Raw genomic sequence first — 70,537 nt, 5'->3', positions numbered from 1 at the left:
TGCTGTCATGAAATAATTTCTGTCTGACCCTCCCCCCGTCATTTCCTGCAACTGTGAGAATTTAAAGCAATTGAACTAGGAAAAAACCCTTAAACATAAACATGGATATTATATGTCAAAATCATAACCAACTAGAAACTGAAGGCCAAGCTCAACAATAGGCAGCACTACAGGACTGGTGGCGGGGCGGAGGTCAAGGGTAAGGCAGGCCCAGCCCCTCCCAGAGGTGACCCGATGGGGCAGCGTTTGAAAGCTCAGCTCCTCTTCAGGAAAATGAAACCATCCCCACCATGTGCTGCTAAAGCGCCCTGCCCGTCTTAATGTCTGTCTCTTCTGTGCCCTCCACAAGCTAGTCCTCCAACCCTGCATGCCCCACACTTGGGGAACGTGCGGCCGGGAGCAGTGCCTGGGTGCTGGCTTCTGGGGGCTGATAGACAGGTGCTGGCTGGGGGGGGGGGGGGCTTGCAGCCTGCGGAGGGGGCAGGGTGAGCTGTGAAATCGGCTGGAGCTGCCTGGTCTGTCTGTGTCAGGAGGACTTAGTACAGAAGCAGCCTTTGCAGCAGCTCCCCAGCGGAGAGCAGATCTCGGATGTGCGGTAGCACTTCCCACCACAGCCTGTGCCCAGCTCCAGCCTGTTTAGATTCATTGCCGTCTGCCGCCCCGGCAGGGTTCTGTTTGCAAGGTGTCTGCGCACCAGAAAGGGCCCCCATCCTGATCCTTGTAAAGTACCCAATACAAGCAGTGTCTGCTGGCTTTAAATTCCGGGGGCTGGGAGAGCACCACAGTCCTGTTGGCTGGATGGAAAAGTCCAAGGCAGCCCCATTGGCTGGCCAGGAATCTGCTCCTAGTTCCTAGCCCCTCCCAGGACTTATAAAGAGAGATTCTTGTGAATCCCACTAGAGCAAACTGTACCACCCTCTCCGACACGGAAGGGGAGAAGCTGGAGCAACAGCTGGGAAGACGTCAGGACCTGCAGCGGGGGTGGGGAGGGCTTCCTGCTTGTGTCCGCGCATTGCAAGCCCTTGAGTGCCACAAGGGTGAGCCTCTGGAGTGAGTCCCTGGTGCTCCAGCGAGGAGCCAGGCTGCCTCTCGGAGCCCTTCCAGCCTGGAGCGCACAGAGGTGTCTTGCTGCTGAAGGCTCCCAGAGAGCAGAGGGGCCCTGGGTCTGGGGGCAAACCCCACCATGGCGTTCACCATGCTGAGACCCGTGGCAGCTCACATGCTGTACCCAGACCTCAGTATGCTCTCCGAGGATGAAGAAAACCGGAGCGAGAGCGACGCCTCGGACCAGTCCTACGGCTGCTACGAGGACCTGGAGACCAGGAGGAAGGTGGCCAGGAAGCCAGGCCAGGTGGTGATGGTGAAGCAGAGGCAGGCAGCTAACGCCCGGGAGAGGGACCGGACGCAGAGCGTCAACACAGCCTTCACGGCCCTGCGGACCCTCATCCCCACCGAGCCCATGGATAGGAAGCTGTCCAAGATCGAGACCCTCCGCCTGGCCTCTAGCTACATCTCCCACCTGGCCAACGTGCTGCTGCTCGGAGAGGGCTGCGAGGACGGGCAGCCCTGCTTCAGTGCCATCTATGGCTCCAAGGGGGAGCTGGACAACAAACAGCCCCGCAGCATCTGCACCTTCTGCCTCAGCAACCAGAGGAAAGGGGTAAGTCCATCCTCCCGGCTGGCCGGTGCTACCCCTGCTCAGCCAGCCACTGGCAAACAGGATCCCTTTGAGAAGGGAGGCTGGGAAGGGAGCTCTGCATTTCGTCTGGCAAAGGCCCTACCTAGGTATAGAGGGATGTCGCTGGGGTGCATGTGGGAGGGGAGGGTGCTGGGGTTTAGGTATCGGGATGAATGCAAGCAGAGGTGTCAGTGGGACTCTGTGGGGAGTGCATGGCCAAGTGGCAGGAGGATATGAAGGGCGAAGGGGAAGAGGTGACAGCTGGCACAGACTGTCTGGAATCAGGACAGGCGGTAGTTCAGATGAGCAGGATATTGTGCGGGTTGGGGCGTGCAGGGGTTCACTGAGATGTAGCTGCTTTCGGCCAAATTCCTCCCTTCGCTACACGCACACAGCTCCCGCGCAAGTCCCCGGGCCAAACTCTGCGCTCCGGGTAAATCCAGAGGAGCTCAGCTCCGTGGCACTCCAGATTCACAAGGGTGCCTGGCCCAATGAAATAACGCCCCGGCTACCTGGGCTTGTGTCGTGCCTTTCAGCTGAAGGTCTCAACAGTGAGCAAATCTCATTAGTGCCCTTTTACAAATGGGGACACTGAGGTCTGGAGGGGTGCAGTGATTCATCCTAGCTCACACACAGCGAGTCACTGAGGATTGGAACCTTCTCCTGAGCCCCGTCTTAGGCCTAACGGCTGCAGGGCCAGGCTGCCTCGGCAGGCAGCTCCAACTTACTAAATAGCTCCTGACCGCTGAGCGTTTCACACAACATGCACTAGCTGTCCCATTAACACCAGTTTAAATGCATAGTCAAGAGAACGTAGGGCTCTTAATTGGACGTGTTCTCACTGTCTTCCACCTGCCTTTTCTACAAGCCCCTGCCTTGCACAGCACACCTGCTCCGGTGGTTGTATTGGGAGGGGTCTCAGCTTTCCCTGGACTCCTTGGCTGTCTCACTCTTCATGGAAACGCTGAACTCCTGCCCCTGGGCAGAGAGGCCGAGCAGAAAGACTCTAAAGAAGCACTGGCCCCTCCTGGGCGAGGCCTCCTGCAGACGCCTTCTGTGCCAGTATCATGTAACTTGTTCTCGTTTCCATGTGCTTGGATTTAAGGTAGAGCCAGCCTGAGACCAAACTGTGGATGCGTTACATTGAACCCCTTCAGAGCCTGAGAGTGTCTGGGCCCTGGGGTCGGACCAGCCCTCTGTAGGAATAAAATAGAGATGCCAATATTGAGTCTGGCTGCAGCTCGATTCCCAGCTGCCCCCTGGCCCCAGGCTGTGGGGGTGATTGCTTGCAGGGCCTAATTTCACCACCACTCACGTTCTAGGTACTTTTTCACCTGGAGTTACCCCACTGCCATTTAGCTCCAGGGAGCTAACACCTTTGGAAAGGCAGATCTGGATACTTCCAAAATGTTTGTTCCTGGCTACGCATGTTCGGGCTTCACCTTCCTCCACTAATATCATAACTAGGGCCCTACCAAATTCACGGTCCATTTTGGTCAATTTCATGGTCGTGGGATTTTAAAAATCATAACTTTCATGATTTCTGCTATTTCAATCTGAAATGTCATGGTGTTGTAATTGTAGGGGTCCTGACCCAAAAAGGAGTTGTGGGGGGGGTCACAAGGTTATTGTAGGGGAGGTTGCAGTTCTGCTACCCTTACTTCTGCACTGCTGCTGATGGTGGTGCTGCCTTCAGAGCTGGGCAGCTGGAGAGCGGCGGCTGCTGGCTGGGAGCCCAGCTCTGAAGGCAGCGCCACCGCCAGCAGCAGCGCAGGAGTAAGGCTGGCCTGGTATAGTATTGCCACCCTTACTTCTGCGCTGCTGCCTGCAGAGCTGGGCCCTCAGTCAGCAGCCGCCACTGTCTGGCCACCCAGCTCTGAAGGGAACAGCGCAGAAGTAGGGGTAGCATGGTAGGGTATTGCCACCCTTACTTCTGTGCTGCTGCTGGCGGGGTGCTGCCTTCAGAGTTGGGCGCCCAGCCAACAGCCGCCGCTCTCCGGCCACCCAGCTCTGAAGTCAGCGCAGAAGTAAGGGTGGCAATACCACGACCCCCCTAAAATAACCTTGTGACCTCCCCTGTGACCCAGCTCCCTTTTCGGTCAGAACCCCCAATTTGAGAAACATTGGTCTCCCCCCCACCCCCCGTGAAATCTGTATAGTATAGGGTAAAAGCACACAAAAGACCAGATTTCACGGGGGGAGACCGGATTTCACAGTCTGTGATGCATTTTTCATGGCCATGAATTTGGTAGGCCCCTAATCATAATCTTCTGCCTGTGACATCATAACCTTCGCCATGGCAGTCAGCTGTGAGGTCACAAATAGGATGTTGGCATAACGTGGGGAATAAAGAGCAGGAGGAGATGAATTCAAAAGAGACAGAAATCTTGGCCCTAACCTGTAGTTTCCACTCAGTCCCAGCTCCCAGAAATCAGAGGGAGTTCACTGAGGTCAGGCCCTAGGGTGACCAGATGTCCCGATTTTATAGGGACAGTCCCGATATTTGAGGCTTTTTCCTATATAGGCGCCTATTACCCCCCACCCCCTGTCCTGATTTTTCACACTTGCTGTCTGGTCACCCTATCAGGCCCTCAGGTTCTGGCCCCTGCTGCAGCTCTGTCCTGAATGGTGCAGAAGGAGAGAAGAGAAACACAGAGCTAGGAGAGTAGCCGCTTCATTGTCTCCACCCTCTGTAGACTGTCTCCTGGGAAGGCTGTCCTGTGGTTTGAGCTGGTGCTGGGTCAGGACTGGGAGGCCGGAGTCCCTAAATGCAAAGCTCATCTGGGCAAGCTCTCTGGATGCACTCGATTCAGCGGCGGCTCCAGGCACCAGCGCTCCAAGCACGTGCCTGGGGCAGCAAGCCGTGGGGGGCGCCCTGCCGGGCCCTGCGAGGGCGGCAGTCAGGCTGCCTTCGGCGGCTTGCCTGCGGCGGGAGGTCCGACGGTCCCACGGATTTGGCGGCAATTCGGCGGCGGGTACACCAAATCCGCGGGACCGGGGACCTCCCGCAGGCATGCCGCCGAATCCACGGGACCTGGGACCTCCAGCAGGCATGCCACCGAATCCGTGGGACCTGGGACCTCCCGCAGGCATGCCGCCGAATCCGCGGGACCTGGGACCTCCAGCAGGCATGCCACCGAATCCGTGGGACCTGGGACCTCCAGCAGGCATGCCGCCGAAGGCAGCCTGCCTGCCGTGCTTGGGGTGGCTAGAGCTGCCCCTGACTCATTTACCCTCCGCACACTGCCCGGCATGCACACGCTGACCCCAGCGCTCACACACTGCCCCGTCCCTGCACGTCGTCTCCAGGTCAGACAGCCCTTGTGCACATCAAACCGTTCTGCAGGCCAGGAGGGTCCAGGGCTGGAGCCTCCTCCTCCTTATCCCAGCTTTACCCCAGTGTGACTCCACTGGCTGCAGCAGGCTCCACCCGAGCTACACACTGGCCGGGCACTCTCACGCCCACAATCCTCTCTGAGATTTGTCCCCAGTTCCAGTTTCTCTCCCTTTATTTCCCACCTCCCCCCCGTCTCTTCCCCCATCTCCTTGTCCATCTCTCCTCTCTCTGGCTAGTGAAGTATTTGAGCTGATGGGTTTCAAAAACGCAACAGAGGCTCAAGAGAGGCCACTTCCCACCTGCCCGTGCACTGTGCACCCCCAGCATTTGGGCCTGTACCTGAATGGCAGACCCAGGCCGGCACCCTTGTCAGTGCTCTGGTCTGCAGCTGTTCTCAGTGGCCCAAGGACTCGGGCATGGGAAAGAGGGAGACCAGATCTCAGCGGCCCGAGACGATAACCAAAAAGCCCTCTCACCCCCTTGCGCGGCTGGCAGGACGGGGGCAGGTCGGAGAGAAGTATTCAGCTATCGATGGAAGCCACCTTTAGGACCATCTGTCCCTCCCAAGGCAGGATTGTTCCCCACAGAACATTTACTAGTGCCGGGGCAAGCCTAGCTTTAAACGTCCCAAGCAATGGAGCTTCCACCACTTCTATAGCCAGATAGACCTCCCCCGTCAGGAAGCTTCCTCCCTATCTGCATTTCCTCCCGCTGCTCTGAGCCCTAAGGAAGGAGATTGTAGTGCTCTGAGAGCTGATCTGTGAGCTCTGGCATGGACAGTTGCAGCAGGGCCTGCACACCAGTCTGTGGGAACAAGGGCACTGTCTCTAAATGGGAAACAAGCATCTGCAGCAGTTGGGGTTTCTTTCCCACAGCAAAGATGTGGCGAGAGGAAGGGACTTGTTCAGCAGGTCACTGGGAAAACTGGGACTAGAGCCCAGGCCGCTGGATTCCCCAGTGCCCTAGCCACAGGACTTCACTGCTGCCTCTCGCTAGCCGTGTCGGTCAGGATCAGGTCTCTGCATCGCAAAGTGCCCCCGACGCGAGGGCGGCTGAGGAGCACAGGGAGGCTGCATCAGCAGAGCTTTGAGGGGCCCTGCCCCAAAAGGAGGGCTACTACAGATCAGGATCGGGGCAGGGCTGGACGAGCCGGGAGAGCTGCAGGGCCCGGCAGAGGTGCACAGGTTGGGCCTGGGGCTGGGGCTGCAGAGCAGTTGGGGTGGGAGAAGCTGGTACAGTACAACACCGTCAGCACTGTCTTGAGCCTCGCAGAGGGGATCGGCCTCAATGTAACGGGCACCAAATGCCCTGCACAGGAGAGGGCAGGGCCTGGTGTCACATCTCCTAGCCGATTCCCACAGCACACAGGGACCCCAGGGTAGATCATGTGTTACCATGGTAATCAGGATTCCTTGAGGGCAAGGCCCCTGCCTAGAGCCAACCCATGTCCCTCTCTGCATGGTGTGGTGGGTGGACGTTCAGTCCAGGGGGTTAGTTTCCTGGACATTGGCATCTGCTCATGGTACCTGCTGGGACCTCTCCCTGTTGCAGGCCCTGCCCCACAGTCTCAGACTCCTGAGACAGGCTAAGGAACACAGAGCACCTGCGAGCCCCAAGCTAGGGGTGGCAGAGCAGGACACCTCATTTTGGTTAGTGCAAAGAGCTCCTCTGGGAGGGCAGGAGCCGCTGTGGGGTCATTGTCCCCAGAGATTCCAGGCCTCTCTAAATGGGCAGTGGGGATGCCATGGGGGGGTTGCAGTGGCTCCTTGGGAGCCTGGGGCAGAGGCACAGTCAGATGGAAAGATCCCATGGTGCTTTCCAGCAGAGCAGAAGTTTGTTCCTTAGCCAAAGTGTCCCCTCCTGCCGCCCTAGGCTGCGGGGTGGCTTGTGACGTGCTCCGGGCTCCCTGGTGAGGGGAGGCTCTCAAGCAGCTGTTTTCCTGGCCAGTGGCTCTCTCTCCTGCAGCCTGCTCTGACACGTACCAGCCAGGATAACCCTCCCCAATCCCAGTACTCGGGGGTCAGTCCCAGGTAGGTTCCCCCCCAGGGGCTTCACTTCAAGAGACGAGGGAATAAACGTAACTCCAAAAGGATTTAAGAGCTAAATTCCTAGCCGGTGGGTCCCCAGGAAAGAGACCGGGAATTTCCTCACTTTCCAAAGTAGGGACTCATCATGACTCAGGGGGCGCTGGGAGTGGGGAGAGAGAACTGTGCTTCATAAGCTTCCACCTCTAGAGCTTAGATGTCACGTTGACCTTGATAGCTAATCCCTGGGCACCCATCACACAGGATCCCGTCCTCCTGGCCATACCAAGAACAGGCGAGATGTCAGCATGCCAGCTCCAGCCCAGCTCGGTCTCCTGGCCCTTGCCCGTCTCTCAGACCCACCCCTTCGTCTCAGTTACAGAACTTGCAAATCCATCCTCCCTGTGTTCCCTGCCCTGGCTATTTGGCCATTCTGCCACCTGCCCTTCTGTCGTCCAATCACAAGGCAGAGTACTACGAAAGTCACAGCACCGCATTGCAGCCAGACCTCCCTTTGGAGCCTGGAAACGTGACAAGACGACATGGCCGGAGCCTTGAGTCCAGCCCGTCACTCTCAGGGCTTTAGTGCTTGGGGGATGGACTTTCCACCACGCCCTTCCTTTGCAACCACACACACACACCCCGTTCCAGGGAGGTGGGAACGCACCCCTCTGGCCTGGGCTTCCCGTGACTGCCCCAGCTGATCTATGGAGAGGCACAACCTGTTCCCAGTGGTGGAATAGCCCCAAAGGAGGCCCCTCCCTGGGTGATGGTAGCACGGGCCTTGTTAGCAGAGTCACATGGGACGGTTGCACAGCCATCCCAGATGGAGTGTGGTGTAGCACCCCTCCTCCAAAACACGCTGTGGGGCCATGGCTGCACTGCTCGGTCTGTTGCAAGAGCCCAGAGGAGTGGAAGGAGCTCTGAGAAAGGGGTGGATCCCACCAGGACTGTGCTGTCCCCTGAGCACATTACTAGGGTTTTCGTCAGGCGAAGTCCCCAGCAAAGGCAGGTAGAAATGAGTGAGGACTTCCTGCTCTGGTCCATCGTGCTCCTATGAAGAGTTAGCAAGGCAGTGACACCAGCTACCACAGCCCACAGCAAACTCTGCGGGAGGATTTTCCTGTTCCCCTGAGCGTCTCTACCCCCACCCCGAGATGCAACCGTCTCTGGGCTTTTCTCTGCCTCCTGCTAGAACAGTGGCTCAGGGCACAGTCCAGCTGTCTGGGGTCACAGGAATGCGGTGTGGGCATCGTGTCTCCAGCTTTCCCCTTCCTTTCTTGCAGGGCAGCCGGAGGGAGCTTGCGGGCAACTGCCTGAAGGCGCGAGGGGTGAACCCAATGCGGGTGCCGCGGAGATGAGCCCAAGCTGCGGGAGCATCTGCCTGAGGAGCCAGGCCAGGCGGCCGAACCCCAGAACACATGAGCCTGATATTCCAGCCTGGGCTGGGGGAAGAAGCAAGGGACCCCTGGAGCTCAAGGAAAGGAAAGCCTGTGTGAGATGAGCTCACACTCAAAGGACTACACGGAGACACAGGGGGCTGGGGCTGCACCGACTTGGACTGAAAGGCAGGACGATGCTCTAGATGCAAATAAGAGAGAGCGAGAGAGAGAGAGCGACCACTCCTCTGCCATCCACTGTGCCTGACCCTCACGGCCAGCGGGAGCTCGGGGGCAGCAAGGCTCACTGACCCCTGGAAGGGGATGTTGGCCCAGTGGCTGCAGGACAGAGGAGCGGGCAAGGGCAAGCGTGTAAAATATCGTTCAATGGTCAGTGTTGATACAGAGCTTTATGAGAGTTAAGATTATTGCAGGTCTCCATGGTCACTGGGTTGTTTTTTTTTCATATTCAGCAGGTTTGAAAATAAAAGTTATTTTTTTGATCATTTGGTGGTTCTTTTTTCATTGTTTCCCCCTCAGTTATGCTCAGAACACAGCTCCAGTCGGAGGTGGAGGGCTGGGAGTCTCTCTGTTGAGGGGGCTGACAGCAGACTGGCTTGGCTTCCCCCAAGGGCATTTTGCTTCTGCTCTGGAGGTCTTGATCGGGTGCCTTAATGGCCCAACCTGGTCTGGTCTGCAGTGTGTCTGCGGCTGGCTGTGGTAACGCAGAGACCCTGGTACTACAGGAGTCATTCAATGTGCTGCCAGGAATCGGCATGTCACACGGGCTTCGGTTAGTGCTGATGGCCCTGGCTCAGGGAGGAAGGAGGATCCTGGGAAAGGTACGAAGATACGGGGGTAACTCACTGAGTCCAGGGAGCTCGCGACTCATTTATGGTCGGACACAGCTGTGGAGTAGGGCAGCCTGGGAGTCGCTTCCCAAGCCCACAGGATTCCCTTTTATAGAACGGACACTTCAAGGGTTCCCTCACCAGGGACAGCTCTGAGCTCTGGGATCCTCCAGCCCAGCTCAGTCCCCAGCCAGAGAGATGCAAGGTCTCTCCAGTCGGACAGATGCTGGTCAGCTGGCTCTGAGTCACTGGGGATGATCGACGAGAGCTGGAGCTAAGGGGATGCCAGGAGACAGCAGTTCCTCAGGGGTCCACAGGCAAAGCAGGGTGAGGAAGGCCCCAGGCACTGAGCCCCATTCACCTTAGAATGGCCAGACCCCTTTCTCTCACTGTGGGGACGAGGAAGGCATTTCCTCCCTGTACACACCCAGGGGGCGGGGGGGCTGGGGAGATCCCCCCCAGTTCATACACATACTCCTGCCATGCCAATGTCTCACTCACTCTGGCTCATGCATTTTCCCTCCCCGATAACCTCTGCCACTGCAGCTGCACCTTTGCCCCCTCAAAGCCCACCTGAGGTGCAATGCCAGGGAGAGCAGGAGAAACGGCAGCATCCCCTTCCCTGCCTCCATCTCCTAGAGCCGGGGGGGGGGGGGGCGGCCTTGAGCTGGTCCAGAGGCAGCACCCTCCTGGCTGCCTGCTCCCCAGAGACGTCTCCCTCCCAGCTCCCTTCCCCCAGGGTTTGATTTATGAAGTGACAGCCCAGCACAGCTGTGAGAGCAAGTCCCCGTCAGGGACAGGGTGGATGGGGAGAGGCTTGTTCTCAGCGTATCTAATCTGTACCAGACCCCAATAAACAGCTGTGAGAGTCTCTAAACATTTCTGGGACATAGAATCCCCGGCCTTGGATTTATTGGGGGGCCAGGGAGGTGGGGGGCGGAGGGGGGCGGGCTTGTGTTCTCTAAACAGCCATAGCTAGACAGTTAAAGGAAGATATCGTTTTCCTCGGAAGGACCAAGGCCTGCAGCTCATGGCCAAGCCCAGAGCCGGTATCGTGGCTTCTTAGAGGAGTCACAGTAGCCTGGGAGTTCGCGTCCCAGCGGCGCTGCTGGGTGTGCTACTACGCACCCCAGCTAGGGGCGTTGCTGCTTGGCTGCTCGCTGGCTCCAGTGCTGGGAGTGTGGATCCCAACAGCACTAGTATTGCTAGTGCACGGCTCCAGCGCACGCCAAGGCACACGCCCCTCCCAGTGCTGATAACATGGCAAGCGCTGTGTACGTGCTAGGGACGGCTAACTCTGGTAGTGCAAAGACTGCTGCCACGTTCCACTGGTGCAGGGGAGTCCAGCAGGGAAGGGGTTAAACCAGGCCCATGCTGGTTTGCAGTGGAAAGGGGATCTGGCCGAGCATGCTTTCTGTGGAGGCCCATAATAGTCTCTTCCTCCCAAACCCCGGGCGTGTTCTTTTCATCCCAGCTCGGTGCTACCCGGAGATGCCGCTCTCTCTGCCTGCCTCTCTTGCCCTCGCCCTCCCTCGCCCTCTTCCTGATCTCGGACACCCTTGGAACGGCTCCTAGCTGCTTTCTCTGAGACAGGAAGGTGTCCCCGAGTCTCAGGAAGGAAAAACACTCAGGGCTGAACCCACAACGACCGTCTCTGAGGGGCTGAGGCTGGATGGGCTCCAAGCCTGACATCACCTGGGAACTGGAACCCGAACTGCAGCTGCACTTTGCTCCTCTGATTTTTTTTTTCCCCTGTAACTTGTGTTTTTAAGCATTCTTTTTATAGAACTTCTCTTTTCCCTCCCAAATACTTCAGGCTTTCTGAGATTTTAACCCTGAAGGGCCAAAGGCTCTGGAATGCAGAGGGGCTGGGGAGCCGTCTTCTCCCCCAGGAGCCAGGGCTCTGTCAACCCCTCTGATACACTGTGTGTGCCATGGGCGATGTGCAGAGGGGTTGTTCCAGCAGGAAGAATGGTGGGTAAGCGCTGCATGAACAGAAGGGGGACGGTAGCCAAGCAGGTGGCACCAGGGCCCAGCAGCACAACAGAGGTCTGCTCACCTACTGGGCTTGGCGGGAGGTTACCCAGCTGCCCCTCAGGAGGGCAGCACAATGTGGCAAAGATGCAGCGTTTGATGCTGGACTCAGCGTTGACCCAACAAACATGGCGTGGGCTGGGCTCTCCACTGCCATGCGCCCTGTGCAGTCCCTTTGGGCCGGACTCATCCTAGTGCCACGTCATGGTCGTGGGGGCCGGAACTCCAGGGACGAGTTCAGCCTGGTGCCATGTGGGGAGTCAGGGCAGAAACCGAGCCCCAGACTGTGGGAGGGGGAGAGTGCCAGGAACATGGGGACGGGAGTCAAAGCGAAACTCGGTGTTATGTGGGGGTGGGGGTGGGGTGGGAGTGGGGGGAGGGACAGGGCTACAGAGCAGGAGGAAGTGACTAAACCTGAGTTGGATAAGCAACTCTGCAAACAGACAAAACCCAGGGCTGTGGGTGTTGAACCAGACCCTAGAGTTTGTGCCGCCTGTCTGTGAACTGAAGACACTGGGCCTGATTCTGTGCTCACTAACAGGGGTGCAAATCAGGAGCCAGTCGTTACGCTGGGATATAATCAGGGTAGGGGTATGTCTACACTACGGGATTAATCCGAATTTAGATAATTCGGATTTGAGAAACAGGTTGTATAAAGTCGAAATGAGTGCGGCCACACTAGCACAGTAATTCGGTGGTGTGCGTCCAAGTACCGGGGCTAGCGTCGATTTCTGCACCGTTGCACTGTGGGTAGCAATTCCATAGCTATCCCATAGTTCCCGCAGTCTCCTGCGCCCATTGGGATTGTGGGTTAAGGTCCCAGTGCCTGATGGGACAAAAAACATCGTCGCAGGTGGTTCTGGGTACAGCCTCACTCCCTCCCTCCCTCCCTCCCTGCATGAAAGCAACGGACGGCAGACAACCATTTTCGCGCCTTTTTTCCTGGGTGGGTGAACACTGCAGACTCCATACCACGGCAAGCATGGAGCCCGCTGAGGTCAAGACAGCACTCATGAATATTGCAAACACCTCGCGCGTTCTTGTGGAGTTTATGCTCAGCCAGGACCAGAAAAACGAGGCGAGGAGGCAGCGGCGGCGGCAGCGCAGCGACAAGCATGATGAGGACATGGACACGGACACGGACACAGAATTCAGTGAAACCACAGGCCCCGGTGCTTTGGAGATCATGTTGTTAATGGGGCAGATTCTATCCATGGAACGCCGATTCTGGGCAAGGGAAACAAGCACAGACTGGTGGGACCGCATAGTGTTGCAGGTCTGGGACGATTCCCAGTGGCTGCGGAACTTTCGCATGCGTAAGGGCACTTTCATGGAACTTTGTGACTTGCTTTCCCCTGCCCTGAAATGCCAGAATACCAAGATGAGAGCAGCCCTCACAGTTGAGAAGCGCGTGGCGATAGCCCTGTGGAAGCTTGCAACGCCAGACAGCTACCGGTCAGTCGGGAATCAATTTGGAGTGGGCAAATCTACGGTGGGGGCTGCTGTGATGCAAGTAGCCAAAGCAATCACTCAGGTGCTGCTACGAAAGTTAGTGACTCTGGGAAATGTGCAGGCTATAGTGGATGGTTTTGCTGCAATGGGATTCCCTAACTGTGGTGGGGCACTAGACGGAACCCATATCCCTATCTTGGCACCGGAGCACCAAGCCACCGAGTACATAAACCGCAAGGGGTACTTTTCAATGGTGCTGCAAGCACTTGTGGATCACAAAGGACGTTTCACCAACATCAACGCGGGCTGGGCGGGAAGGGTTCATGACGCTCGCGTCTTCAGGAACACTACTCTGTTTAAAGGGCTGCAGCAAGGGACTTACTTTCCGGACCAGAAAATAACCGTTGGGGATGTTGAAATGCCCATAGTTATTCTTGGGGACCCAGCCTACCCCTTAATGCCATGGCTTATGAAGCCATACACAGGCAGCCTGGACAGGAGTCAGGAGCTGTTTAACTACAGGCTAAGCAAGTGCAGAATGGTGGTAGAATGTGCATTTGGCCGTTTAAAAGGTCGCTGGCGTTCATTATTGACTCGCTCTGACCTCAGCCAAAGAAATCTCCCCATTGTTATTTCTGCTTGCTGTGTGCTCCACAATCTCTGTGAAAGTAAGGGGGAGACCTTTATGGCGGGGTGGGAGGCTGAGGCAAATCGCCTGGCTGCTGATTACGCGCAGCCAGACACCAGGGCGATTAGAAGATCACACCATGAAGCGCTGTGCATCAGAGAAGCTTTGAAAACCAGTTTCATGGCTGGCCAGGCTACCGTGTGAAATATCTGTTTGTTTCTCCTTCATGAAAACCCTCCCCCTTTACTGACTGATTTTCTGTAAGGAACCCACCCTGCCCCTTCCCCCAGCTTTCTTTCAAACCAAATAAAGTCACTATCATTTAAAAATCATTTATTCTTTATTAATAGATTAGAAAAAGAGGGAGGGAATCCGGGTGGTATTTGGGAGGAGGATTGCTGGGAAGGAAAAAGCCACAAAGAAAAGGTTAAAAAAATGACAGCCTTTTGCTTGGGCTGTCTACTGGGGTGGAATGGGAAGGTGTACGGAGCCTCCCCCCCCGCGTTCTTACACGTCTGGGTGAGGAGGATACGGAACATGGGGAGGGGGGAGGGTGGAACAGGGGCTGAAGCGGCAGTCTGTTTTCCAGCAGCCGTTCCTGAACCTCCACCAGACGCCGGAGCAGCCCCAGCATTGCATCCTTCATCCTCTGGTCTTCCTGCCGCCATCTCTCATCTCGATCGTCTCTCCTCTCCTCACGTTGGTCCCTCCTCTCCTCACGTTGGTCCCTCCTCTCCTCACGTTCACTGACTTCTTTCCTATACTTTGAAACTGTTTCCTTCCACTCATTCAGATGAGCTCTGTCACTCCTGCTGGATTGCATAATTTCAGAAAACATGTCCTCCCGCGTCTTCTTCTTACGACGCCTTATCTGTGATAACCTTCGGGATGGAGGAGGGAGGCTTGAGGAATTTGCAGCTGCTGTAGGGAGGGGAAAAAAGAGAGAATTGTTTTAAAAGCTACATTTTGCAGAACAATGCTTATACTCTTTCACGGTGACCAACACTGTTCACATTACATAGCACATGTGATTTCTGTGCAAGGTCGCATTTTGCCTCTTAATGCTGAGTGCTTGTGGCTTTGCTGCTAGAGATCACAGGTCTGGGCAACAGAATTCGGCTTGCATGCGGCCATGGTAAGCCATTGTTTTACAGCTTCTGCACCCTCCTTTCCCACATACCAAGCATAGCCTGTAGAGTGCTGCAGAAGCCTGGCCAATCTCAGCCAGTTGGGGGGGGGCAGTGTGGGGGGGCTTGTCTGGGCCCCTTCAGGCAAGTAGAGTGCTGCGGTTTTTCTGTTAACATTCAGCAGCACCAGAAAACAAACTAACCCCCCCCCCGCCATGAATTCTCTGGGATGATCACGGTACCCCTCCCCCCACCGCGTGGCTGGTATCAGGGAAGATCCCTGCAGGCACCAAACTACCCCCCCCCGCCGCCGACCCCCCCCCCCTCGCCATGAATTCTCTGGGATGATCACGGTACCCTCCCCCCACCGCGTGGCTGGTAACAGGGAAGATCCCTGCTAGCCAAACGCGGAAAACTTCAGGGCCAATTTCCCATCTGCGCTTGGCTAACTGCAGGGAAGGATTTATTTTCCGCCACAGGCAAACAGCCCAGTAGGAACGGCCACCTCTGTCCCCTTAATTAAGTTCCCGTATTTCAACCAGGTTACCAGGAGTGATATCACTCTCCTGAGGATTACACAACAAGATAAAGAACGGATGTTGCTTGAATGCCAGCAAACACCGGGACCATACGCTGCCAGGCTTTGTCAGGCAATGATACCAGATTACTTGCTGCAAGCATGGCGTGGTCAAGTGTCCTACCATGGAGGAGGGAATAAGGATGCACTGCCCAGAAACCTTCTGGCAAGGCTTTCGGAGTACCTCCAGGAGAGCTTCATGGAGATGTCCCTGGAGGATTTCCGCTCCATCCCCATACACGTTAACAGACTTTTCCAGTAGCTACAGACTTTTCCAGTAGCTGAACTGACCGCGAATGCAAAGTCAGGCAAAGTAATCATTAAAAACCGTTTGCTTTTAAAACAAGTTTTATATTTTAAAAGGTAAACTCACCTGAGGTCCCTTCCATGGGGTCAGAGTCTTGGGTACTGGCTTGGGAGGCTTGGGAGGGTACTTCAGTCAGGGTGATAAAAAGATCCTGGCTGTTGGGGAGAATGGAGTGCTGTGTGCTCTCTGCAAGCTCATCCTCCTCCTCCTCCTCCTCCTCTACCCCATCGGCAGAATCCTCAGGCGTCGAGACTATCCCCGACCCAGAATCCACGAACAAAGGTGGGGTAGTGGTGGCAGCCCCCCCTAGAATTGCATGCAGCTCGGCGTAGTAGCGGCATGTCCGCGGCTCTGACCCGGAGCGACCGTTTGCCTCCTTTGTTTTTTGATAGGCTTGTCTGAGCTCCTTGACCTTCACGCGGCACTGCTCAGAGTCCCTATTGTGGCCTCTCTCCATCATGCCCTTGGAAATTTTTTCAAAAGTTTTTGCATTTCGTCTTTTAGAACGAAGTTCTGCAAGCACTGAATCCTCTCCCCATACAGCGATCAGATCCAGTACCTCCCTCACGGTCCATGCTGGTGCTCTTTTTCGATTATCAGCCTGCATGGTTACCTGTGCTGATGAGGTATCTGTGGTCACCTGTGCTCTCCACGCTGGGCAAACAGGAAATGAAGTTCAAATGTTCGCGGGGCTTTTCCTGTCTACCTGGCCAGTGCATCCGAGTTCGGATTGCTGTCCAGAGCGGTCACAATGATGCACTGTGGGATAGCTCCTGGAGGCCAATACCATCGAATTGCGGCCACACTAACCCTAATTCGAATTGCTAAAATCGATTTTGGCGCTACTCCGCTCGTTGGGGTGGAGTACAGAAATCGATTTAAAGGGCCCTTTACATCGAATTAAATGGCGTCGTTGTGTGGACGGTTACAGGGTTAATTCGAATTAAAGCTGATAAATCCGAATTAAAGTCGTAGTGTAGACCAGGCCTAAGTGAGAGGAGGTTCAGGCCTATGACACTAGACTGATTTACAAGGTGCCCTTTGTTAAAACATCTGGCTGCTGTTGTCCTAGCCCCTATTGTCCCTTGGCTCCTCCTCAGAGCATGGGTCTGTGCTACTGAACACACAGAACATACCATGAGGTGGCGTATCAGAGCAGCGGCTCTGCCATCGCTGGGGGTATGGAAAATGTATCCAGAAATGTCCTTTTTCTTCTGTAAACACCCTATTCCTTGGTTTACTAATTCTGCAAAGTGCGGAGTAGCCAAGAGTCACAGCCCATCCCGGAGTCACAACCCGTCCCAGATCACCCCAAAGTCACAGCCCATCCCAGAGTCACAGCTTATCCCGGAGTCACAACCCGCCCCAGATCACCCCAGAGTCACAACCCGTCCCAGAACACCCCAGAGTCACAGCCCATCCCAGAGTCACAGCTTATCCCGGAGTCACAACCCGCCCCAGATCACCCCAGAGTCACAACCCGTCCCAGAACACCCCAGAGTAACAGCCCATCCCGGAGTCACAACCCGTCCCAGATCACCCCAGAGTCACAGTCTATCCCAGAGTCACAACCCATCCCAGATCACCCCATAGTCACAGCCCATCTCAGAGTCACAACCCGCCCCAGAACACCCCAGAGTAACAGCCCATCCCAGAGTCACAACCCATCCCAGATCACCCCAGAGTCACAGCCTATCCCGGAGTCACAACCCGTACCAGATCACCCCATAGTCACAGCCCATCTCAGAGTCACAACCCATCCCAGATCACCCCATAGTCACAGCCTATCCCGGAGTCACAACCCGCCCCAGATCACCCCAGAGTCACAGCCTATACCGGAGTCACAGCCCGTCCTGGAGTCACAGCCCATCCCAGAGTGCAGAGGTACAAAAGCCCAGTTTACAAGCTGAAGGTGGACTGACAATGCAAAACCCTCCACAAAGACAGCTGATAAGTGCAGTGTATTGTCTGGGAGTCATCCAGAAATAAAAGCCAGAGGGGTTGCAATTTTACATTTTCCTAGGCAGCAAGCCAAGAATCCATATAGCAGGAGGTCAGCCACAGCCAGTCTCTTCTTCAGGTAGGTTTAAATCATCAGGGGACTGCATTCATCACACCAGCTGAACCTGCCTCCTGGGGTTAGTCTTTAACCTTAACTCCTGCTCTGAACCTGGGACAATTAGCTCTGCAAAAAGCCCACAGGCAGCCAGTGCAAATCAGGGAGCCCCAGCCTCATGTTTCAGAGTAACAGCCGTGTTAGTCTGTATCCGCAAAAAGAAGAACAGGAGTACTTGTGGCACCTTAGAGACTAACTAATTTATTAGAGCATAAGCTTTCGTGGACTACAGCCCACTTCTTCGGATGCATCCGAAGAAGTGGGCTGTAGTCCACGAAAGCTTATGCTCTAATAAATTAGTTAGTCTCTAAGGTGCCACAAGTACTCCTGTTCTTCTTTTTCCAGCCTCATGTGCCCACAGCAGGAGACTCAATCGGAGAGGGAGGGACCTGCTGCCATTTGCACGAGCTGCCCTTTCCGCAGATCTAAGCTGCAGCCCCAAGCAGAGGGCATCACAGCTCTTCAGGTTAGAAGGGCCCTGCCTTCCCTCCTCATGTCCTGAGTGTGGCTCTGCTGGGCCCTGATCTCCATTCCTTGCCGGTCTCCTACCAGGGCAGCCAGTGCCTTCTCTTTACCCTCAACAAAGTCCCCTTTGCCAGTGCTCCCCTTGTGCCCCTGGCCTCCGGGGTGGCTCTGCGTGGGCTGGCAGCAGTCTGACTGTGGCGCCTTTGGTCGTTGAGGTGATTGGTGGCGCCGATCAATGTCATAAATGCCTGGAGCCTTGGACGGGTGTTTTTAAATGGCGGTTGAGACCTCTAAGTAGATCAACGACCTCACACTCTCCCTTATCTCTCACTGTCACTGCCCCATCTTCACCACCCCAGGGCAGGCTCCATTCTGGCCCACAGCCCTGATCCCCACTTCATGTGTCCTGTGACTGGCTCCCCTCAAAGGAAAACAACCCTATGCTGTCCCTACCAGCCGGCTTGGGGCAGAGGATGGAATGCTGCAGTGACTAAAAGACCGGTGTTAATATTTCTGGTGCATTCACCCTGGCAACTCATGCAACTCTCACCAATGTGCTCTATCCATCTCGTTCTCTCTCTGGCATCACCCCATCTTCCCTTCCATCTTTTATGCCCCCCTTGCCCCTCCCAGCACTGTACCTCACTATCACCCAAATGAAATTTTAGCCCCACAAGCTGGGATGCTATCGCATTACTCTGTAGTTTACCGCAGAAAAATTAATCCTGAAACTGAACCTATAGAACCTCTGGAATAAATTCTCTTAGCGGGATAAATGCCCTGAAGTGGGTTTCTTGGCCTGGTTTCCTTCATTGTGAGTATTTATCTCATATCATGTCCCACATTTAGGCACTGGTACATGGGAGGTTTGATCTCTCCCATCCACACACACAGTTCCTGGCCAGGCTGGTCCTATATTTCTTTGTAGCTCTACTTTTTTTTTTGGCACTGAGAAAGGGCTTTTCATCTAAGGATCCTAAAACGCTTTGCATTGGGGTGTAGGTGTTAATTATTATTATTGTTTGAAAGATGGGGAAATTCAAGTTTGTTTTTCTACCTCCTTGTGGGTGAGTGTACAGTGCACTGACTACGTGTCTATACTGTCTCTATGAATGACTGCGTATATTTATAGCAGATACATATTCTGCATCCCACAGTCACAGCCACTCTGCCTCCCGGACCCCTTTATCTCTCACTCCTTCTCACTGGCCCCTCTTTCCCTCCTGATGTTTGCCTCCCTCTTATTTCCTTCATCTCTCTTTTAATCCCCAGTAGGGACAGGGTGTGAAACTTACTGCGCGGGGTGAAAAGCAGGTTAATTTCCAAATGGAGCTTCCCTCTGAAAACAATAAGACAATGCCCGGCCGGGGGCTGCCTGCGTAAACCAGCCCCGAGGAGGGGAAGTTGTAATATTTGTATTTAGCAGTCAGTAAATTGAAGAAAAAAAAAAAACCTCAAGGCAATTAGAGCCATTCCTGGCCCTGTTCCTTCCAGGGCTGTCCAGGAGGGACCCCTGGGGCCACTCAAGCCCTGCCTGAAGGTCACCTGAGCTGCACTTATTCCAAACAGCAACAAACCTCAGTGCAGAACAAAGAAAACAAGGAGAGGAGGCTGCAGTCCATCCCAGTGCTGCCTTGGGCTCAAGCCCTCCACAACCCAGGCTCTCTCCCTGGAGTGTCGGCCTAGAAAGGGGATTCCAGAGTCAGCTCCAGAACTGGCCAGAGTCTGGGCCCCAGGATCCATGGTTATGAACAGGTCCTGCTAGAGACCAACTAGCCCTTGCTTGGGGAAAGCTCAGGTGAAAGTGGAGGTGGGAGGGAATGGGGGAGGGGTCCTGCCCCTTAACCCTTTCCCTGCCTGTGTGATCATCCTCTGGCAGCCCGGGGATATACACCACGCTGTGACATGCAAGTGGGAAATTTCCCAGGTTCCTTCAGGCCCCAGCCCCGGCTGGCGTACATCAGTGTCGCTCCACTGAGTTCAGCGAAGGAGACTGACCCCAGGAGAGTAAACTGGAGATCGTTATACTGGATCGGACAGGTGGCTCATCAGCTCCGGTGTCTTGCCTCCAGCCCTGGCCGATACGTGATGCTGCAGGGGATGGTGTAAGAAAAGAGACTCCCCTGGGGCCATAGCCAATGGGCAATGCTGCACATGGGGGTGTGAAGGAAAGGTTCCTTCCTGACCCCCATGGTGACCAGCTGATGCCCTGAAGCAATTCCCGGATGTTGTTATTGCTTCTCCATAGCCAGCCCCAGTTTTACACTCCGGCTGCCATGGTGGCTGGCAGCAGCTCTGCACACAAGAGCACGGGGGTAGAAGGTGGGTCCGTCCTGTCTGGAGGGGCCTGTGGCCCTCAAACGTACTTCTGCAGCAAAGGGCTTAGGGTGGCCCTCCCCTGAGCTTAAAGAAACACGTGGAGCAGTGCAGGGAACTGCCTTCCCTTATTTACTGGAGCTGACATCAACCCGTCTGTAGGGATTGCCACCTCAGCCTGGCCCAGATCCCAGGGACAGCCCCCTCTGCTCTGCAGCGTTTCATTCATTTGCCCCATCTGATTCTCTTCACAATTGCACTAGGGGGCCGGTTGCCACGCTTGTGCTCTAGGCCAGAGAACTGCAGGGAACTCCAGCCGTTCCCGTGGGGTGCGGTTGGATGTGCGAGGGGTGCGGGGCTCCCTTTCGCACCTGCACCACCGGGGGCTTCTGGTTCCCTCTGTACTTTGCTGGTGAAGTTCACAAGGCCTGGACTTGGACTTCTCTACTGCCCTCTCTCTGCAATCTCTGGCCTGCCTCTTTGGAGCTCAGCCTCCTGGTCTGAATGCTCCAGGAATTCCAGTCCGGTTTTTTTCTGCTGGGGTGCAGCCCAGAGAGTCCACTGAGAAAGACTCAGCATTTCCAACGAACCTGTCCAGAATGCCTGGACAGGAATGTTCCTGGGTGAATCAGAGCCAATGGCTGTGGAATGCATACACAGCTGGGAGGGAGACAGACATTAGTGGATGATTCACAGAAAGGGCGTCTGACCCACCCCAGCCCTGAGCTAGAGCAATGCAACCTCCCTGAGCATGTAAAGGGCAGGGCACGTCCGATGCATTCCCACACCAGGGCTGCAGTGCTGCCAAGCGTGCAAGGGCAGGGCACGTCCGGTGCATTCCCACGCCAGGGCTGCAGTGCTGCCAAGCGTGCAAGGGCAGGGCACGTCCGGTGCATTCCCACACCAGGGCTGCAGTGCTGCCAAGCGTGCAAGGGCAGGGCACGTCCGGTGCATTCCCACGCCAGGGCTGCAGTGCTGCCAAGCGTGCAAGGGCAGGGCACGTCCGGTGCATTCCCACGACAGGGCTGCAGTGCTGCCAAGCGTGCAAGGGCAGGGCACGTCCGGTGCATTCCCACACCAGGGCTGCAGTGCTGCCAAGTGTCCAAGCGTAGGGAACGTCCAGTGCATTCCCACACCAGGGCTGCAGTGCTGCCAAGCGTGCAAGGGCAGGGCACGTCCGGTGCATTCCCACCCCAGGGCTGCAGTGCTGCCAAGCGTGCAAGGGCAGGGCACGTCCGGTGCATTCCCACGCCAGGGCTGCAGTGCTGCCAAGCGTGCAAGGGCAGGGCACGTCCGGTGCATTCCCACCCAGGTGTTAGGAATCATGGCCTGCAGCAGAGCCTGTTGCCAAGCACCCTAGTGAGCACGGCTGGCCTATGGTAGGCTGCCTGACTGGCTGCACTGCCTGGCTGGTGAGAAGAGTCCAAAGAACAGCTTTTAAGCCCAGCAGCAGCAGTCTGGCTGCCTATGACTCTGAGTGTGACGGCTCCTCCACCTGCTGTTCTGCTCCTCCCTTATCCTGCCCTTGGCCCAGCCCTGCTCCTGCCTTGCCTCACTCCAGATAACCTGGTCCTGACCTGCGGCTCCAATTCCTGACTTTGACTCTGAGTCTTGGCTCTGGCACCTGGCCTCCAGCTCTGACCCTGGCTATTGACTCCTACTGTAACTACTAGGCATGACCACCATATCACAGTCTCTGACACCAGGGCTGCAATGCCACTGAGCTGGTGAGGGCTGGGCATGTCTGGTGCATTCCCAGACCAGAGCTTTCAGTGAAGCTCACAGCTAACAGTGTGGCAGGGTTTGGGACACTGGAAAGAAGACTTGAGATGCAAGAACTTGCAGGGGGCTCTCACAATACCCAGCAAGCGAGCAGGCCAGCCATGGTGCACAGACCCAGAGTTCCAGCCCATGCAAAGGGATTCCCTTCCCAGCCATTGCAGTCTGGGAATAGGTGTGTCTCTTGTGTAAGTCCTGGGGCCAGAAGACTTTCAGGGATGGAATTCTGGGGAAAAGGCAAGTCTGGCCATCTTCATTCACATGAATTATAATTAGGGCCCTACCAAATTCACAGTCCATTTTGGTCAATTTCACTGTCATAGGATTTTAAAATTCGTAAATTTCATTATTTCAACTATTTAAATCTGAAATGTCACAGTGTTGTAACTGTAGGGGCCTGACCCAAAAGGGGGTTGTTGGGGGGATCACAAGGTTATTGCAGGGGGGTTGTGGTATTGCCACCCTCACTTCTGTGATGCTCCTGGTGGCGGCACTGCCTTCAGAGCGGGCAGCCAGAGAGTGGTGGCTGCTGGCCGGGATCCCAGCTCTGAAGGCAGCGCCCTCGCCAGCACCAGCGCAGAAGTAAGGATGGCCTGGTAGGTTATTGCCACATTTATTTCTGCGCTGCCGCCTTCAGAGCTGGTCACCCGGCTAGCAGCTGCCACTCTCTGGCCACCCAGCGCTGAAGGCAGCAGCACAGAAGTAAGGATGGCAATACTGTGACCTCTCTACAATAACCTTGTGACCCCCCCCTGCACCCGCATTTTGGGTCAGGACCCCCGGTTTGAGAAACACTGATCTCCCCCATGAAATCTATATAGTCCAGGGTAAAAGTACACAACAGACCAGATTTCATGGTCCATGACGCGTTTTTCACGGCCGTAAATTTGGTAGGGCCCTAATTATAATGTTGTTTACCCATAATGTCATCTACTGAGTTTTGTTGCTTTAGTTGGAATTTGTTTATGTTCTGATTGTATAAGTAAAGCTAGATGATGATGGTGATGATGATGATGATGATGGCTGGACTCAGGAACGGGAGCAGGAATTGTGCAAAAATATCCTGAGTGGCTCCGTGGGTCACCCTGAGTTATGGGAGTGAACTTTGGTTTGGTAACAAAACTCAAGCTAAGAGGGAGAAGGGCTTTCCCGCAGAGATCAGGAATGCTGTCCCCAGGGGCAGGGATTGTGGGCAATGTCTGGGTTCCCATGTGGATGTTTTTCAAATAGCATTGACTGGACTGGACTGGATCTGGCAGCAGTTTGAGCTGATTACACCACGCTCCAGCCTTCCAAGCTCCTGGCAGTCGACCTGATATCAGAACTGGACTGGGAAGCTGCATACAGGAGCAGGACCTGGCGGAGTGCTCTCTCCGGACTGGAGCAGACAGGTGGAGAAGACCTGCCCCTTGACTACCAGTGACTCCTGCTGGATCCCTGAGGGGAGGTTTTAAGATGGTGGGTTTTGTGGCAGGATTAAGCATTCTGGGCCTCACTAAATCAGAGAGTTACTGTTCAGAATGGTGGAGTTGACCAAAGTCTGGATGCCTGGGTTTGCGAGGCTCATTTTCTTCCATGTCATTAGGCAGAGAGGGTTTTCATGTCTCCTCATATTTTCCCTCTTCCCCAAATAACAAGGTCCTTGTGTTCCCAAGGACTCAGGGTGCTGGCAGGAGGGGAGGCACCTGCTGCAAAGGGGACCAGGGAGGGTTTATTTATTTATTTTAATTTCCTGGAGCCAGAAGTGGGAGCCCAGCTTGGGGTGGGGGCTCAAGCCAGGGTTTGTATCTTTTAGAAGATGGCCCCCGGCCTAGGTAACCTGAATCCAGCCCTTGGTGCTGCGCAGGGCACCTGGCAGACTAGATTTAGAACTCTGCTCCTGCACAATCTCAGCTGGATTCTCCCGAGCCTCCCTGCAGAGCCCATTGAGTCCCACAGATTGAGTTAAAAGAGTGGATTAGACATTGGACCCACCCCGGGACCCCAGTGAAGGCTCAAGCCCTCCCAGCGGGAGCGACAGGCTGGCTGGTGAAAGATCTACCGCTCCGCCATGTATTTCTGCCTGTGTGTGTGCGTGGAAGCGGAAGGCAGCTCCACTGAGCGTGTCGTGGAGATCAGTAACGCCTCTCCGGGGTGTAGGGATTAAATCTGTCCAAAACTCAGCCTGTGGGAATCAGTTCCGGACTTCCTTAAGAAAGCCTAACCCCCTCCAGCCCCAGGGAGCCATCAGCAGTCAATAGTCAACAAGGATCAGCAGAGACGCAGGGCATGGCAAGAAGCCCCCGAGTTCTGCGCTCCATCACAGAGGGGCCTGACCTGCTAAACTTGGACCCAGGGCTAAGTTCAGGGGTTGGGTGCGGACCAGTAGTGAAATCTGGATCTGGATCCAGGTTTGGATTCCAACACTCTCCATCTCCCAGACGAAGTTCAGTGTGGTTCAGATCCAGGGGCCTGGTTCTGACCCAGCTCACAGAACAGCTTGCCAGCGCACGGAGAGGAAACAAAGGGGCCAGAGCTTTGCAGCCACTTTAACAGGCGAAGCAGAGAGACAGACTCATCCCCCTTCTCCCCCATGTCGGCCATGCAGCCAGAGAAATGGTGACAGGACTACGTGCAAGGGGGCAGACTTGGGGCAGAGGCAGACAGGCGTGGGGGGGAGGAGGACAAAGGAAGGGGGAGCAAGAGAGCTGAAAGCAGGGAGTGGGGGGAGGAGAGACAGAGTGGCGGGGGCTCTGCCATGCTCTCCTCACTTATGGATATTCTATTTAACCATCTCAGGGTCCGATGCTGACAAGCCGCTGAGCTGTTATCGGTGCTGAATGTTTTGTAGCAATTCCCAGAGGGCTCCTCAGCCCCTTCCATCTCCACCTACCCCGTCTCTATCTCTGTCCCACCCTAGCCCCCACGTCAATGCTGCCGCTTAGGTGTCGGAACAATTGCCTGACAAAGAGCTATTTTTAGCTGCTGGAGCCAGGAGCGAGGCTTCGGCCAGCACTCTGACAATGGGGGGAAGGGGGCTGGGCTTCCCCAGTGACCACCGGGCAGCAGAAGGACCTGTAAGGTTTCCTCGATGACCCAGGTCCATACAATACAAGGAAAGCAAAACAGGGACATACCCAAGCCAAGACGATCTGCTCCTTTATCTAATGGGAATGACCCCGGGTGAGGGGCTGGGAGAGTCCAGGCAAGCAGCAGCTCTCCCAGCTCCTCCCGTGGGTGAGGCTCCCACACAAGTGGGAAAACAGGGTGAAGTGCAGCAGGGTTTCCATTAGGCAGGTCCAGGGCTGGGCCAAGGTTTGGTGGAGCCTCATGTGCGGCAGTTTGCGGGGGCCACCGGCCTGGCTCCTGCCTGTCTGCTAGACCGTGCAAGAATTCTGCAGCGACCCAGCAAGATAACCACAATTCAGTGGGGAATGGGGGGGCTCCATGCACAAAGGCAAGGGGCGTGGCTCAGTACGCAGGGCCCACCTAGGAAGCTGAAGGAGTGGGTCCCCCACTCCTGGACGTGTGCAGGAGTGGAGGAGGAGTGGGGCTCTCGGCCACCCTGCCCCGTCAGAGGGACTCAACTCTGGGAAGAGGAGAGGGGAGTTCAGTCGCCATGGCCTGTTTGGTCTTTGGCCTCTCTGCTGAGGCTGCCAACAAGGAGCCAGCCAAAGCCAGCTGGTGTGGATGTGAACCACTTGCAGTGTGTTACACATCTGCTCTTGGCTGGTCCACAGAGGATACTCCAGCTCTTAGTGTTGTCTCTTCAGCTCAAGGGACCGAGGCTCATGTTCTCCCCACTGGAGGGCTTGGGGTCAATCCCCACTGAGGACCCAGAATGGTGGGTGTTAGGGGCACTTGTGCCTCCTTGGAACTGGCCAGGTAGACACCCACTCATTGCACACAGGATGCAGAACAGCCTCTGGACGGCAACGGCTTTTGGTTACCAGCATCTTGAGCCAGATTGAAACCAGTGGCCTAGCAGTGGAAGGCTTGTATCTCCCTGCCAGTGCCCTGTGGCACGTGGTCCCCATGAACCAATCTGCCTTGCAGACAGGAACAGTGTGCTAAATAAACCCAGCGTGCCTTCACCCAGCGTCAGGGCCAGGAGGGTTCCATCTGCTGTGCAGCTCCGGGGGCCTCTTCTGGCCGCTATTGCAGGGGCAGCATGGCTGGGCAAACAGCGCTGCCTTTTCCTGGTAGAGCCTCCATCCACTGGACACTCCCACGCATGCTGGTGGTGCCTCTCCCATGGACGTCAATGGGAGCAGAGTTAGCCGAGCAGCGAGTGCGTTTGAAAACCTGCCCCATGGTCCTCGTGGCTCTGAGCCCAGGGCTGTGCATGGGTCAGCTTGTTACAGCCAGACAGTGCCCTAGTTCAGAAGGGCAAGCGCGCATTGACCGCTGACCATGCTGTGCCCCGCCCTCGCCTAAGAAACCTGCCACGCAGCACGAGCCACCTTGCACTGTACCCAGAGGTGCCCAAGTCCAGTTCCATTTGAATTCCTCCAGGAACCCTCATGGCTGGACCTGACAGCCAGTTGGTTGATAACTTTCTTTCCTAAGCTGAATCAATGTTTGGGGGGCGGGGGGAATGATGGGGTTTAAACTGATACATTTATGGAGGGGGTGGTGTGATGAGATTGCCTACAATGGCATATAGCCACTCTGCGACAGCTAGCAGCAAATATTGCCAACAGCCAGTGATGGGGCACTAGATGGGGAGTTACGACAGAGAATTCTTTCCCAGGTGTCTGACTGCTGGGTCTTGCCCACATGCTCAGGGTCCAACTAAGAGCCATATTTTGGGTTGAGAAGGAATTTTCCCCAGGTCAGATTGGCAGAGACCCTTGGGGGGGGGGGGGGAGTTGTCTTCCTCGGCAGCATGGGGCCCAGGCCACTTGCAGGTTTTAACTCGTGTAAATGGTGGCTTCTCTGTAACTTGAAGTCTTTAAACCATGATTTGAGGCCTTCAGTACCTCAGCCAGAGGTCAGGGGTCTGTGACAGAAGTTGTAAATGAGGGTCTGTGGCCTGCACTGCGCCGGAGGTCAGACTAGATGATCAAAATGGTCCCTTCTGGGCTTAAAGTCTAGGAGTCTACAGGATATAAAGATTCACAAACTCGAAAAATAGTTTGTAAAGGTCACAAAAGGGCTTGCTGCATGAGGTTTGCTAAGGAGAAGATGAGAGGGCAGTCGTGGTAATAGGTATTACTGGGGGACCAAAAGCCTGCGGCTGGAGGCAGAGAGAATGCAGACGCTGGGCAATGCCAGGGATAATCCAGTATCAGGGGGCCCTGGGGGAATCAGATGAGCCTGTTGGGTCTAACACTTGGGATCTCCTACACCCTGTGCTGAGACTGCACCCCAGTCTGACCCTACAGAAAGAGGCATTGCTCATGTGTTTCCATCACAATGCCAAAGCTCAGAGAGTAATTTAACTCCCAAATCAGGTCTCAATAGGGATTCTGAGGAGATAGCACAGGGCAAAGTCCCAGGGCCATATGCAAGGAGGAGTGGGTTTGCAAGAGCCTCTGGAAAAGGGCATGAGATTCAATCTTCTTCACCGCCACTGAGGTCCAGGGACAAAGCTGTCTCTGCAAGACATGGTACTGAAGCTGATTCAGGTTTAACCCAAAGGAATAGGACGAGAAGGGAAAAAAGATGAAAGTTGAGTTTACTGGTAGCGGGCAGGCTGGGTCTGAAATCTGGTCAGGTGAGTGCGGGGGCCCGGATTCCCCCTGGGAATATTCTGGGAAATCAGATGCTGTCTGGAAGCATTACCAGAAAATCACTCACACACAACCACTGTCCTCCCATCAACAGGGATGTGGTCTCTTTCCCTTCCTCCTTTGGTCCCCTCCCCCCATAGTTCAAATTCCAGTAGACACCACAAGAATCCTGCAGTTAATCTACTTGGTTTCTACTGGTTTCTGTTGGTTCCGACTGAGGAACCAGTATCCAGCCGACCAACAGACCCATTGTTCTGTTCCTCGCTGCCCAACTGACTCATAGACTCATAGACTTTAAGGTCAGAAGGGACCATTATGATCATCTAGTCTGACCTCCTGCATGATGCAGGCCACAAAAGCTGACCCACCCCCTTTCCCTTAACTCAGCTGTTGAAGTCCCCAAATCCTGTGATTTAAGGACTTCAAGTCGCAGAGAATCCTCCAGCTAGCGACCCCCGCCCCATGCTGCGGAGGAAGGCGAAAAACCTCCAGGGCCTCTGCCAATCTACCCTGGAGGAAAATTCCTTCCCGACCCCAAATATGGTGATCAGTAGAACCCCGAGCATGCAGGCAAGATTCTCCAGCCAGACCCTCATTGACCATTGATACTATTTACCAGCGATGGCACGTTGTTGACCAGTTGGAACCAGTAGAAACCAGATGAAACTATTCCAGTGGAATTCAGGTGACTCTCTCTGTCCCATCTCCCCTGCCCTTTGCCAAGTATCTCAATGATCCAAGGCCTGGAGTTTGGAGAGAGGGAGGAAACTGTTTACTGCCCCTTTGAGAAAGCGTCATCCCATTCTGTATTTATCTATTTACTTATTTAGGAAGTTTTAGCAGGTTTACAAACCATCAGCATGTGAAGATCAAAGACAAAGCCATAAGCCTTGCAGCTGGGAACTTTGGTTAGTGAACATTATCCAGTAATCTCCTCAGATCTCTGCGTAAGAGGGGCTGGTCATACTGCACTACCCAGGAAGTGTTTCTGGATTCTCACCCCATTATTGACCCGCGTCTTACCTGCCTCCTTAGCCCATGTGCTTCATTCAAGTTCCATCCAGGGCAATCTGGAGCTGGTGACTGATGCAGAAAGCACAGCTCCTCTTCCCTGCTGAGACACCCCTTCTCCCCTGGCCTTTTCTAACCCCTTCCACAGCCAGCCAGGCTGGCTTATCTGGCTTTGTTTAACTCCACGGTGGGAAGCAGGCTCAGGGTTTTGCAGGACATTTCCAGTGTACGGACATAAACCCAGTGCTTAATTTGTGCCAGGGCTTGTCAGGGCTGAGCCCCCCAGCACCTCTGGGCCTGGCAGTTCAGAGCCCCCCGGCACTGCTGGGCCTGGCAGTTCAGAGCCTGGCACCGCTGGGCCTGGCAGTTCAGAGCCCCCCGGCACCGCTGGGCCTGGCAGTTCAGAGCCCGGCACCGCTGGGCCTGGCAGTTCAGAGCCCGGCACCTCTGGGCCTGGCAGTTCAGAGCCCGGCATCCCTGGGCCTGGCAGTTCAGAGCCCAGCACCTCTGGGTCTGGCAGTTCAGAGCCCGGCACCGCTGGGCCTGGCAGTTCAGAGCCCGGCACCGCTGGGCCTGGCAGTTCAGAGCCCGGCACCGCTGGGCCTGGCAGTTCAGAGCCCTGGCACCTCTGGGCCTGGCAGTTCAGAGCCCTGGCACCTCTGGGCCTGGCAGTTCAGAGCCCGGCACCGCCGGGCCTGGCAGTTCAGAGCCCTGGCACCACTTGACTTGGCAGTTCATAGCCCGGCACCTCTGGGCCTGGCAGTTCAGAGCCCGGCACCACTTGACTTGGCAGTTCATAGCCCGGCACCTCTGGGCCTAGCAGTTCAGAGCCCGGCACCGCTGGACTTGGCAGTTCAGAGCCCAGCACCTCTGGGCCTGGCAGTTCAGAACCCGGCACCCCTGGGCCTGGCCGTTCAGAGCCCTGGCACCTCTGGGCCTGGCAGTTCAGAGCCCTGGCACCTCTGGGCTTGGCAGTTCAGAGCCCGGCACCGCTGGGCCTGGCAGTTCAGAGCCCTGGCACCTCTGGGCCTGGCAGTTCAGAGCCCGGCACCACTGGGCCTGGCAGTTCAGAGCCCTGGCACCTCTGGACTTGGCAGTTCAGAGCCCGGCACCGCTGGGCCTGGCAGTTCCGAGCCCTGGCACCGCTGGACTTGGCAGTTCAGAGCCCCCTGGCACCGCTGGGCCTGGCAGTTCAGAGCCCCGGCACCTCTGGACTTGCTACATCAGTTCTGAATGTAAAAAAATAGCTTGAGCCCTGGCCCCTCTTTCATTACAAATTAAGCATTGCATAAAGCCCAAGATTTCTGACCCGTCCAGGACGGAGCCCGTGGTCCTTGTCCACATAATTCCCTGGCTTCCCGATTGCATTTCCCCCACCCCCACAGTGCCCCAATACTGCTTCTGCCATAGGGCAGATCCCCTGCTGGAGCCAGTTCCCTGAATTCATGGCCCTTATATGTCCCTTATGAACCCGAAGCACTCCAGGAAACCCGCACTTTTGCGGCGTTCCCATGGTGCTTTAGAGGCAGAGCAGTGAAGGTTGGCCCGGGCTCCAGGAGGGGGCTGGGTGGGAATGGGAACAGAGTGAAAGAAGGTATCAAGGGGCTTTCCTTGAGAGGCAGCAGCACTGCACCCACAGGGGAAGGCCAGAGCTCACGTCCTTACCACCTCGTCATTTCACACAAGACACGTCTGGAAACTACGGCTTGTGAGAAAAGAGAACAACGGGAGCAGCTGCAGAGTCCGCCACAGCTTTTCCTTCCTCTCCTTCAATGCCGCCCCCATGAACTTGGTCCTGCAAACTGGCGGCTGATTGCAAGGGGTGGAGGCAGCAGGTGGGCTCTGTGAAAGCCCACCCAGCTCTGCCTCTGCAGGTCAGCCCCACAAGCCCTACTCTAGGCTCCTCCTGAGCAGCGCTGGTCACGATGGATGCAGCCAGACCCAGTGGGTGTGTCTACACCACACCCTAAGCCCAGGCTCTGACGCGGGTTTGTGTCCAAGGGCCGCTTCTGTTTGCACACAAATCAGTCTGACTCAGGTCAGCAAGGCTTCAGGACCCTGGTCCTAGGACCCTTCTAGGGAGTGGGTCAGAGCTTGAGTCCTGCTAAGACTCGGGTCCAAGCCCTGTCATTTTGCAGAGTGGACGCAGGTCAAGCAGTAGACCCAAGTCAGAAGGTCAGGGTAGTGCAGTATGGAGGAGTTAGCCTGGCTGTGAGACCTTGGCCCAGCAGCTATAAACCCAGGTTTACAATGCAGTGTGGATGCTCAACATGGGCTTGGAAACACAGGTTTCCACAGACTCAGACTTGGTGTGCAGTCTAGATATACAGACACTCCCCGACTTACGCAAGCATTCCATTCCGGAATGCCTTGCGTAAGTCAGGGACGTATAACCGACAATTACACACACACACACACACACACACACACACACACACACACACACACAAACACACTTACGGAACTTTTTCCGTAAATGCGGGTTTGCATAAGTCGGGTTTGCGTAACCCAGGGAGCGTCTGTACCCAATGTGGCCAGGCACTTTACAAGCATACCATACACAGCTCAGTCAATCCACCAGTCTTACTCCAGCCCTGGGCCCCTGGGACACACTGGCACCTTGGCAAAGGGTCCCCAGTTCTTTGCAAGCAACTCTGGTCTCAGACCTGACAAACTCACTAAACCAAACACACTTCTTGCAGGGCATTTATCCATCAAGAGTAACATGTAAGGTATCTACTGAAAGTTCATAACTTGGCAAGACTCAGAATCATTGTGAGGTGTGTGTACAGGTGATATTTAAGGACAATGTAAGTATATGGAAAGTCTGCTTTATAGTTCGTTATAATTAACGTTAGTCACCAGGGGCTATCATATCTCAGTGATGGTCCATTCAAGCAGGAGGGAGTTGTCACCCCTCCCTGTTTAGCTGGTGATGTAATGCAAGGCTCGGTTGTCCAGCCTTGCTCAACCCCAAGACTATCAATGGAAAACCATCAGGGACAGCTGCAAACAGTCAGTTGGAGATAAAAAGGGAACATTACAACAGATTAGAGAGCTCGCCCTGTCTATGAACAGAGACAAGACTTTTTCAGTATAACCCTGAGTGGAGACAGGCACCCTAGATGCATTCACTGAAGAAACATCTTGTATAATGGGGGTGTTTTAATCAAAGTTTAGTTCCTGGTTCCTATGACACCACCCAGCTCTGCAGCCTACTTTATTAGCTAGGAAAGGTAACTATTCATAAGTGTAGGCCCTAGTTCGCATTCTATGGGGTTTTTTTGTACTGTAACCATTTGTTTCCACCAGTCTCTCTTGTTTCTAGATGAAGCTCTATTCCTTCTTAAATAAACCTACTTTTGTTTTATTATGAGTGCTCACAAGTGCTGGGCATTATATAGGAGCTGTGATTTAAGGTAAAATTAGTAACTGGGGTACACTGCTCCTTGCGGGGCAGAGGATTTGGGATTTCCCTGAGTAATCAGTGTCAGGGTCTGGATATCACAGAAGAAAGGGACTTGGGGATTCGGGTGCACCGCTTGTTAACTTGCATTTCCCAGAGGAGAGTGCTTGAGTGGCTAACAGGCTGGGGGTATAGGGAGCAGACACCCAGTTACCACGGGCAAGCCTACTCACAGTCCAGGATACCCCGAGAACCGTCACAGCCTCCACCCAGCGCCAGTATCTCTCAATCCTGGCGGACAAGAGTTCTACTATTCCAGTTCTGCTCTCCTCACTCCTCTGCCAATCTACATCAAACAGGCCCACAGCACCTCTACTCTTCAGGTCCGCCCCCATCCCCAGTCTGAGTCAATGTACCTTTATCTTGACCTTCAGCCCTTCTGCTCTGTCCATAGTGGATCCCTGCTGAGCAGAGAATGCCAGCTCTGTGATAGTTTTTGCAATGAGGAGAGGAGGTTCAGGCCCTGACCCTGCAAACAAAAAAACATGTTTGACTTCAATGGGTCTGCTCACATCAGTAAATTGTGCATGGGCTTGTGTGTTTATAGGAATATTCACTTTAAATCTCAGTTCCCCCTTTGAGGTGAAAGGCAGGTATGTGCTGACTCCGCTGGGCCATGTATTTTCCCCGAATGTTTGGGAGTGTCCCCCTGCTGCAATAAAAGCATCTGCAGAGACCTGGCCGCTCTCTGAACATCCATCCAGAGAAAAAATATTTGGGAAGAATTTACAGCTTGGATTAGTGACAGCTTCTGAACTGTAGCTCAAACTTGCCACCTGGTGGCAGACTCCATGAACAGAATATTTTGCTCTCTCATGGCCATGGCCCCATGAGATGATGTGCCGTTTTAAAAAGAAACTTTTAAAGAACCATCTGTGCTTCCCATAGCCTACGGAATGCCTCACCCCATTTCTACACAGAGCCCTGTTCTCCCAACAAGGGCAGAGACTGAGGGAATGACTGGGCTGATCTCATGAGACTTAAAGGCTGTCTCCTCTTTTACAGCAGCAGTCGCGTATTTGGGCAAGAGATGGACAATCATTGAAACAGATCCCTAATTCCTTTCAAGGGTTTCATCAACCAGTGTGGAATATAGACGTCTACCTCTGAGTCTTGGCTGCTGAGACTGTTAATTACGCTGTGAATAGCCCTGGAAATCCAGGAAGAGTGACAAATTAGACAAAGTTTGTTTGCAATTTACAAATAAATACCTAAAAATCTGAAACAATTGAAAAAAAGCCTTTAAAATAATGATCAATATCATGATGGAACTTGGGTGGGAATTAGCTTCTGGCACTGGGACAAAGGACTATCTTAAGAAGACACTCTCCTCCTACAGTCCTAGGACCAGGGCATATTGGAAAGTTTAAATCCAAGCTGCTTTTTGAGGTTATCCAAATGTGCATGGGGGGGGGGGGAATAAAATCAAAACATGGTGACTGACATCATTAGGTTTTACACTTGCATTTTTTTACAGTTGGAACAGAGACAAAAAACAGCTCTCCCCTCCCCACCACACACTTTGCAAAAGATGATGATACAAAAATGTACCAGGAAAGGCCCTGATCCTGCAAGGACTTATGCATAGGCCTAATTTTATGCACCTGCAGTTTTAGGAGCCTGCTCACCGTGCATAAAAGTAAGCACATGCATAAGTCTTTGCAGGACCGGAGCCCAAAGTAGTTTTGAAGAACAGAAAATTATAAACAGTATTGTCAACTAGACTGTCATGTTTTATAGGGCAAGTTCTGTGTTTCTAGCTTGCTCACCACTGACACATCCTGACAGAACACTTGGGCTGCAGAAACGATCCGTGTGACATGATGTTTTTCATGACAACGCAACATTCCATTCAACATCCCATTTCAGCGCTGCACCACCTCGCTTCCGTACAGCACCTCCAATTTACGAAGTGGTTTCAAAGAGACATTGCATGCGCCTCTGGAACTTTTGCATGTGCCATGGGAACATTCCGAAGCGGCACTGATCACTTTGTGGTGGGCTTGGCATGACATCACCATGCGTTGTGGTGCTGACATCGTATGTTGATATGATGTCATCGGACGGTTGTGTCGACACCATATTCTGATCTGACGCCATCACTTTCTGACGCAGCGAGTTCCTGTGTCAGAATGACATCATCGACGCTGAATGCTTTGCCGCCATTGCCCTGCCAGCATGCCCAGGCCATATATTGGCACTTCAGTGTCTTGAAGTCGTGACACCAGAGTCTGGCTAAATAGAGGAGCTTTGGCTGAGGCCTCTCTAAGCCCCAGCGCCTGTGAAGGAAAGAGAACTACAATTCCCAGGAGGCAGTGCCGTCGTGTCTCATACTGCGCATGCGTGCCTTCCTCGCGGGCGCTCGGCTTCCCCCGATGTCTCGCCAAGCCCCGCCCCGCGGTCCCAGCTTCCGCTGCCGCCGCAGCACGCAGCGAGCTCGGGGAGAGGCCGGGTTTCCGATTCCGGCCAGCCTCGCTCTGGTCCCTGCGGCTGGCTGCCGAGCCTTGTGCCTCCGCCATATTGTCTGTGTGAGGCCGGTGGGGAGGGAGCCCAGCGCGGCGGTCGCTTCAGGTACCGGCGGGCGGGGCGGACCCGAGCCCTCCTCCCGGGGCCCGGCGGGGCGGGGACCACCCCCGGGGCAGGGAGGGGACGGGGAATGGGGGCCACGGCGGAGGGGTCCGTCCCCCCCCAGCCCGGAGAGGGGAGGGGGCGCCCCTGGAGAGGAGGGGCCCCTCCCCGCTGTGTGGGGGGCCTGGCAGGGGGGTTCCCTGAGGGGAGGCTCATCCTCCGTGGGGTGGAACTCTGCAGAGGAGGGGCCTACCCCCTGCCCGGCCCCGCTAGGGGGGAGCCGGGGAGAGGGGCCCAGCCCCTTCCCAGCTCTGCCTGATGGGCGGGGGTGGGCCCCTTCTTCCTTCTGTCTGGGGGGAAGGAGTAGGGAGGGTCCCAGCCCCTCTCGGTTCTCTGCGGGGTGGAAGTGGGTGGGGGTCCATATCCTCCTGGAGAAGAGGAGCCCCTCCCCATCCCAGCTCTGCTGGCAAGCTATATACCCCTGGGAGAGGTAGTATCTTCCCCACTCCCCTTATCTGTTCGGGGGGGGGGGTGACTGTTCCCCTGACTGAGAGGATCTATCTTGCCCCACCACGATGAGGGGCGGGAAGAGGAAGGGTCCATCTCTGTCTAATGCTGCTATCAGGGGAGTATATCTTCTCCCCATGTGAAATAGGATGTTGTTTCTTTTAGCTTCATTGGGGGGGCGCTCTTGCCCCTGAAGCTGTGGTTGGCCAGTCTCTTCACAGCTCTGTGGATGGCAGGGGTTTATGTCCTGAGGAAAGCTCCACCCCAGCTGAAAATTGGTTCAAAATACTTTTATTGGAATAGCAAGTTATATCACTAATGCTCAAGCATGTGATTTTTTTTTTTTTTTTTAAAGAGGACCAATTGGGTAAGAATGTTTAGGCCACATACGTTTTTCTAGCCAGTCTTTCATTGGAAACAATGGGAGATTTATACAAAGACTGAGGATGGAATATGCTTCCTATATGTTAGCTAAACTTTTAGGCCCTGATCTTGTGTCAAGGTTCAGTAGTGCAGTCCTCTGTGCCCATGTGGAGTCCCATTGACTGCAGTGGAACTCTGCAATGATGCAGGGCTTTGCACTGTTAGAACATGATGCAGGTTTGAGGGGCTCAAGAAAGTTACTGTTGTAATCCGCATCATTTAGTGGGGAGTAAGTGGTGGAGGGCACTGCTAGGACCACACTACTCTTGTTCTCTTTTGTTATGCTCGTTTCACATGTAAAAAGCAACAGAGGGTCCTGTGGCACCTTTGAGACTAACAGAAGTATTGGGAGCATAAGCTTTCGTGGGTAAGAACCTCACTTCTTCAGATGCAAGTATCTGAAGAAGTGAGGTTCTTACTCACAAAAGCTTATGCTCCCAATACTTCTGTTAGTCTCAAAGGTGCCACAGGACCCTCTGTTGCTTTTTACAGATTCAGACTAACACGGCTACCCCTCTGATGTTTCACATGTAGTTATCAGATTGGTTCACATAAATATAGTAACTGTGCAAATTTGGTTCACAATACCACCTAAATTATTTTGAAAAAGCAGCCCATAAAGTGTCATAATCAGGCTTAAGAGTCAACACCCCATTGAGATGACTGGGGGACAGTTCACACCTCTCCTAGAGTTGGTGTTTCAGGCTACTTGCAGACACCTGGAGACAACACATCAGCTTTTCAGGTGTTTATACTCAGGCCTGGCCTAGACTAAAAAATTATATCTACCCAGCTACATTGCTCAATGGTGTGAAAAATTCACACCCCTGAGTGGCATAGTTAAGATGACCAAACCCTGGTGTACATAGTTCTAGGTGGATGGAAGAACTCTTCTGTCAGCCTAGCTCTCGCCTCCCAGGGAGGTGGATTACTTGCGCCAATAGAGGAACCCCTCCCTTCACCGTAGGTAGTGTCTACACTGAAGCGCTACAGTGACCCAGCTGCTATAGCATTTCAAGTGTAGACAAGCCCTCCGTTCATGTTTAGAAGACTCTTTGTAGACATAGGTGCTAGAAATATACTCTTTAAAAAAAAAAAACACTTTAAATATGCAGAATCGGATATTCATGGGGCCATGTGATACCTGAGGCAGGCAAGATTTGCCCATGGGTTGGGTGTTTGGCTCCACTGGCTCAGACCATGGACATCTGTAATAGGTAGGTATCAAACATCTGTCCCGTATATATATCCCTCTTCTGTTGAGAGACACACATCTGACAGAGAGGCAAACTTCATTTCATGGTTATCTGGGGGGTAGATGGATCTGTGAGGAGGGTGGGTTTACATCCCCCTGTGGTGATGGAGGGCCTACCTGCTCCTTGGACAGTTAGGTGTCAACCTCTTCTCACACCTGTAGCAGAGAGGGAATGTATTGCCTAAGGGGTGAGGGTGGAGTTCTTCCCAGCTCTGAGGTGGGGGTGTAGCCCTTTGAGGGGTGGAGGTCAGGGGGTCCGTTCCCTTGCAGCTCAGAAGTGGGGAGATATAAGTAGGGTATGTTTGGGGTGGACATAGGTTTTGATATTTTCTACATATTAGTGGAAACTACATCCTCCAAAATCTTGGCATGGGGAGGTGCAAAGCTCTTGGGGTGCTGATAGTATAAACTTCTATGTTTTTCTAAGTAGGATGTGTCCTCTGAAGAGGAATCACTTTCTTTCAAGTATAATCCATAATGGAGTTGGTGGTTTGTACTGGGAAGGTATTAATCCTAAAAATGATTTGAGGGAGGTTATAAAGAGAATTCCAAAACAAGGGGGTGAATCTGCAGTGGGGGTGGGAATGTGTCCTGGCAATGGCTGTGGTAAAAAGAGGGGGGAATTTGACATCAGTGGAGAACCAGGTGATCTAGTATGGCCAGGATTAGATGTAGTAAACTGAAGGAAACTAGGTCCTGGATGGAGAAAGGGTGGTGAAATTGCTGATGTGGAGGGGAAGTATTTCGTGGAGAAAACAGGGAAATACATTTTGGTTGGGGTGAAACATAAGGTAGAGGTTATATAATAAAAATGGGAGGAGTAGATCCTGGGGGAACATCCATGTGTGGAAAAGGGATTAGACCATCGGCAGTAGGTTGTGTGGTCAAAGTGGAGGAATTAGATATTAGGAAGGAGCTGGGGCAATGGAGATGAGGGCTGTAGTAGTGATGGGGAAGGGTTGCCACTTCATAGTCAGGAGGTGTGTGAGTTGAGAATGAAGATGAGCTGCTGGGGTGCAGGGAAAAATTGTAGTAAAGGTACTTTCTCACGGTAGAAGAAGAAATTACTTTGAGTGTTAAAGATGTGATGGGGGGGGTTCACTGAGAGAAGGAGTGTGTTAACCAAATGAGGATGTGAAAGGAGTAAGAGTAGGTGACAGAGTGGAGGTGTGATTAGTTTTCATGCCTCATGTTATCTCTAGGGAGGCATGGGAATCTATTTCTGGGCTATCAAATGTGTCATTCTTTTTATCCAGTGATAGTGAATTGCTTATATTAATGTGTGTCCCTTATGGGTCTCTTGGGGTGGGGTTGAGCTCTTTCTAGTGAGAAGTAACTCCTAGATTTTTAAGTCCAGAAAGGACCATTATGATCATCTAGTTTTGATTACAAGGAAACTGCCTCCTATGAACTCCCTTGGTGCCAAATGCACCACACATAGTAGCCAAAACCTTAGTCGTCTTCCTTGATGACTTCTACAGTGTAGTTGTGAGTGGTTGGTACAAAATTCTTTAGCTTATGTTGACAGCTAATAGTGGGGATACTGTAGAACAAATTGAGTTTAATATAAAAAACAAGAGCCACTACTATTATTTTAACTTTCATTCAACAAAAACCTTATTTGCCAAAATTTCCTTTCTTTTTTTTTAAATCTACCACAAGAGTGCCACAGATTTTAGAGTGGTAGTAGCCATTTTGGTCCCAGGATGTGAGAGAGACAAGGTGGGTGAGGGAATATCTTCTATTGGACCAACTTCTGTGGCTGAAAGAAACAAGCTTTCGAGCTTACACAGAGCTCTTCTTTAGTCCTGAAAAAGATCACTGTATAAGCTCAAAAGTCTGTCTTTCAACAACAGAAGTTGATCCAATAAAACATACTACCTCACCCACCGTGTTTCTCTCAGATTTTAGGTTCAGTTGGCTGTACAATATGGGAACCTTGACAAAAGGGAGTTCAACTTCCACTTCAGTGAAACGCCTAGGTGTTCAGAACAAGTTGACTTATGAGGTTGGTCGTTGCTAACAGCAGTGTGATCTCCACTATAGTCCACATTTTTAGGGCATTTGGGTTTGTCGCTCTTGACAGAGGCACATACGTTTTGTACTGTTTTCAGAATAAATGGACCTGAGGCAGTTAGATTCACTTAGTTAGTAGGTATGGTGAATGTTGCCAAGATGGAGGGCAGATTCTCCTTAGAACAGCAATTGACAGTTGTGTGATTTTTATTTTTAATATTTTGTATGCTAAGGATGGACTTCAGCATTCATATCCCTACCAAGTTGTAATGACTGTTGAATACTGCTAGTCTTGTGGATTTAGTTGTCTTCAAAAGTGCTGGTATGAAATGCAGAATTATCATGTGATGCATTCCTTAGTGGATACATTTCAATTGCCCGCTCTGTCTGAGAACTGCCCTGTCTAACAATAATTTTTATACAGGGCAACCTTTCCTTATACTGTATTAGTAACACAATAGCTGGCATTTAACAAACTCTGATTTATGCGGACCATGACTGTTTTTCTCCCCTTGTAGTATTTATATATAAACTACTCTGAAGTTCAAGTATCAGATTTGTATGGGTGCAAGCTTTTTAGGGGAAAATATTTTTATGTATTGCATCTCCTGCTTTAGGATCTGGGAGTGGCACAGACTTTTCCTGCCTTAGTTTCTTTCCTGATACTTACTGCCTGAATGTTATTGAAAATGACTTGCAGTCACTTGGCTTGCAGTCCAGTTCTGTCAATTTCTGATGGTTACCACAAATTTTCTGTTGAACGAAGTTTACAAATGTTACCTGCTTGACAGGAACAGACAGCCATGAGGATTTCCTGAGGAGAAACATCCAAATAGTGAGATCTTTTTCCTTGTGGTAGTGGTGGTGGTGGTATTTTCCGACTCTGCCAATACATGGGCTAGTTAAAAACTTTAAAAGCAAACAAAAAAAAATAGATAAAATAACTGTGGCTTTGCTGTGTGAACTCCAGAGAAAGCACTCTCCTTAAATAATCCATGAGGGAAATCAGGTAGGAGATTGCATATCAGTGCTCTCTTAGTCTGTTTACTAATTAATGACAAGAAAAACCCAGTTTCTAGGTAGGGTATAATTTTCCAGAACTCAACTGGATGGGAGCCCACTGTTAATCCAGTCTGAGATCAGTTTTAAAGTGAATATAGAACACAAGAACAGCCATACTGGGTTAGACCAAAAGACCATCTAGCCCAGTATCCTGTCTTCCAACAGTGGCCAATGCCAGGTGCCCCAGAGGGAATGAACAGAACAGGTAATCATCAAGTGATCCATTCCCTGTTGTCCATTCAGAGCCTCTGGCAAATAGAGGTTAGGGACACCATCCCTGCCCATCCTGTTTAATAGCCATTAATGGACCTATCCTCAATGAATTTATCTAGTTCTTTTTTGAACCCTGTTATAGTCTTGGCCTTCACAACATCCTCTGGCAAGGAGTTCCACAGGCTGACTGTGCATTATGTGAAGAAATACTTCCTTTTGTTTGTTTTAAATCTGCTGCCTATTAATTTCATTTGGTGACCCCTAGTTCTTGTGTTATGAGAAGGAGTAAATAACGCTTCCTTATTTACTTTCTCCACACCAGTCATGATTTTATAGACCTCTCTCCTATCCTCTGGCCGTCCTCCCCCCCCACCCCCACTCCCCCTGTTGTCTCTTTTCCAAGCTGAAAAGTCCCAGTCTTATTAATCTTTCCTCATGCGGAAGCCGTTCCATACCCCTAATAATTTTTGTTGCCCTTTTCTGAACCTTTTCCAATTCCAATATGTTTGTTGAGATGGGGCAACCACATCTGCATGCATATAGTGGTGCTGAAATCTCCCTTTCTGACTTGAAGGAGCAGTTATTTACTGTTGCCAAGTGGAGAAGTCCAGCAGCTACAAGCTTGATAAAGGGTTATAGTTTGGATATGGCTGGCCAAAGCCCCAGCAGAACAAGGTTTATATTTGACAGACTGATGAGAGAGAGATTGGCTTTGCATTGGAATTCTTACAAATGCTTTTGCTTTGGGTGGTGTCTATTACAAATTTGCAGAGGTATATGCTTTTTTTATGCATTCCATGACTTTCAGCCTTTGGTGCATGACTTGCACCCTTCAGTTATCCTGTAATCTATGATATTCTAGTGGCACAGCACCAATTGGCACAATGTGGCGTGTGTGGGGAAAAAGGACACTAATGTGTACCACTGTCTTATACTAGATGTATTAGTTTGGCAACACTTGTTTACTCTGATACGTTAATAAAGCTTTTAAAATTGGATTGAGTTTCTCTTCTGCCAGTCTCTTAGGTAACGTAGCACTAACACCTGCCATACTGTGAGGATCACATGGAACGATAGGCTGAAAGCTCCTTCAGCCCAATTCTGAAGTGGGGATGAAAGAGCCTGTGCTTTAATGAGAATACTTGAGGTTGGACTTTTAGTTGTGATATAGATGCCGCAATAGAACTTGGGAACCTGAGAGAATTCAGTAGACTTAATCTAGAACAGGTCCTCGAGTTTTTGGGTCTATGAAACAAAGCCAGACAGTTTTCCTTCCTCTAGTGCAGTGATACTCAGGTGGAGGTTCAGGAGCCACGAGCAACTCTTTAATGTGTCTCCTGCAGCTCTTTGCAGCACTTGATATTAACACACTGTGCGGTTTCATTATTCACCAGTCAAGATGCTTTTATGATGTTAACCAGTTGTAGAATACTTGGTCATTTGGCTGTGAGAATTCTATAAATAAAATGGTAAATGAAACAATGAATTCACACTACTGTGATGCTTCTGGGTAATGTTGATTGCTAATTTGGTTCCTGAACCGCTGAGGTTTGAGTATCACTGCTCTAATGTAACTCACTTCTGTGATCACACTACAATGCACAGAACTAGCCTTAATATTTAAGGGAGGATCAGTGAGACTTTTTTTGGGGGTGGGTGGGGGAGAGCCTCCCAAAGTCAACAGACTACCTAAAGTGTGTGTTGGTCATGGCGTGGGAGAGAGTGGAAGGAAACCTCCTGGCTACTAGCAGCCTTCTGTTGCAGGACTAGTTCCCAGTTGTTTGGGCCAGGTTGCATATGTCACTGCCAGTAGTTACACAAGTTTTGCATGCGATAGTTGCCCAGATAAATTGGGGACCATTGGAGGGATCTGTGGGTATTCCTTTGAAATTTAGCCCTTATAAAGTTGTCTGCAAACATCAGCAGATTAATTGCCTCAGTGAGCACCCCTGTCAGATGTGTGTGGTACTTTCTCCATTTTACAGATGGCAGAACAAACTTTGCTGCCATTTCCAGTTATAAAGGCTTGATCAAATTTTCTTTTGAGTTTAAGTTACAAACTCTTCCCTTGTTGCCTGAGTTGACAGAGAGGGGTCTCAGGCTTTATAAAATCTGACTCCTCATTTCTCCACAGCTGAGCATCACCACCCATTTAAAAGGAAACTGGAAGGATAGCTTTGGCTCAAAGTGTAGTTCAGGAGGCAACAATGGTGGGAGAACAAGACTGGGGTAGCCAAACTTACTAACCCTCCGAGTCGCATATGACACTCTTCAGAAGTTTGAGAGCCGGGGCGCATATGATGCTCTTCAGAAGCCCTGATCCCCAGCAGGCACGCGCCGCGGAGCTGAAGCCCTGTGACCTCCCTCCCTGCTGGGCAGAAGCCCCTACCCCACCACCCCTCTACAAGGCACAGTCCAGAGCTCCCCCCACAAGTCTGGTAGGTGGAGAATGGGAGGGAGGCGTGGGAGGTCTCCACGAGCCACACTTTAACTGTAAAAGAGCCGCATACAGCTCGTGAGCCACAGTTTGGCCACCCCTGGATAAACTTAAACATTTTGTCTATTGGTGTTGGGTTTTTTAATCTCTGAATTTCAATAGAATGTTTTGTTTGGATTTTAAAATTTGATTTTATTTTCAAGTTCATGTTGTCCCTTTAACGGGCAAATGGATTCCTGGAAAAATAGATGCAAAACACCAGTCCTGGTAAATCCAAATCAATTTCCATTTCTAGTTGGATTATGAAAAATTCAGATTGCTGGAGTTCCTGTATCCCTGTAGATATGCAAACCAAGTCCCTGTTGCCAAATTGAATTTGTTTTTAATGTAAACCACAGCAGTCATTAGTTCTTCTGTTTTAGGGTTAAGAATGGGATTTTTGAGTACTGAGTGAAGGAAAGACTACCTTCTTTTTGACCTGATAGGCTTCACTGTAGTCATCTACAGTGTGTCTAGATATTTTATTTAGAGTAACATGCACTTTGTGCTAAGCCCTTTCCAGACACAAGGACAGTCCCTACTCCAGGGAGCCCACAGTTGAGATTAGCCAGACAAAGAGGCAGAGGTTAGAGGAAAGGGAATAATAACAGACAGTTTGTATGTAAGTCAACTGCTTGTAGAATGTTTCCAGTAACTACACTGGACATCTTTAAACATTGGTTATTTCAGATTGAAATTAATTAATTCAGATTAATTCTGAAAGGTGGTATTTTCCCCCCAGTGGTGCAGTAGAGAAATAGATGCAGGTTTGGAAAGGATTCTTTTTCATTCTTGCTCCTTAGGCCACTTGGTGGGGGGGTTATTCATCATAATTTTGCACCTCTCCGGTACCTGGTAAAAAGTGGTATTTCAGAATGAGCAGGCTTTTTTCTTTCCTAGCTACATGAACACTGCTACAATTACAGCTGTTAACGAGCTTATGTGGGGAAAGTAGGAGTGAGTGGAAAGCCTTTGGACCCATCTGAGTAGTCAGACTTTGCTCTAGTTCTTTCCTTAGAGAAACCTGTTTGATATATGCGCTTTCTAGGGCTGATTGAAGTGAGGGGAAGATTTCCCTGGATCTCTGGGGGCAACAGGCAGCCACAAGAAATAATTTTTAAAAAATTGGATAATCTTGTCAGTGCTCATCTTGTTCCTCTGGAGACATTTTCTGCCAACTTAGTCTGACTCTTATAACTGGGTCATCTTCTGTAATGGTCACATTACATACTATTGAAAAGAGTTCAGCAGTGCTCTGTCTAGATAAATTTTTAACTTTCTGGTAGTATTCTGCTGCTGGTGGAAGTAGTGAGGCAGTGCTCCTACTACCCACTCTATGGATTGTTACTATTTAGTGATGTTTGTTTCCAGGGATGTCTTATTTATACACTTACTCAGAAAGGTCAGGAGTTAGATAGCTGTTGCAACATTCCTCAGGCCACCAGTCTTCTGGGAGTTCTTGACTTCCAGTTCAATTAGTGTCAATGTAAGCACTCAGACTCAGTGTGACACTTGTTTTAGGTGTAGGGCCCTGAAGAATCCCATAGTCAGAATTTTCTGCAAGGAGAGCTTGGTGCCAGAAGAACTTCCACTGAAGGGGAAAATGCATTTCCATAACTTAGTTACTCTCTCAATAAAATATACAAAGTGCCTTTTCAAAACAGTTCTCAGAAATACCTGTCTCCAGAACTGTGAAGGGTGCAGGTATCTCATAGGAAGCTACGTTTTGCTGACATTTTGTAGAGAATTCTTCTACTGAGAAGTAAATTGACACAAAAGAATTGACACACATCTTATTTATTAATATTACTTTTTTGTGCTGTAAATGTACACCACCCTTTAGAAAACACAAGTTCTCTGATATGAGGGGCTTACTATTGAAATTAATGAGAGCAGATTTTAAAAGCTGTCAATCTTTTTTTTTTTAATGGCTAATTTAACTGTGGCTTAAACTAATCAAAATATTTTTTTAAATAGAATTTTAAGCATCTCAGTCTCCGCTTTCTCATCATTCTAGTGGTGAGCTGCATTTCGTGTGTCCTAACCTACAGAGTCAAGCTCTCAAGATGGCATACTGTTTGCATCTTGTTACTGACTTGAATTTTAGAGAACTCATTTAATCCTTTTAATAGATATAGCAAAGAGGATTGTAATGTGCATGGTACCTAGCACAATTGCTTCTGATCTCTGATTGGTGCCTTTAGCCGCTACTCTAATACAATTAATAATCAATTATACACTTCATATTTCATTTAACTGTGGTCTCATGCTTTTACTCTGCATAGGATAAATTAAGTTTTGTGGGGTACTTCCAATAAGGATGTTGTATGAAATAGTGATAAGCCCATTCTCAGTTTGGTTAGGAAAATTTCAAATGGTCTCTAAGAGTTTGTTTGCATGGGGAAATTGACCAGCATAGTTACAGCACAGAGGCTCTCAAACTTCATTGCACCGTGACCTCCTTCTGACAACAAGAATTACTACACGACCCCAAGAGGGGGGACCAAAACCTAAGCCTGCCCAAGCCCTGCTGATGTAGGCGGGGGGCCAAAGCCGAAGCCCAAGGGCTTCAGCCCCAGGCTGGAGGCCTGTAACCTGAGCCCCACCACCCAGGGCTAAAGCCCTTTGGCTCAGCCTTCGGCCCCGGGCGCCAGCAAGTCTAACGCTAGCCTTGGCGACCCCATTAAAATGGGGTCACGACCCACAGTTTGAGACTGCTGCTCTACAGTTTCCAGAGTAGTGTTCACACCTGGGAATTACATCTGTTGCAGAATCTTTCAGAATTATCCCTGCTATAGCAATGCTGGTCAATTTCCCCATGTAGACAAATCCTTAGTGTTGAACAATCTTTAGTCTTTCTAAAGCCAGACTCTTTTCCTCCTTCACCCCTCTGTCTGATCTCCAATATAGCATTGCCTAGAAACCCCAAACCGTGATTCTCACTTAAACCATGTTTGTGGTAGAGGTGGGCCTTCTCCAAGTCTTTAGAAATCATTGGTTACATTCACCACTTAGGAGGAGGCGCTGAGATTTCTTCAGAGCTGTACTGCATCTCTACGGGCCTCAAGTACTATGATGCTTTGCTTCAGTGACACTTGGTTTCCTTGCTTTGCAGTGCTTCGTGCCCCAGGATGTGTTTTGTCTCTGTGGGCAGGATGACAATTTTGTTTTAGTATCTGGTGAGGATAGTAATGTGAACTGTAGGTTAGAGTAATCCAGCTGCTGGCACTTGTCTCCATGTGTCTGTCTTTTCACTATTGCATGTGCTGCTGCTGAAGATTAGGGAGTTCAAATACCTGTTGCAACCAGGAGCAGTTACCATTGTTGCTTTTAGGCCCTGTTCATGCTACAGCGTGTATTGAATCAGTTAACTGGCATGGTTGGCTCTGGCACATGCTTGCCTTCCTGTAACCAGTTCAGCACGCACTGTATTTTGCAATGTGGACATGACCCAGTCTTCCCCCCCCACTACCCACCAACACATTTATGTGACTAGTTTGGTGGTTCCTTCTTTCTCCTAGCTCTATGTGCAATAAGACCTCCTGGACATGGAACAATGCCACACTGCATTTCCTCAATGTACTCTAGTCTCTGAGATTCACTATAGGATAGCTAAATTCTCCCTAAATGAACAGGTATTGTCAGGCAGTTTGGTATGTGCAGATGCACAAACAAGATAGTGAAGGCTAGGAAGTTGCTGCATGGAAACAAACTTCTCTTTATTGCTTGTAACCACTTTGACAGTGCCTTTTAATCTGTTACAAAATCACAGGTCAGAAATAGTGTGGACGGGGCCCTCTGTTCTGTCTTGTGCTTTTCCCCATCATTTTTGTTGTTTGACATACTGAACATTTTGTTCATTTTGTTGGCTTCATTGCTGTTTGGTTTGAAGGGAAGTGTGTCCACCCAGATTTGAGAGCTTAAATGATGGAAGCAGGAAGTGGAGATGATAGCGTTCATGCAGAAATAAACAAGTCACATGCTACATATAGGCTCTGTCCACACTACAAGTGTAACTGTGGTTTTGTAACCAGTTCATTACACTCATTTGACCTAGGTACAACTCAGCTGTTTGAGTTGTCCATAGTGCAGCTTTTCTTCCTCACAGCTGTGGATTGACCTGTATTTTGCATGTTCCCGCCTACCACGCTGCCTAACCATGTTGGTATCGGCACATTTTGGCCAGGAACTTAAATCATCTTGTTTTGCCCTCTTGAGATTGGGGATGAAATATGCATTAACCCTCCCCAGCCCACCCACAACACATTTCTTATCGAAAGGGATGAGAGAATTGACAGTGCTGGTCACTTTTGGTTTTAAAGGAAATGGAAGATATGCAAGTCATGTTACATTTACTTTAAAATCAAAAATGACCACCACTGTCAAATTCTCTCATTCTTCCTCATATAGAACTGTGGAGGTAAATACATATTTATCCTTCCAGTCCCAGAAGTTTGTGTGGAATTGTTGGGGAATCTCCAGTGGGGGGTGGTTTTCTGAGGTGCCTTTTCGGAGGGGTTCTTCATACTGTACATCCTGTGTCCGGCTATTACTGCATGACTTAGGAAGCCATCTACTGTGGAATTGGTCCTGTTGACTAGTATGACTCACTTTTTTCAACAAAATGATGAAATCGTTCTTCTAGAAGAAGCTAGACCAGATGGAGCACTCTAGAATTTTTATTGCTATTTAAATCATTGTAAGAGTTCAAACTAAAACAGCCAAGTCAGTTCAGACTAGCTTAGAATCAGCTAGTTCTACAAAGAGTATTACTAGAAAACTCTCCTTTGCTGTTATGCCTACAAAACTTGACAATGACTACATTACTGGTACGTTGAGACCACTGCATATCATGCTGACTGATATTTTCTCGTTGTTTCCTTGTCTCTTCCCCCGCCCCCCATCCTGTAAATCTGTCTGTCTCCATCCGTCTTGTCTTATACTTGGATCGTAAATTCTTTGGGGGAGACTCTTTTTGTTCTGTTTGTACAATGCCGAGCACAATGGGGTCCAGGTCGGTGACTGGGCTCCTAGGCACTACGATAATATAAAAATCTCGAATTAGAAAATTAACCAGCTGAAACATTGCTAATTAGTCTTGCATGATCTCTGTGCATCCAACCAGCTAGGTTTCTAACTTTAGCTCTTTAGTTGCATAAATGGAAAGTCTCTGTCACTCTGCTGGGAGGGAGCAGGGTAAGGAAATGAATAAAAATGAAAGTTTTGACTTGAAATGTACGATCTTAATAGATTGCAGTATACTAAGTGCATTTTAGTAAACTTGTGGATTCTTGCGGTGTATAATTACACTTCAGGGGCTTTTCCATCTATCTGCACTCCTAATTTCTAGTTGTGCAGGTCATGCAGAGCCACGCTCATGGCCTTAGATAATTGCTGCATGGTTTTCTACAGTAATATTAGTTTGTTGCAAAGGCATAATACTCTCTTCTGCTATTTTCAGTTGGTGCTCCAGGCCCACTCAGCTGAGCTACTCTGAAATGCATTTTTTATTCTGCATTTTATTGGAGGCTTCAATCATATCTCTGATTCAGACAGTGTGATGAGGATGCACACCTTTGTAACCTTGAGGCTGGATTATTACAATGACTTCTACTTGGAGCTACACTTAAAAAGCACCTGCATGTGTCAGTTACTGCAAAATGCTGCAGCCCATGAAATGAATAGGGTCCTACCAAATTCATGGTCCATTTTGGTCAATTTCACAATCATAGGGTTTTAAAAATCATAAATTTCATGATTTCAGCTATTTCAATATGGAATTTCATGGTGGTGTAATTATAGGGGTCTTGACCCAAAAAGGAGTTGAGGGGGGTCGCAAGGTTATTGTATTGCTACCCTTACTTCTGCACTGCTGCTGGTGATAGCGCTGCCTTCAGAGCTGGGCAGCTAGAGAGCGGCAGCTGCTGGCCGGGATCCCAGCTCTGAAGGCAGAGCCGCCGCCAGTAGCAGTGCAGAAGTAAGGATGGCCTGGTATGGTATTGCCACCCTTACCTCTGCATTGGCAATACCGCAACCCCCCTAAAATAACCTTGCAACTCCCTTTTGAGGGTCAGGACCCCCAATTTGAGAAATGCTGGTCTCCCCTATTAAATATGTATAGTATAGGGTAAAAGCACACAAACAACCAGATTTCACGAGGCGGGAGACCAGATTTCACAGTCCATGGTGTGTTTTTCATGGCTGTGAATTTGGTAGGGCCCTAGGTATGAGCCACTACGAGCACCTAATCAGTGCAGAGAACAGATTCTACTTGCTTGTTTCTGGGTATAGCTCAAGATGTTGGTTACATTGTACAAAGTCCAAAAGAGTCTCAGATTCTGGTCACCTGAGAAATTACCTCTCCCTTTGTCCTTGCATAGGGATTATGGGCCAGTAAATTGCTTCCTGCAGTTGGCTTGGCATCTATTAAGGGCAGGGGATGGAATGCTCTCAGTGGAGAGTCTATACCTCTGGGACTTGTCCCTCTGGTTGTGTGGCACAACCTAAATTTAGCATGCTTCAGGGTGCTGTGCAAGGCTTGTTGATAAAGCCATAGAAATGTAGAGCTGGAAGGGATCTCAAGAGGTTATGTAGTCCAGCTTCCTGTGCTGAGGCAGGGCCAAGTATACCTAGACCATCCCTGACAGGAGTTTGTCTAACCTGTTCTTACAAACCTTCAGTGGTAATAGGGCTTCCACAACCTTCCTTTGTAACCTGTTCTAGTGCATAACTATCCTTATAGTTGGAAAGTTTTTCCTGATAGCTAACCTAAATCTCCCGAATTGCAGCTTGAGGTGATTACTACTTGTCCTACCTTCAGTGGACATGGAGTACAGTTGATCACCGTCCTATTTATAACAGCCCTTAACAGATTTGAAGACTCCCATCAGAGCTCCCCTCAGCCTTCTTTTCTCAAGACTAAACATGCCCAGTGTTTCACCCTTTCTTCGCAGGTCAGGTTTTCTAAACCTTGTGTCATTTTTGTTGCTCTTCTCTGGACTCTTTCCAATTTGTCAACTTTTTTCCTAAAGCGTGGCACCCAGAACTGGACCGTTCTCCAGCTGGGGCCTTTCCAGGGCTCAGTAGAGTTGGGCAGTTACCTCCGGTGTCTAACATACAACATTCCTGTTCGTACGCTTCAGAATATTAGCCTTTTTCACGGCTGCATCCTACTATTGACTCATATTCAATTTGTGATCCACTACAACCCCCCAATCCTCTTCAGCAGCACTACCACCTAGCCAGTTATTCCACACTTCATAGTTACGCATTTGATTCTTCCTTCCTAAGTGTAGTACTTTGCACTTCTCTATTGAATTTCACCTTGTTGATTTCAGACAAATTCTCCAATTTGTCACCATTGTCTTGAATTCTTATCTTGTCCTACAAAATGATAGCAGCTCCTCCCCTCTTGGTGTCATCCACATGTTTTATAAGCATATGTCCATTCCATTATCGGAGTTATTCATAAAAATATTGACTAGTACGGACCCTTGTGGGCCTCTGTTAGATACACCCTCTCAGTTTGACAGCAAACCATTGATAACTACTTTTTGAATACGGTCTTTCAACCAGTTTTGCACCCAACTGATAGTAACTTCATGAAGAGTACATTTCCTAGGTTATTTGAGACTGTCATGAGGGACTGTGTCAAAAGCCTTACTAAAATCAAGATATCACATCTACTGCTCCTCGCCATCCACTAGGCCAGCGGTCCCAATCTGTGGGGCTTGTCCCCCTAGGGGGGTGCTGAGGAATATTCAGGGGGGCATGGCTGGGACCCGGGCCAGCCCCCACGGTGGATAGGGAGGGAGCACCACCCAGCTCAGCTCCTGGCCCTGCGCCCAGGGCTCCGCTTCCAGCTCACCAGCCCCACGCCCGCCTCCAGCTGTGGCCCCATGCTTGGCTCCTTACCCCAAGGAGGGGGGCACAGACGGATGGGGGGGGACACTGCACTAGGCCAATAACCCTATCAAAGAAGGAAATAAGGATGGTTTGGCATGTTTTGTTCTTGACAAATCCATGTTGGCTATTCCTTCCCACCCTGTGATCCTCTGTTTACAAATTGATTATTTAATAATTTGTTCCAGTATCTTTTCAGGGATCAGACTTGTAATTTCCCAAGTATTCTTTGTTCCCTTTTTTTATAGGTCACTAATTGACCAGTGGAGCTATTACTTCAGTAGACACTTAGACTAAAAAATATGAATAGAGACCTGTGCGTTTTTTTAAGGGGCAAGGGGTAAGGTGCAGCACGTACATGGTTGAATTATTTAGATTGTGCCCACTCTGATCTAGGTGTCTTCCACACAAAGGAAGACACAATCTGTACCCCAACTGTACAATCTAAATAGTACACTTCTAAGGGTTTGTTGGGGGGGGGGGGGGGGGGGGTTGTGGACCATTCTGAAATACAGCTGTCTCCTTCTTTTCCAAAACTGTTTTCTAAAGCTAGCAAAGATTTTTATTTGGGACCATTTAAATCGGTGGTTCTCAAACTTTTGTATTGGTGACCACTTTCACACAGCAAGCCTCTGAGTGCAAGGGTTTCGGGGTGGAGGCTGACAGCTCGCGCCCCCATGTAATAACCTCCTGCCCCCCCTGATTTAAACAAGTGTGTTGCCTCACCCCTTGAGTTGAAGGGGTGAGGATATGCAAGGATACAGGAAATATCTCCCTCTTTAGGAGGGAAGAAATGTAAGATTGCAACCCCAGGATTCACTTAATGACTCTGAAGGGTGAGTGTCCTGTAATGCACACCTGTGGTGCAATATAAATACTAGTCACTTCTATAGAGCCTTCCATCTGAGGAGCTGTAGGTGCTTTATGGTCTCTAAGTGAGCTCATAACCTTGTGAGAGAGCTATTCGTCTCAGTTTATGGATACTAATAAGAGATCATGAGCATTGGTATCTGTTCTAGGAGTAATCATGACTCTAGTCTCTTTAGATTTGTATACTATGCTCAATACCATAGGAACTATACGCCTTCCAAAAGTGCATTCAACAATGTGACTAGTATCTCTCCTGCATGACTTTCTCACTTCCTCCTACCAAGGAGATATTGTATGGGATTTTTTTAATGGATTATATGTACACTTTGCTCTGTTTGTATTACCAAAGGCAAGGTCAAAGCATGCCTTGCATTTGGAGCAAAAGGTGGTGAGGTTTGTGGTGGGTTAGGTGGTACTGAAGTTCATTCCACCATATTGGACCAGCTCCTGAGGGAGCTGTCTTCTGCACAAACGAGCTTTACCCTTACAATGGACAATTCCATTTTGCCTGAGGATCAGAGTAGTCAACCGCGATCCCCAGCCCAGTTTTAGGTGATATTTTAAGTGCTCTGGGCCGAGACCATTGCACGAGCATTTAACAATAATAGGTGGCCCTTGTGGAGGAGTAGACTAGTTATGCTGTGTGTTCAGGTCTAGATTTCAGACCAGATGGAAGCTACCCATAACATTTAAATATTAAATTTTTTCCTTGGAATTGAAGTTAGTCTGGTCTGACTCATTCTGACTGGTTATTACAGTGGCATTAATTTACATTAAAGCAAGGGCAAAGCTTAACTGAACACTCAGTGAGAGTCACACTAAAAACGAGAACATGAGAAATTGTTTGCAATACTCCCTATCGAGCAAGATGCAGAGCAGTGTCGTCAGATAATCATTTGAATGTGAGACCACAGCTTTGAGAGCCACATCTTCTTGTAGGCCAATGAGATTTGAAGTCTTAACTTTTTATGGTCAAGTGATCAAAATTATTTTCCTCTGCCTGTAGAATTTCCCCTAGTTAATGCAGCAGGCCCTGGTGATGAGTCACAAACTATTGAGAATCGTTTCAAACCAATGCTTAAAACTCTGGATAGCTCACAATGATCAGTCTTACTAAGGCCATGTCTACCCAGTTCTTGCACTGGAATAACTGTCAGCCAGGTGCGGTTTTTTAATGATGCAACACTTAGTCTGGACATGGTCATATCAATATAAAAGTGTCTTATACAAGTATAGCTTATTCCTTTTCCCATACAGGAATAGGTCCACAGGTATAAGCACCTTTATAGTGATCTAACATGCACACTGGGGATGTCCTGCCTTAACTATACCAGTAAAGTTAAAGGAGTGCAACTTTTGTGTATTGGCAAGCCCTAAGGTACATGCCGAGCCCTTAAAAGCATGAGGACCAAGAGACTGGCTGTTGTTACTATCTTGTTTGATCTTAAGTTAATGTGTCAAAGCTGGCTTTTGTGTGTAGAGGATGTCAGCATTGGGATGTCTGTGCAGAAGAACATGAACATAGACCCTTCTCCGCTATTTCTTAGAACAAGAGGAAGTTGGGAAAGTTTTACACCACAAAATAGAAAAAATATTCAAAGGAGTGTTGGGTTGACTTCAGTAACTTTGTTGCTGTTAGGTTGCATTTGAGGTCCTAGACGTGTTTTGAATCTACTAAACTTAGACTTTTATTTCTTGAGAGAGTAAGTAAGCTATATTTAAAAGTCTGGTTATTTCTGTTTGACATAAGACTTTTCAACAAGATTTGTGGTCAGTACAAACTTCCCTGCTTAGATATGGAAGGATCCTTGCTCTGAAGCAAATTTCAAGGGTTTTTTACGCAAGTTATGGGAGGTCTTATGGAGGTGGCTAACCTTTATCTAAATACATAATGGGAGAGAAGTTGTTTATCTAGTTACTAGCTAATTCCTTAAGTGGCATGGAGAAGCCACAGCAGTGACTCAAGGCCAGTGATTCTTTCCATTCTACAAAATAGATATATGTGGTCATAAAAGCACATCTCCTGCATGTTAGTCTAGATAAAATGCTTGGATTTATGTCTGTTCTCAGTGGAGGAGATGGAGGAGATTACAGATGACAAGCACTGGGAAGCAGTAGAGAAGGATTTGTTTTACTGCAGGATTGTTGGCTGGGACACTAAGCATCAATATTTTTGTTCATTAACATAGCATCCACAGTGTTCTAGATGCTTTAGAGGTTAAAAAAAAAAAAAAAAAAGCCACAATCTCTGCCCTGAGGAGTTTTCACTCTAGATGGTATAAAACTGTGTTGAATGATCAGTGAAATGTGCACAAGTCTTGACGTTCAGTGACTTTTTTCTTTGCTTTTTGCAGATTTAGGATTTGTTGGATGTGGAAAAATCAGTAGCAAACTATTTTAAATTAGGGTAGGGATCCCTTTGGGCAAGGGTTGTCTGCTCTTGGTTGAGTGGTTGTACTCGCAATAGCTGGGATAAGACAGACAGTGTTTACTAAATATATGCTGGGTAAGTCTCTCACCACTTTGAAATGCCCCATCAACAGAAGACCACTTTGAGATCTCTTGGGCCATTGGCAGAGGCCAAAGCAAGGAAGTGTTTCTAGGCACCCAAAAGGTCTTTCATTTCTAAACTTTGCCCTTTTTTTTTTAACAGTTTTCCCTGGTATTTTGGCTGTAGATGAAAAACTAATTTTCTGAACATAAAATAATTTTGAGATTAGACTGGAATCGGGTTGAAAGTCTTGGGCTTGAGTTTAATAAAAAGCAAGCATAGGGACAAGGGAGAGTGAAAAGAAATGTATAAGCCTCTTTTCATGCATATTTGCACTACAAAGTAACGAAATCATAGGCTACTTTTGCCCCGATGCATTTATAGTTCTTAGACACACACGATTATAAGTAAAGATTGAAATATTTAAATACAAAATATTGATATTGTTTTTATAAAAAGTCTACTCCAGAAAACTTGTCAATCTGCCCATCATCCCCCTATATTATGCAGCATCATTTATCACTGCATTACAAATAGGTGGTGTATTCCAGTCATATACGTCACCTTGTAATGTGGATATAGTAGATTGGGCTCTTCAACGCACGGTGACTTGGGCATTGTTTCTCTACTGGAGGGTTAAGGAGTTGGATTTTGTTGCTTTCAGAACATGGGTAAACTAGGAGTTTGTCTGCAGATTCAGACCACACTCATTGATTACCATTTGCAACCATGAAAGTTAGAAAACTTTTTTAAAAGTGAAATTTTTAATCTGCCAAAATGGATGGGGTAGTGCTCCTTCCCACTTACTCAGGGTGAGCAAGCAAATACGTTTTTCAAGCCCTGAGGAATGATCTCCGGCCCATGGCCAGTTTCCAGGTCTGCTGGACAACTCGTAATGATTAACTTAAACATTTTAATATTGCCTTGAGATTTTAACCTTTGTTCGTTTTGTTTCTGTAGTTGGAAAAACCAAAGGCCCATCCAAGGCCTTCACCCTGTGTCCGGTTTTGAGCTCAGAGGCTACCAGAAATCTAAACACCTAATAGAACTCCACCTCGCAACCTGTCCGACATGTCAGGACCCGTGCCAAGCAGGGCCAGAGTTTACACTGACGTAAACACGCACAGACCCCGAGAGTACTGGGACTATGAGTCACATGTTGTCGAATGGGGGTAAGTGTCTGCACTTGGTATTGACTGTGCTGGGCAGGGGTTGGTCCTTGTTGGATCCAGCTGAGTGGTGTGTGGGAAGCTATCAGTTCGAGCACCTATAATGCTTAAGGTTTTTCTTGCGCTTTGCCAGTATTCTAGTCAGAACGATGTACGTTAGGGTTGTAAGGTTTATCATCAATTGTAGAAATAGCACAGTGCCCCTTCACGGTGTCTGAAAGATTTTCTTGTGTCACTATTTTAAAACCACAACAGTATAAGAAAACTTTGAGCAGCTCCCTCCTTCCTTTAGTCTAGTTGCTTTTCAATGGTGATGGAGAAACTAAGATCTTAGCTCTGGGTGAATAATTTGAAAAGATGTCAGGGTACCTCTGTAAACTGGGTGATAATGGAAGAGACTTTTTTTTTTTAGTTTCTCTATGTATATCACTTTGTAACAATCTCATTGCTCCGCTCTCTGCAAGGGGCTGGAGAAGTTTTGTACATTTAATTCAAAGGAATGGAGTGTTTAAATTGAGCTTAGAACTAAAACCTCCCAAGATTCAGACCGCATTGGTGCCAGCTGACATTGCAGCATTTCTGCTTTTATATAGCAGCGTCTGGGCTGTGTAGACCCTTCCTGTGCCTGACTCTGAAATGGCCGTTGTCTTCTGAGCTTAAGCAGTGCCCCAGACTCAGTCCATTTTAAACAGGTTTTATAGCACTTTTGGTGCTGTCTCCCTTAGTAATTTTAATTGATGTTAACAGTCTGTTAAATTTTTGATGTGCGTGGAAGTCATACACATCAAGTCTGTGCTGGAAGGACCAAACAAACGTCGTGGGATGGTCTCAACTGCAACACACCATTTTTCCCAGCCCTTCACTCAAGGGAAAAGATTGGATACTGGGCTTATCTTGTCGCTTGTTGGAGGAGAAACACCTTAACTGATTACTCTCATTATAGTTAGTATGGCAACACCCATTTTTTCATGTCCTCGGTGCGTATATATATCTTCCTACTGTATTTTCCACTGCATGCATCCTGTGAAGTGGGTTTTAACCCACAAAAGCTTATGCTCAAATAAATGTGTTAGTCTCTAAGGTGCCACAAGGACTCCTCGTGCTTTTTGCTGATCAGTTCACGTGAACTTGGTTCTTGTGACATCCCAGGGAATAAATCCCCTATCCAAGAAAAGATGCAAAACAGGCAGTGACAATGAAAGGTTTCCTACACTCCTCTCCCAATGTTCTTCAGCCCTGAACAGGAGGGGTCACCTCTCTGTGTGAGGGTAGCTGTCTACATGGTCCCTTCAGTCCTTGACCTCTCTTGATGAGAATGCTTCAAGGTCTCCATGTATGAAGGTGGGTTTTTTTGTGAACTCCTGTTGAGGAGGAACTACATGGAGACCAGATCATTACAAATAGGCAATTATCAAATGGCAGCTACTCTTGGTCATTACTCACCTGGGTTGGATTTGTATTGAGATGGAAAGGTGAGGTTCCACGTTTTTCTAAAATAAGAGGAAGACTGATAGAGAGAGGAGTCCAGGCAGCCATACTGCCTAGCTTTTATAGAAGACTAGGCAGACAGCTGATGTTTGTAGAGGGACAATTTTGTGAATGAAAAAGGACTGACTGAGCTCTTTGGGGACTCTGTGCCTTTATCTCTCCACAGAAATCAAGATGACTACCAGCTAGTTCGGAAATTAGGCCGGGGCAAATACAGCGAAGTGTTTGAAGCCATCAACATCACAAATAATGAAAAAGTAGTAGTTAAAATCCTCAAGGTGAGCAAGGGATCATGTGGAAGATGGAAATCTGTCCCTGGGGTATTTAGGTGGATATAAAGTGCAAGGCTTTGGCATAGAACATCTGAGTCTCCTGAAATAATTCTGTTATGGGAAATGTCACTCAGTGGCACTTGGAACCCCTTTGAGGTTCCTGTTACTTAGCACTATTCTCAGTCCATCCGTGCAAGCCCCATGCTTGCTTACCATGTCAAATCTGTCTATAGGAAATTTCTGCTTGTAGTAGCATCTCCTTCTGTGCCTATCCATCCTTCCAAGGTGCTACTCTATATCACGGTGTGCTGCCATGGTTTTCTCCGCACTGCATTAGGAAACTAGGTTTTCTTTGAGATTAATGCCAGTACACCAGACATTAGCTTTTAGAGCTGAGCTCATAACCTGTTGACACCAAAGGGATGATTAGAAAATTCTCTTGCCCTGTGTGAAGCCATGAGCTCCCTCCCCCATGAGCACTCTGCTCCTTAAGAACAGAGAGGCAAAACACCCAAGAGTCCAGCTGGAATTGTTCCTCTTTAAGGCCACGGATTAGCTAAACCAGGGGTCGGCAACCTTTCAGAAGTGGTGTGCCAAGTCTTCATTTAGTCATTGTAATTTAAGGTTTCGCGTGCCAGTAATACATTTTAACGATTTTAGAAGGTCTCTTTCTATAAGTCTATAATATATAACTAAACTATTGTTGTATGTAAAGTAAATAAGGTTTTTAAAATGTTTAAGAAGCTTCATTTAAAATTAAATTAAAATGCAGAGCCCCCCGGACCGGTGGCCAGGACTCGGGCAGTATGAGTGCCACTGAAAATCAGTTCGTGTGCTGCAGGTTGCCTACCCCTGAGCTAAACTTTAGTGACTACTAACCTTAGAGCATTGCTTTTCTGCTCTACAGAATGTCACCATAGTTAAGATTTACATCTAAAATGCAGACTCAAGAGGTAGGCTCTCAATTGCTAACTGCTAAAGACTCTGGCATGTTGTCTCTGGCTAATAAAAGGTCACTAGCACTGGAACGCACACATCTTGCAGCCTTAATTGGTGAACAGTTGTAATCCAGAGTTTCTCAAACTGGTTTGTATTGCTGGTGTTCCACTCAGAGCTTGCTGGTCACATGGTGCTACTTCTCATTTCCAGCTGTCTGATCATATAGATAGTATCAGGATCATTTTGTATTTTTGGCTACCTTTCCAGGTAATAAGTGGCTTTAGCTGTTGCTCTCACCAGGTGGTTGTACAACTGAGAGTGGAAGGAGAGATGGTCTATTATCACAAATGTTTGAGACTCCCCTCCTTCTAATGCATGCAAAATCAGATAATGAAACTGGAAAGTTTGGCTTTTTAACCTAATTCCGTAAAGGCTCTGACAGCCACTTTTAAGAGAGAGACAGATGGCAAGTTGCAACTTTTCCATTAGTCTTACTCACTGGAATGTTTTATTTTACCAATGCTTTGGGTTTTTTCCTTCAGCCGGTAAAAAAGAAGAAAATCAAGCGTGAAATCAAGATCTTAGAGAACTTGCGAGGTGGTCCCAATATAATCACCCTTGCAGATATAGTAAAAGACCCTGTGGTGAGTATAAATGGCTTAGGGATGGTGCTCAAATTCCTGGGTTTGACTTCAGTGTTGACCTGTCCTCACTCTGCTTTCTCCTCTGCTCTGAAATCCTGTCTTTAAATTGTTTAATCAGATCAGCCTTCTAATCAGTTTAGCTTCTTTCACAGGGCCCTACCCCATCCAGAGACCATTTCTTAGGCTTTGTCTACATTTAAAACACTAACAGCGGCACAGCTGCAGTGCTTCAGCTTAGACACTCGCTACAGCAACAGGAGGGGTAGCTATGTTGACAGACGAATTCTTCCATCAACCTAGCGCTACCTATCCTGGGGGACAGAGCTCTGTCTCTCAGGGGTATGGATTTTTCACACCCCCGAGAGGCACAGCTATACCGATGTCAGTTTTCAGTGTAAACCGGCCCTTACCCTTCTAGCATAAGGGGCAGTAACACGGAACTGAAATGTGGGAATGCATTCTGCAAACACAGGGCCAGTGCAAAGTAGTGCTGGCTTCAGCTCTGCCATCAATTTGTGAATCCCAGAAAACAACTGAAGCATGTCAATTGTCCAAGGAGGGAGGGATTTTAGTGGTAATCATAGAAAATCACCAGATTCATTCATAACCGTGTACAAAGATTGCTTATCAAAGATTTAACATAGCTAAATACTTCTTTCTCTCTTCTTAGTCCCGGACCCCTGCTTTGGTTTTTGAACATGTAAACAACACAGACTTTAAGGTACAGTTTGAGATATCTGCTTGTAATTGTGTTCTTTTCCATTTGAAAGCCACCTCCCTTAACTTTTATTTATGGAGAGGGGGGACTAGTACCGTTGTCTTGGGCAGGTAATTCAATCGCTGTTTCCTTTTGGCATGTTAGCCCGACATTAAAGGGGGCAGAGGGCAGAGGTTTGTAACTTGCTCATTCATTATGACTCAGTAGTAGAACACTTAATAGAATCCAGGAATCCCGATCCCAAGTCCCATACTGTTAAATACTTCCTGTGCATCAGGTGAATCTCCCCAACGTTCATTGCCCTGGTCACTTTCCAATTTTGAGATGTGAAAATGCATGTTACTGTGGCTTCAGTTCTGTGGAGAGAGAGTTAAGTGCTGCTTCCCCCTACCTCTTTTGACATCCCTCTGGAGTTATTTACCCCTTCACATAACACAAGAACCAGGGGTCACTCAAAGAAATCAATAAATAGCAGGTTTAAAACAAACATAAAGGAAGTACTTCTTCACACAATGCACAGTCATCCTGTGGAACTTGTTTCCAAGAGACTTTGTGAAAGCCAAAAGTTAACGGGGTTCCGTGAAGAATTAGATAGGTTCATGGAGGACAGGTCCATCAATGGATATTCAACAAGATGGTCAATGATGCAACTCCTGCTCTGGGTGTCCCTAAACCTCTGATTGCCAGACGCTGGGACTGGACGACAGGGGATGGATCAGTCAATAATTGCCATGGTCTGTTTATTCCCTCTGAAGCATTTAGCACTAACCACTGTCAGAAAACAGGATCCTGGGCTAGATGGACGATTGGCTGACCCAGTGTAGCCACTCTTTTGTTAACACCATCTGGAATAGTTGTCTTAATTCTGCGGAAATCTTCAGCCTCTGAGAGCCAGCCTGCAGGCCATTGCTTTTTATGACCCTGCATTCGAGGGTTGAGGGTGTCTGTGGGAAATGAAATCAGAACTGTACTTCTTGGAAGTGAGCTTTACATTGGCCAAAATTAGAGGTGAATGATACAGCTGAATTATGGGAGGAAGGGGGCAGTGCTGAGTGCCTGGTGGATTGGGGAAATGTTCCTACTGCCATGAATGCAGCTGGAAAAACATAGCTGCAGGGAACCTGGTTGTTTTAGTCTGTATTGGCATGGATGTGATTTCCTGCTTTGTTCTTAACACTGAAGTGATGTCTTTGTCTCCCACAGCAATTGTACCAGACATTAACAGACTATGATATTAGGTTCTACATGTATGAGATTTTGAAGGTAAGTGGATGTTCTCCAGTTCATTGATTTTTATCCGTTTTGTGTGGATCTGGGATTTGCCCCCAGTACAGTCCTACAGTGGCTGGAGTGACTAGTCAGTCATAGAAAACAAATGCAGGTGGGAGAAGGATCAGGTCTCTGAATGACAGAAGTGAGAGGGCTAATATCAAGTTTACAGGAACTGGCCTGCCTTGTTCCCACATATTCTAGCCCTGCTGGGTATAGATGGGCTGCTGCCTTTGAATTTTTGGGTACATTGAGACAAGTAGAAATACTAAATCAGATGTGCGTGTACAGCCTGAGAAAGGGGAAAACTTGGATTGAAAGCTATGATGTGCTGTCTTCCTGCCTTAATGTAGTCTGTGAACTGAGTGCATTTGCAGCACAAAATCCCCTTTCTTACCCAAATGGGGGTGTCCCTTTTTCCCCCTTCATCAGAGTTTGAAGGAAGCAAGACCTGTTTGGTCCATGGTGCCTTATAGCTCTGCTTTTACGGACGTTATTGAAATTCCACTTACATCTGAGGTGAAGCTAGAAGCATTGCTCTCCCCAAAACATATTGTTGGGCCTACTCTTGGGGAGAAGGTATTGAAAAGCAAGTTCTATAGGTTTTCTTTTCCGAGTAGAACAGACCTCGGATGATACTCAGATCTGCTGTGTGGTGAGATTGGGGTGTGCATGAAAACACTTCCCCACCTGCTGGGTTGGCTGAAAGCCGTATCGTAACCAGTATTAACTTTACAATGGTTCGGTTCGTAAAGCTGTCGGAAGTAGGGCAGTTCTCTATTTTTGGAATCCCTCCTCATACAGCTTCCTCCTTTCCTATGCATGGGAGCCTTGTCAAGGGAGTAGATCTCAAGGAACACCAAATGGTGTCGTTCCTTTGTGACCCCTGCTTGGGTCAGAGTGGGTGCACAAGAAAGCTGCTAACCTGTGTTGAATGACTTCTTCCTTTCCTCTGTTCTATACACAGGCTTTAGATTACTGTCATAGCATGGGGATCATGCACAGAGATGTCAAACCCCACAACGTCATGATTGACCATGAGCACAGAAAGGTAAGGAGCAGAATGCTGGGTGGGTTTCACTTTTTTTTCTTCAGAGCTATAGCACCTCCACCATGCCATCGCTGCGCTGTGGTGCTGCCAGAGATCAAGGCTTAAAGTGGCAGCTTTTCCATCATGTGAATAAGTCTAAAATGAAAATCTGTAAAGAGCCTTTAACTAAATAGCTACAGTTAAACTTTATACAGAATTACAACTGTTTAACTGACGGCTCTTCCTCACATGTTGTAGTTCATACTGTAACATGTATAGCTAGGGGTGATTACGTGTACATGCATTCAGAGGTGATTCCTCTGTGTGGTTGGAATGTGGCCACTGCTTTGACTTGCAAGTCTAGCTATGCTAGTGACTATAATGTGGTTCCTTTGTCCCTCAAAAACTGATCTTGTATGAGACATCCCCACCCTGTTAACCCAGACAGAAGCAGTGTGCTAAGAAATTTCCTTCCTACTACGTTAGATCTTGGAACTGAAATGCAATGCTCTGACTTGCTCAGATAGTCTCAAATGTGTGTGGGGGGGTTTGATTAAGTATTTCCAGCACAAAGATAGAGGGGTAGCAGTGTCGAGTTGAGACTAATCCTCTACCAAGAATCAACACAAATGTTCATGATCTCACTTCTAGCGGATTAAAAAGACCCAATTTAGTCTAAAATTTCACCAAATTAAAATTTTCTGAGACATGGTGTCTAAAGTAATTGGAGAGCCAAGGCCCAGACCAGGCCTTCTTACCTCTTCCTCTTCCATTTCTAGCTGAGGCTAATAGACTGGGGTCTGGCTGAATTCTATCATCCTGGCCAGGAGTACAATGTCAGAGTGGCTTCCCGATACTTCAAAGGACCTGAACTCCTTGTAGATTATCAGGTAAGAATCACAAGTGAGGTTCAGACCAAAGTTGCTTAACTTTGGCTTACGCAGAAGCCCAATACCATACCAGAGTAGGAGACTAAAGGAACTAGAACATCTGAAGACTTGGCAGAATTCAAGAACCTTGGAGGACCTGTCCTCCAATGAAGGAAAAAAAAGGAGCAGAGGGTATTCAGCACCAGTATACTGGAGAGACTAATGTTTCTAAGAGGCTCTAGAGAAGAGCCAAAAAACTTACAGGCCTGCTTCCTTGATTTCAGAAGCAAGGGAAGATAAGGGGACCAGCCTTGTACTAAGGAAGAGCATACAAAGAATTGAACTGGACCCATGTTTACACTCAGGGTAACTAAATGTATGGCATAAATTACTAAATGGAGCCATTAAAATCCTAAAAAGAAAGGTTATTGCTGTAGTTCATTTTAGCTACCGGCTGTTTCCATTGTGGAGGGTTACAAACTGCGTGCTGGGGATGGAAGGATGTTACTGACTGACCAAGGGGCCCAGCACTCCCAGATTCTGTTCTGGTTCAGGGCCAAGCCAACTTCTCACCTGCCAATTTTTCCTAGGGGAGAAACAACCTGTTTCTATTCTTTCTTGCTTACCCCACATTACTTCTCTGGCAACACAACCTGCCAATTGATCAGTTCCATAATATCAACTTCCAGTGAATGTAACAAGGTGTGTGAGGGCTGCAGTTCCATCAAGATACAAAGATGGAGCTGAGGACAACTGCCACTGTTTTTAAGTTCCCAGAGCCCAGTTTGAGCAACTGGAATTTTAGAGCCAAACAAGGTTTTTTAGGATCGTATTGTGTGAGCACGTTTCATTCTTTATTCCTAACATCATCTGGCCTATATATCATTTGGACAACACTCTCTTTAGCATTGGAGTCACTTAAGAAGTTAGCTTGCCAGAAGGAGTGAATTGTGTCTTTGCTTTTTCCAGATGTATGATTATAGTCTGGATATGTGGAGCTTGGGTTGCATGTTGGCCAGTATGATCTTCCGAAAGGAGCCATTTTTCCATGGCCACGACAATTATGATCAGGTGAGTTTGGCAGGTGCAATCCCCATGGTCCAGATTTCTGGTTTGCATTTCCAGCCATCACAAGGGGCTGAAGAATTAGCATTTATCATCACTATTTTTCTCAATCTGAAGCCATGTTTTAGTCTCTATTCAATGTGTAACATTTATCTACTGATTCAATGGAAACGTATGGATAGAAGGAACAGTACATCATTTGAGCCCTGTCTCAGCTGGTGTATCTAAAGATATTTGTTCTCAAGAGCGATGGTTCTATTTAGCATAGTAGACCGTGTGTTTCAGAACAACAGCATGAACCAGTAACATTATATGAAAAGCCCTTCCTGATACCAATCTTCAGTCTTGCTCTCAGACTTACCCAGCATCTTCATGGTTTCTCTTATTCAATAAAGTGACTGACTTCACACCAGGTTCATTATTTATCCCCTTTTGGTACTTATGCACCAGAATTATATAGGTTCTAGGACCATGGGCCAAAACTTTCAAATGGAACATGTCTAAAATTAAGCCCTTAATCTCCATGGATTTAGGTGCCTAAACTGATATGTGAAGTTAAAGAATGTTGGCCTTCTTGTTCAGACCTTCATTCCCGAGCCCTCTAAGATAGTGTATTGCCCTTCAGTGGCTCGTTCTGGGGCTTCTGCCTTTTCCCTGGCTTTATTCTTGCCTTCCCACACAGTTGCTATTTTGGGACTTTTCCTCTACAAATTGAATTAGAATATTGCATGCCCTCCTCTAATAGACTGACATGACTGACCAGAAGAACTGAATATCGGTAAGGGCATGTTTGCCGTATTTGTGATTCTACGCGGTCTGGGGAGTAGAAGCCACAAGACCACCCCTGAACATGGATTCAGTGTTCTGGAATAGCACTTCAGTGCTCATAAGGGGATATACTGTTACTTTCATGATGGTTGTATCACATCCTTCTTCCCCCTTCATAGCAGTTTCTTTTGTTGTTTGATACCAGTTGGTGAGGATAGCCAAGGTGCTGGGGACAGAAGATCTATATGACTACATAGACAAATACAACATTGAGCTGGATCCACGCTTCAATGACATCTTGGGCAGGTGAGCCTGGAACCTTTAAGATCAACCCAAAATCTTTGAGCGGGTAGACTAATGCTCTGGCAGCAGTGCTGTGTCTGGACACAGACCACTGTCTAGGAAGAAAGCAGCGTTAGGGCTCCTAAAACTAACCTGGTTCTTGTGTGATATCAATCCAGTAGAGCAGTGCTGCCTTGAAAAGAATCCTGTCTCTGCAGATGTGGCTAAGGACAGATGCTGACAGATTCTGGGAGATCTTGTAGGCAATAAATGTACAGCTGGAGTTAGTGACTAGGCAGATGCTACCACTCTTCTTCAGGGGAATTTGATGAGGTAGCTGTTGACTTTGTTATAGCAAATCAATCACTGTTTAGGAGGAGGTAGATTTTTCTAGTACAGTGATCGTTTTCAATGGTGACATCCACCAAAACCATCTTGGGGGAGGTGGAGTAGGGAGAGAGAGAGCTTGTCTACACTACCGGCCAGATCGATGGGCAGCGATCGATCCAGCGGGGGTCGATTTATCGTGGCTAGTATAGACAGAGTAAATCGACCGCCAATCGCACTAGCCTCGACTCCGGTACTCCAGCTCAATGAGAAGCGCAAGGGGAATCAATGGGAGAGCGTCTCCCGTCGACACACTGCAGTAAGTAGATCTAAGTACGTCGACTTCAGCTACGTTATTCACATAGCTGACGTTGCATAACTCAGGCCTGGTCTACGCTGGAGGGGTGGGGATTGATTGATCTAAGTTACGCAACTTAAGTCGACGTACTTAGATCTACTTACCACAGCGAAGACACTGCAGTAAGTCGATGGGAGACCGCTCGGCTGGATCGATCACTGCCCATCAATCCAGCGCGTAATGTAGACAAGCCCTTAGATCAATTTTTTTCCCCCCTCTTCTCCTCTCCTCCCCCTTCCTCCCCCCCCCCCCCAAATAGTGTAGACCAGCCCGAAGTGTGGGCTGGGAGTTAATTTCACAACCTGAAGAGTGCTGTAAGAAGTCTCATTGACTACTGTGCCACCAAGAGGTGGCATGATGTACTTCAACTTATAATCTGCAGTACAATTTTGATCATATTTGCTGCCACATTGAATAGTGACTGTATCTCTTGTGGCATACACCTGGCCAACAGGCCCTGTTTAAAAGAGGAAAAGCCATATTCAACAGTGGAGTTGCAGACACCGCTCATTTGACTTTCCTCACTCTACAGGCACTCCCGTAAGCGATGGGAGCGCTTTGTTCACAGTGAGAACCAACACTTGGTGAGCCCAGAAGCTCTGGATTTCTTAGACAAATTGCTGCGGTATGATCACCAGTCACGACTCACAGCAAGAGAAGCCATGGAACACCCCTACTTCTGTAAGTATAAACCTTCTCATGTTTTGCTACTGTTTGAGCTGCTGGTTCTATTGGTTAATGATGATGGAGATGGGGCAAGTGGCTGTAAACTGAGCCTTGTCTCTCCAGACACTTGGATAGGATCTGAGAGATTTTGCTTCTGATGTTGGTAGATGGGGTAGTCCATTACACCTAAGCCAGCCTGGACTTGCCCTTCTGGGAAGGGAAGGCACTCCCAGGAGGGAGAATGAGTTGTGGTATATGGTATTGCCAAACCAGTCAATCATCTGCCTTGTTAATGAAGACACTTAGTGGTGTTGCTTTGGTGATAATTGCAGCACAGATGCCTGATTTCTGATCTATCTCCCGTGTTTTAATAAAACCAAATGAATAGTACCTCATCCCATTTTGTTGTTTAATGTGTAACTGAATGAATAACTTGTTTTAGTTTTTGCCTGTATTTTGTTTGATAGTATGGCAAAATTCTCACACATTTGTTCAAACTTATTTGCGATTTCTTCAACAAATAATTCTTGGTCTGCAGATTTTTTTGTGAATAGTTGCAAAAATGTTAAATCTGATTATTTGCTTAGTAACACTCGTCATGTTGTTTCCTTGGTCCCTGATTGACTCATACCATTAACCAACACAGCCTACAGTGAACATTTTGCAACTTAATACACAACTCGGTTTGCTTTTGGCAAATGCTAAGAGCTAAAAAATTGATTTTCCTGGTGATTAGCAATTGTAAAGCTTGAGTGCCAGAACTTCCATGAAGAGCAAATGCAAAAGACGTCTAGAAAGAGCTGAAGAGAATTTTATTCCAAATATGAACCAGTATCTGCAGAAAAATGGGTTCAAGATTTGCTCAGCTGTAGCTCAGCAGAACCAGGGGAACATTTATGGTTCCTTGCGCTGCTGCTGCTGCAGGCTCCGGGTCTTTTATCATCAGCCCTGGCTGTGGCACTGTCTGTCTGCAGCTGGGAAGAAAAGGGGCAGTTAATGAAACAGAGGCTTTTTATGAAAGTCATTGTCACCCCCGAAGTTATAGCATCGTGTTAAACCCTCAATACACTGAACAGCTTAGGGTTGTATTTGGAAATTATCTGTTAATTTGGGATAAATCTTGGTCTCTGGTCCACTAAACTCACTTTCAGAGATCAGCTTTATTACAAGTCAAGTCACTTAGTCTTTCCTTCCCAACTAACTTTGGATGCATTTCCCTCAGCTTCCTTTTATGATGTCAAGTACACCCACTGAGACTAGTGCTGCATTAGTGCAGCTTATCAGTGATCAGATGCAACCCTCGTATACCTGTGTGCATTTCCTGCTGAAGTCAGAGGACAGAATTTGACACTTCATATACAAATGCTTGGTACATACTTATACAGCAGTTAGCAGTGCATATACAGGTCTTGTGCTTCTGCGATGCTGTCTGGCAGAACAAAACCTAACCCCTCGTATGTTGTTAGATCCCATTGTGAAGGACCAGGCTCGGATGGGTTCATCCAGCATGCCAGGTGGCAGCACTCCTGTCAGCAGCGCAAGTATGATGTCAGGTCAGTACCTTCTTGGTAATTGCTGTAAAACTTCCTGTACAATAGCAAGATGGGAGGTGAGGAAGGCAATCAGGACTAGTGAATTCTGCAGGCAAAGCTGATAGCCGTCAGCCCCAGGGTATGACCTATGTAAGGGGGCTACAAATGAGTTGGGGATGAAATAGGAGGAAAGATTGGGTATGGCTTCACTAACCTGCCATGGTCCCTGCCTATTTCACAGGGAAGTGCTCTATTGTTTTGAATGCCTTTGGGGCAGGGTTGAAAGATGTCGAGAGGGGAAGATAGTACTTATCCAGAGTCACGTGTCTGCTCCCAAGAGGAGATGTGTACAAACATGATTCTCCCCCCACCCTTTGAGACCAATGGTGATGGTTTAGAGGCCAATGAAAGCTCTTGTTCTTTAGAACGTAGTGGCATTTTGCTACACTCCCACTAACGTGGCCTCCCAAAGTAGCTGGCCTTGAGAAGCATATTGGGTTGCCTCAGGTATGATGTGCCATCCCTGCTCTAATTCATGCTGAACTGTCTTGTTTCAGGGATCTCTTCAGTGCCAACACCTTCGCCCCTTGGACCTCTAGCAGGCTCACCCGTGATTTCTGCCACCAATACTCTGGGGATGCCGGTTCCAGCTGCTGCAGGCGCTCAGCAGTAGTGATGGGTTTTGTCTCCGAATGCCTGAGCTGAGTCAGGTGGGGAAGAGGTTCCCCCTCTACCTCTCCCCAGGCGGCAGCTTGCACCTGGCCGGGGAAGGGAGGGGATGGAACACTTTGGAGGCACCGTGTCTGAACAGTTGCTTGTGGATTTATAGTAGTTCAGTCATTATATAAAAAAATTATTATAGGCTGATTTTTTTTTCTTTTTTTTTTTTTTACTTGAACTTTTCGTAACTCAGGGGAATCCCTGAAAATACTGCAGATGGAATATTTCTCGGACAATTTTTTTTCCCAGACTCCGCATCACTTGAGAACAAAGGTGAACCAACTACATTTCCAGGCTGTTGTATCCTGCTGGAAATCTCTTCTCTTCATAGTCCCACCATTACTCCTCCACCAGCTCACAACTTGGGGGGATTGTCTTGTGCTTTTCTCTGGAGTCTACCAGACCAAGTCTTCACAAGGCAGTGGGAGGGGGATTCTTAAAGTACCAGTCACTTTAACACCATATTCTGCATATGACTCAACTGGGGTACATTGAGGAGACAACTTCAGTTTGTAGAGATGGTAAAAACTTATAAGAAATAAGCGCAGATAAGGCCTAAAACCCTATTCTGTCCTGTATGAATCATGTCTCTCTAGGAGCTAACCAGAGCGCTGACTCTCTCCCTTGCATGTAATTTTAGTCTTAAAGCATAAAGTTACTGATCCAGTTGACGCTCTTGCCATCTGCTGTTGAAGGTGCTCCAGTAGGGTAAGCTGTACTCTAATCAGTACCTTTTCCACATAAGGTTCTTCCGGCCAATCCCTTGGCTGGGAATTCTGGAATTAATTTGTTACTGGGGATATTGTTTTTGTTTTTTTAAATTGTTTATACAGATTTCAAAATGGTGGCTACTTAAAGAGCTGGAAAATCAGACTGCGCCAAGTCACATATTGAGTCATCACCCACCACCCCCACCCTCATGTGCCATGTGGTGAGAATACTGGTTACCTCACAGTCTTGTAAATATGCACTGAGAGGAAGGAGCGAGTAGACTAATTTAAACTGAAATGGTAGACCTGTAATTGTGGACAGATATTACTATTGATGACAAAGCACCCTTGTTACAGCCTTGCTACCCTTTGCTGTGTATATATACTTTGTCCTTCATATGTGAAAGATCCAGTGTTGGAATTCTTTGGTGTAAATAAACATTTGGTTTTATTTATCAAGGTTAGATTTAAGTTCCCTGTGTAAAGGTCTCACTGGGTTGGTGTCACACACTTTTACACAGGAGTGGCCTGCAGGCCTGCACGTATTGAGGGAGGCTGCTTTCCTATTCATATGCACCTTTGTACGATCTGTTGTAGTGAGCAGTGCAAAGAAGCCTTATAGAAGCATCACAAGCCAAAGTATCCCCTGGGATAAGGATCTTTTGCCATAGAACTCCTTTTGTTTCTCAACCATGCTGGGATTTGTGGTAGGGAAACAATTCCCAGCTTTTTGTGCATTGCTGTTCACTGAAATCAAACCACTTAAACTTGTCAGGTGCTCCACCGGAGAGACTTTAAGCACAATGGCACCCATCACTTCTGGATCCTCGTTGTAATGTCGTTGCAGCAGCTGCTTGTTCTGGGCATTGAGTACTCTTCTAGTTCTTGCAACAAGTCCTGAAGCCCTGGCATTTCACCCCTGCTTGTTCTATGAGCACCTACCACTTTAATTTTGTGGGGGGGGGTTTCAACCATTATTTCCTTATTACTTCAATTAATTCTGCAAAGTAAGGCAGTTGAGTGCATGGGCTGGATTAAATTGAGAGAAACTGGCCAGCATGGAACCCATAGTCCCCTTTCCATTAGGATCACCTAAATGGGAGATGAATTTTTAATGAGCACCAGGGTAGCTTTCTTCTCCATGATGTCATCCAGTGGAAATTTATTGTACTTAATCTTTTTATATCCTAGAATGATGTGAAAATCGGACCATGTTGACTGTTTCCTTGATGTGCAGTAGCTAAAAGCACCAAGTATGGCAAAGATATCACTTGTGGTTTGTTTGCACTAGGTCGGGAGCTACACAGGACACTTAACCAATTTATTTTTTTTGTAAATGAGGAAGGAGGACTGTAAATCAAAACAGTTGGCTCCTTCCTAGCTAGGAAAGCATCATTGTAGACAAGGCTGTATAATAAGGAAACCACACAGCTGAAGGTTCTTGTGCCCATCAAGCCTTGCAAAAGAAAGCAAGAAAACAAGATGAGAATGGAAGGACTCCGTCTGGAAGTGACACAAGCTCTTTATATAAAATGCTACATCAGATTCACTGCACAAGCACGCAACTAAATAGACTGGGATAGTGTGTCCAAGTGGTGATGGGAGGGCAAGGGTTTACAGATTGTAACAACTTCTGTGTTGTAGATTACCTCATCTGTATACCTTGT

General features: G+C 49.0%; 2 protein-coding genes and 1 long non-coding RNA gene across 3 annotated transcripts; 2 read left to right on the top strand and 1 right to left on the bottom strand.

Annotated features, from left to right (window-relative positions):
• Nucleotides 1–934: 934 nt before the first annotated feature.
• Nucleotides 935–8,887, top strand: TCF15 (transcription factor 15). The gene is made up of 2 exons (XM_054046513.1): nucleotides 935–1,660; nucleotides 8,326–8,887. The coding sequence occupies exons 1-2, from the start codon at nucleotides 1,184–1,186 to the stop codon at nucleotides 8,398–8,400; spliced, it is 552 nt and encodes a 183-aa protein (XP_053902488.1). The 5' UTR covers nucleotides 935–1,183; the 3' UTR covers nucleotides 8,401–8,887.
• Nucleotides 8,888–13,704: 4,817 nt separating this feature from the next.
• Nucleotides 13,705–15,542, bottom strand: LOC128847157 (uncharacterized). The gene is made up of 2 exons (XR_008446856.1): nucleotides 15,461–15,542; nucleotides 13,705–14,304 (listed from the first exon to the last, which is right to left on the bottom strand). It is a non-coding gene; the product is annotated as an uncharacterized LOC128847157 (long non-coding RNA).
• A 19,162-nt stretch (nucleotides 15,543–34,704) lies between these two features.
• On the top strand, nucleotides 34,705–70,324 carry CSNK2A1 (casein kinase 2 alpha 1). Its single transcript, XM_054045759.1, has 13 exons — nucleotides 34,705–34,832; nucleotides 55,005–55,216; nucleotides 56,868–56,979; nucleotides 58,455–58,556; nucleotides 59,227–59,277; nucleotides 60,478–60,537; nucleotides 61,511–61,594; nucleotides 62,353–62,463; nucleotides 63,412–63,513; nucleotides 64,481–64,581; nucleotides 65,775–65,923; nucleotides 67,375–67,461; nucleotides 67,998–70,324. Exons 2-13 carry the CDS (start codon nucleotides 55,116–55,118, stop codon nucleotides 68,111–68,113), a joined length of 1,176 nt encoding a protein of 391 aa, XP_053901734.1. The 5' UTR covers nucleotides 34,705–34,832; nucleotides 55,005–55,115; the 3' UTR covers nucleotides 68,114–70,324.
• Nucleotides 70,325–70,537: the final 213 nt, after the last annotated feature.

Source organism: Malaclemys terrapin, chromosome 12 (assembly GCF_027887155.1).
Source record: "Malaclemys terrapin pileata isolate rMalTer1 chromosome 12, rMalTer1.hap1, whole genome shotgun sequence".
Lineage (NCBI taxonomy): Eukaryota > Metazoa > Chordata > Testudines > Emydidae > Malaclemys > Malaclemys terrapin.
Note: the sequence above shows the minus strand (reverse complement) of the source record. Positions and strands in the feature narration are given on the sequence as shown.

What these genes read in the sequence shown, in the direction of transcription:
- TCF15 (XM_054046513.1), top strand. Translation starts at nt 1,184, where the DNA reads ATGGCGTTCACCATGCTGAGACCCGTGGCAGCTCACATGCTGTACCCA. An exon ending in TCAGCAACCAGAGGAAAGGG is followed by an intron (nt 1,661 to 8,325) that starts GTAAGTCCATCC and finishes CCTTTCTTGCAG; the next exon opens with GGCAGCCGGAGGGAGCTTGC.
- CSNK2A1 (XM_054045759.1), top strand. Translation starts at nt 55,116, where the DNA reads ATGTCAGGACCCGTGCCAAGCAGGGCCAGAGTTTACACTGACGTAAAC. An exon ending in TAAACAACACAGACTTTAAG is followed by an intron (nt 59,278 to 60,477) that starts GTACAGTTTGAG and finishes TGTCTCCCACAG; the next exon opens with CAATTGTACCAGACATTAAC. An exon ending in GCCACGACAATTATGATCAG is followed by an intron (nt 63,514 to 64,480) that starts GTGAGTTTGGCA and finishes GTTTGATACCAG; the next exon opens with TTGGTGAGGATAGCCAAGGT.